Below are 56,482 nucleotides of genomic sequence, written 5' to 3' on the forward strand. Positions count from 1 at the left end.
GAGGAGGGAGGGCACGGGAGGAGTGTGTTGATTGGGACTGACATGAGCCTTAAGATCTGATGTGGCTTTCACACTTGGAAATATTCAGGACTCCATATGTTCCAAAAACCCCACTGAACAGTGCATATAACATTGCCTTTATCATTCTTTAATCTCAGTTTAATTGCTGTGGTCAAATTACCCCACACTTAATAACCCACAGCTTGGTATATTATTTAATATGGTTGACACATACTTTGTTTTAAATGTCAGTGCTGGTAAAGCCCTGGAGTTGGCAATGCTGTGCATGATAGATGGCAGAGGAGATGGATCATCTGTTCTTTGTCTGTGCTGTTGGTATGTTGGCTGCAACTTTTTCAACTGTGACACTAGACTCATGCCAAACCCAAAGCTACTGAATGGGTAATATTATCCCTTGTATCTGATGTTTTGTAGCTGATCATTCTCAATTTCTCTGGCTTTTTTTACAAGAATGTGTAATATTATATCACCCAAGTCAAAGTGGTGAACTAGTGTTGTTTCAAATGGGTTGATTTAATTATTTCAGCACCCAGTGGCACCTTTGTTATTAAAGGATTTTCACAAAGCAGTACATAGTCTAATTACAAATTTACACAAGAGACCGTAACAGCATCTGCTGGGTAAATAATATACATTTGTAAAATGCTCTAGCTACTAATTTACACAGCCGACCACTGAGACACTGAAAGGCTGTGGCATTCTGTCATGTCAGCTCTCAAACACTTCCAACATTCCTGCTTCTCCTTACAACTGTTAACAAAACACAGAAAATCAAGTAACTAAAGCTCTCTTCTAGAAAAAAAACAGGACTGTTTGGCGTTGGTGGATTTAGCTGCTGTTTCATTCAGAGTTTTTTTCCTTGTCCCCAGCTGGTAGCAGAGCATGGGAAGTACTAGCACAAATATTTTGGGGCCCACATCTCTATCAGCACAAGCATGCAGGTTCAGAAGGAGGTGTGCATTTTCATTCTGGATTGCTGGCTCTGCTCTCTTGATGCAAATATGTCCTCAAACCTCTGCAGATTAACATCTCCAGAGACTTTCTGCCTGCATGGGAGAGCCCAGGGTAGGAAATGCATGTCTCTGTAACTCCTGTGTCACATCCCTACGACAATGTTCAGACTTCAGCCAGGACATGCTTATCTGAAAAATCTTTGCCTGCAATCTTGGTTCCTTGCAGCTATAAAAGTTTGGTGCCAGTTGCAGCAAGTCAGGGGCTGCACTGACTTGTTCTGTGAAGACTGGTTGGTCTGAGATCTGCAGATGTAAATGCAGTTCACTCATTGAGAACACTTTGGTCTCTTTTTTTTTTTTTTTTTGGCACCTGGGTGTTGATACAGAGGCACAAATTACCCACTCCTGAGAGCAGCTCTGATGGATTCATGCAGCTCCTGGGTAACAGGACGATGACAGCTGGGGAGTAAACCGCTGCTGTAAGGTAAAATTTTTGCTGGATCAGTGAGACTGACATTCCTAGTCTGGAACCCATTAGTGATTAGTAAGAATGAGATTTAAGATTTCTCAAACCGTCAGCTAAATGCAGCCTTGCAAACTGGAAAGTAGAGCTTTAGCCATAGCTTAGTGCTAAGAAAAGAAGAGCTCAATGTTAGGAAATGCCTCAAGTATCTTAACTACCCGTGGATTTGCAGTTGTCTACCAAAAAACCCAAACCAAACTGAAAAAGTCTAAGGACAAAGAAATATAAAGTAGCATCCACTGTGGGATCCTATCTCTTCCTGTGTTTATGGAAGAAGAACATAGTGGTTTCATTGCCATCTGTGCAGTAGGATGCCCATCAACTTGAACTCTTATCTTCTGCAGTCAGAAAACTGGACAAGCTCTCCCATAGCAAATCCCTCTTTATTTCCTCACAGCTGTCTCACCTATGAAAGAGCTTTTTCCAGCAGAGCCTTTTCCAGCAACGCTGAGAAAAGATTTATGTCTGCAGTACAGGAGAAAGTCTCCTTCCCTGTTTAAGTCTGAATTCTACATCAGCAGGCTGCATCTGGGGAAGGGAATTCAGACTGGTTTTCCCAAGTGCTCTATTTTCCATTTAAACATCATGCTTAGGAAATGATCACAACAAAGCTTGTGTTTCACATGAAAAGCACATCCGTGCAGCACTGTTTATTCAGAAAAGAAAACCAGGATAGCTATTTTCCTTGATTCCTTGAGTATAGTATGAGACAAAGACGGGAGAAAAGAACGGGAAAAGGTAGAATTAGAGACTCAGCTTCCTTGAGAGGAGTGATAATTCTCATCAGTTGTGCCTCTTGCTCCTTCCTCTGTGGTGTAATAACTCTCAAAATTATAGGAGAGTGGTATTGGAGAAGAGAATTACTATTGCCCTAAAACAAAAAGACCCCTTTGAAATTACATATGAGACTGTCAAGCTGTTTGACCTAAATACCTGATTTGTTTGCACATAAGACCCTTTTAGCAGTTACATATTTTAAGCACTGGCTTGCATTGTTTTGTGAGTGAGCAGCAATCTGTAAAGGACCCAGTTTTCACATTGACCAGGCAGAAAATACCCTCTGATAAAGGAGAAATATTTGTTGATTATGCATATTGTCTCTTTTGCCTCACATTACCTTCATATCAAAGGCAACATGGCAGTTTGCTGAAAGAAAAGAAATATCATTTTGCTTTGTTACAGGCAGCAAAGGATCTTTACAAAGCTTTTGGCTCTTGTTCAAATGTATCACACCATTTGTGATGGCTTTATAAACTAAGCATGGTTTAAGACAGTCAAGGATGAGTCAGACTGAAAGAAAACATACAATTAATACGTTACTATAAACTTGGGATTAAGATTATCCGTGAAAATCAGAACTATGACAAGGCTGTGCATCATGAATGGTGTTTCAGGGAGTAAGTGGGAAGTTAAGAAAAACTGTGTTTAAGATGAAAGCTGCTTTCATTGAAGACAGGATCATAGCAAAAATGTAACAGGAGAAGTGAAATATAATTAGGAACGTGACATTAATACTGGATTTGCAGAATGTTGCCCAACAGGTGGGTGGAGTTTATTTGACTTTGTTTCAGCTGGAGTACAGAACCACGCAGATGCAGCCTTTAAAAATTAATCTAGACTGTGAGAAAAAGGGTAACAAGAATGTTCAAATACATGGGCTCACACCACCAGCATGTGTCCTTGCTCTTTATCTTCTAGCTGTAATAATCACTTCCCAAATAAGATGGTTCTTGCTCTTCCTCTGTCATTCCTTGTTTCTGCAGCTCTGCACTGGAAAGCAGAGGGGATATTGGGTTTCCTTTCATCACAGTGACAAGTCAGGGAAACATCTGTTTTAAACAAAATGTGCAAAAGGTTTGAAAAACAATTAAGGTGGGTTTTTTGGCACTTTTTGTTTATGCCTCTTAGGCACCGATTTTTATTAAAATAAAATTTATGAGTATAATATGAAGAGAAGTCATTTAAAAGATTGAATTTGGAGTATTCAGAGAGGAAATCTGTGAAAGACAAAATGTCCACCAGAATGGACAGCACAAGTCGCTTTCTGGAGTCCAGGATGGAAGCATCAATAGAGATTGAACATTTGTTTCAGTTTATGAACTTTTTTGCAATCCAGCTAAAAATATCAGCACCACCTGTGATACAAGAATCAGATTTATTATCAGCTTCTCAGGAATTGCAAAACAGCCTAACTCCACCCGACTGTTAATAAATCAGGTGCTGAAAGCACTTCAAATGAGAACTTTGCTGAAGAGACAAGTACTCACGAGGATCAAAGGCTCAAGTCAGTTAAACTGGCCATTTGCCCTTTTGGCATAATCAGAATGTATTTTCAAAAAAAGAAGGAAAGAGAAAAATAAATGACATGATGCTTTTATCAGAGGAAGACAAATATTAAAGTGGGCATGGGCATCTGTAAGTCAGTCACTCTAATTCTGCATTACTGAGTTTTCTAACAGTGCTGAATTAGTAAAGCTTATTGATTTGGTCCAAAGCCCACTGAAGTCAATGAAAAAAGAGTGTTTCTTGAGATTCCAGTGGTTTGGATCTGGCTGTTGGAAGCTCCCTGCTTTGGACAAAAAGAATCCACTCTCCCATGAAGCTGACTTGTCTTTTCACTGTATTCCCCTGACATCCCACACATGCAGAAAATCAACTGACATCCAGGCTTCCAATGAAAGAAATTGCCTGAAAAATACTGCAATATCCAGCTTCCTGGATTAATTAATAAAATTACTTGCTCTTCAACATAGATTACATGCTGAGCATTTAGCTGCTATGCTCTGGGAAAGGGGTGAAAAAAAGGTTCAGTGGAGATGTAGGGAAGTGAGAGGAGGACACAGGTGAAGAAATGCCATGAATATTGATTCATGATGTAGGAATATTTTTTTTAAACACTGCATAGCTCTGATTTGCATGAACAATTTTTTCCTAATTCAGAATCACAGAATATTCTGAGTTGGAAAGGACCCACAAGGATCATTAAATCCAGCTCTTGAATGAATGGCCCATACAGGCATCAAACCTGCAATTTTGGCATTATCAGTGCCCTGCTGTAACAACTAAGCTCATCTCAGGGTCTTAAACTGAAGCTGTCAGCAACACTGGCAGCTTTTCAGGATTCTTTTTGCCCTTGCACTGGATATTGACTATATGGATTGTATTTTTCAGTGTCAACCAGTCTCCACTTTTGTTTGAGTTTCCTCTTCCCTGAGTCCTCTTACTGATGGTCTGTTGAAGAAGACAGGTCTTTGTTATGAGCTGTGTGGTTTTCCTTTTTCTGGATAACCATTCAAGTCATAAAGAGAATTTTTGGATGATGGTGTTGCTGTGTAGCAGTCTGGAAGTGGTCAGGGAGGGGATGATCTTCATGGGTGCCTGCATTCATTGCAGATAATGGACTGACCTTGTGGGTAGCAGGAAGGAGCACAGGAGGAGCATAGGCAGGACCCAGGCACTTCTCCCACACTTGGTAGCAAAGCAAATGTGAGTCACACACAGCAGGATGGATGGAAATGCTGTTCTGCAAGAACTGAAAGCAGAAACCCATGCTTTCAGGCTCACAGCTGTAATGCTGAGGGATAAAGGTTTTCTTGGGTACCAAGGTGAATGCTGGTCTCAGCAGAGTTAGTCTGGTTATAGGTAGTGCAGGAGGGAAGCCAGTCCTGTTCCTGTAGCAGTGCTGTACAGCTGAAAGCAGTGCAGAAATGATGACTCACAGGTCAATCAGTGTGTGACGCTCTGGAGTTTACTGTTTGCACACGTGGTTGGTTCTGTGCAAGAAACTGAAGAGCAACCTGGTTTCTACTGGGTTGAGTGTGTGAGGAAATCTGTGGAGTGGCTGAGAACTGTGCATTTTCAACTGGGCAAACATCAGACAAGAAAAGAGCATGTTTGCTGTCCCTCTTTGCTTGGCTTTTGCAGGATGCCTGACGTTAGGAGAGCATGGTCATTCCCACAGTGACAGACCCATTCACACCCAGCACCGGGCTCTGACAAGAGCCATTTAAGCTTTGGAGTGATGCCTCCAAGCACAGCGGGGCTCCACCCTCACCTTTACTAAGAATGCACAGAAGTGCAGGTCCTGATGTTTGCTGAGCAAATCTTCACCAGCCAGGCTGTGGTGTGCAAAATGAGAGCTGCTGATGCAGCCCAAAGACTTGTTTTCAGAGAGCTCATTCGAATTCTACTTTATTACTGGCAATTGGAAGATTATTTTCAGTCCTATGCTTTAAAATGAGCCTTGAGCAACACACCTGTTTTGTTTAGGGCTTGCTTCTCTGTTCACTGGATTGGCAGCAGTGTTGATGCTGGCAGCAGAAAGGTCAATATTTCTGTCTTAGGTCTTCTTTGGAGTATTAAAGATACTTGAGTATAACAATTCTCAGTGTGGGATGCACTTCTTAATTAATTTTCAAGGTAGCATATTGCAGCTGGGGATGCCCTTCTGAAAGCCAGGAGAGCTTCCCACAAAGGGTGGGCTGTGCTGGCTCAGTGGGCACATCCTTCCCCCATGAAACAACACATACCCCCAGAGTGTAAGCTTCCAGCTCTGCAAAATGACAACCACCCCCTCAGCTTCCCCAAGATTAATCAATCAGTTGCTTTTTAAAATTATGGATGCCTATGGGATTATCTAGTGGATGCTTTTTGATCTGTGTAGATACCAGCAAATTTTAGATTTGTTCCACTGTGTGTATTAGGGCAAATTAAAAGCTGGAGTCAGGAAATTGCATTTCCTGTGGCTGAGACTGGGCTGCACTGCTCTTTTGATACAGAAATTTTAGGAACATTGATGTTTGAAGCAGACACATCTGCTGTTTGTAGTGATTCTGTCAACAGCCCTCATGGTATACAGCCAGCCTAATAATCACAAGTGCTTCTTTCTGTTTAAATCCCAGAAAAGGAACTGACATCTTTTATCAGAAAGACAGACAATCTGTATCCCGTGACAATTCCAGATTATGGATCCCAAGAGACTTTCCTTACATTCTTATTTTATCATGGAAATCACAGTTAGTGCTGTTTACTTCCTATACCTCCACACAGTTTTCAAGGTGTTGCCAGCAGGACCTGTGCTGATACTGACATGTGTTGTTGTCACATTGCAAGATCTGATAGAACACCCCTATATATATAAATATCAGTGTTTTCTTGGATCTTTCTTTGCTTTCAGTGGCTTTGGAAATCGTGGCACTAGTTAATTCACATCCTTTGTCTATTTTGTAGGCTTTTTTCCTACTTCTAAGGAAAGACTTGTTCCTAGTAGACTGGTTTGGAGTATGACTCTCTCTTGCTGCTATTTTTATGGTAGGGAGCTATGTATATGTCATTTTCTAGCTGTTACTACAGAGTAGGATAAGAATAAATGTCTGGGGGGGAAAGAGAAACACTGGTTATTTAGAAAAATAAGTGACTTATGCCTGATATTTTTTTCTTTGCAATATTCCTGTCATGCTGCTTTGAAGTTCACAGCCCAGACCCACATCTGAAGGGGGAGGGGGGGGAATGGACAGCAGAGCTGCTAAGGAAATGCAGGGCTCCTGCCACACAGCCACACTCCAAAAAGCTGTTCACTGTCCTCTGTTGTGATATAAAAGCTGAAATGCCACTCAAGCTCCTTCCCTCTGGACTTTCCTCACCCTGGGGATCAGTAGTACATGAGAATGACCCATCCCTGGTGTACTGCCATCCACAAACTCATGATTTGTCATGGTTGAAGCTCCTTGAAACTGAACTTTGGGTCTGTGAGAACAACAGGTTCTTCGTGCTGATCCCCTGTGATTTGATTTGCTTTGCCTGGCAGACTGTCAACCTTCTCTGAAGTTATAATCATCTGTTTGAGGCTTGGAGCACATTGTCACTAAAATATTTGCTCCTGAGCTTACCTACAACTTGTTCATTTTGTAAACAACAAACAAACAAACAAACATTAATATGTATTCATATCCTTTTTACCCACTACAAAAAGCCATCTTAACGACCAGTTCAATAGTCCAGCTGTCAGTGGGTCCTACAGCAGCCAAGTACACTGTATGGTTCATTTTTCTTACCAAAATAGAATTAGTTTTTTTGCCACTGCAGAAGACAAGGAATCTGGGCTTTTGTTCCTGAAGCCCAGACAGTGCCTTAGGTCAATCCTGCAGATGCATCTCAGGAAGGAGCTACATTTCTCTTACTTTTATTTGGACTTGAGATACCAAAAGATGCTAAAGCCTTGAGTTTTCATGTCATGACACCTCATTTAGTTTACTCCTACACAAAATGATATGTTATCTGACCCAAGGGCTTTGCATCATGTGTCCACAAAGCAGGGCAGGAATCAACACATAAATCCAAAGCTTATTTCACTTCTTTCTTTTCTCTACACCCTATATAAGGTGTCCAGCTGGTTTGTGGCAATGGAATAGTAATGACAGCAGGATGGTAATTTCATCTTGAGTTTTACAAGCAAGAGGAGGTGCCAAGAAGGAAACCAGGTATGAAGGTTGCCAAATATATCTTCCATTTATCATCCCAGCTAACAGCAGGTAAATTATTTCTGAGTGGCACTTTGAAAAGGGAGGGGAGAAGAGAAGCACACACTAATATGTGCTGCAGAGGTGTCTCTGAGGAGTGGCTGGTGTGGCAAGCTAAAGTATAGTCCTTCCTGCAGGAGGAGTACAGTGTGTTACTCATGCAGGAATTCTGGTCATGCTGCTGGAGCTGAAGTACCTGGACACATACCCAGATGGTCCAGTGATAATACAGAAAGATTGATCTTTTTTATAGGAGCTGGAAATGAAGAGAATATTTTTGTCCCAACAGAGTGCTCTCACTTGGGGCTCCAGCAATGTTTCAGTCCTGGACAGCATTTCCCATGCTATTTTTGCAAAGTAAAGAGATTTCTAGAAATGTAAGTTTTCATATCAGAAACCCTCAGAATTTAGCAAGAAGAAAGGGGATATTCCTCTTTTGCTTTGCCATTTTCACCTAGTTTCGAAGAGGGGAAACTCTTGCTTTAGACTGTGATAAGGAATGGGGCTGTGCTGATATAACCAGTTCAGGATGTGTCTCATTGTATGCACCCTGTGAAGGTGTCACAGTGCTGTTCTGAAAAGAGTTACAAGCAGACAAAGCATCCGGTGAATGGAAAACAACCTGCTTGAGTAATTTCTACTTGACTGTTATATAATATGATATTTCTCAGGTGTAGACTCACATTTACTTGTCTAACCATTGCTATTATTATTATTATATAGTAATTATAATTTACTTGTACAAATTAGAGGAAGGATTAAATGACATATAAAAAGCATACTGACCGGAACTAAATAGAAAATTCCAAGGAGGAGTCCTTAAAATAAAGCAATTGTATAATACTTAATTGTATAATATAAACTGTAATTTCCCAAAAGACATCATATTAATCTTACAGTGGTTAGCTATTCCATTTGGTCCATTTATAATCACTTTGAGCTACTTAAATACAAATTTTAAAAAGGATCAAACTTGTTTCCCACTAATATGCCTAGTGCTTTCCCCATAGCTTATTCATCTTCAAAGCTCTTCACCAACATTAGCTAATTATATTTTTTTTCTAATTAGTAGAAATTGACTATGGTCAAAAGGGCCATTCAGCAAATTAGCGTGTCTCTACCTTCAAATCTCAGAGCTTCTGACCCAGGGCTTTCAAATGGCTGATGAAGATATCATGCAGTGGTTATGCTGAGCCTGTATTCAAGGCAGCCAACTGGAGAAAAAGAAAGAAAGATAGAAATTAAAAAAAAAAATTACACCTCAGGGAAGTGTATCAAATCTCCTCATTCACAGCTTTCCCTGGAGGCAGCAGCATGGAGAATGCAGGGCTGGACCCAGCCTCCTCCTGCTCTGAGCACAGCTGCCTCAGACAGGGGCCAGGGGGTACCTTGCCCTTATTCTGAAGACTTAAAGGCATGTGGGGTTTGTGGTGGCCACCTGCTCAGAGGCCACTTCTGCTCTTGCATAGGTCACTTGGTGTCACTTGGGTGGTGTCCCTGTCCGTGGAAAAGCAATCTGAAGCTCTGCCCAAGTGTCAGCTTTGCTCTGGGTGTGTGTTCTATCCATTTTGAACTGTAAGATGGCAACACAACAAGAGGTGCTTAAGAAGTGGTTTGGAGTTTTTTCAGCCCTGTTTGTATTAAAATTGTCCTTTCAAAAGAGTATTTCTTCTGAGTCCTATGTATAGTCATGCCACTTGCCAAGAGCTGCATTTCTCACTTTATAGGAGTTCATACGCATCTGTGACTTGATAGCTGTTACCCAAAGGTACCAGAAAAGTCTCTGGAAATATGAACAAGTTCACCCTCCCTTTGTATTCTGAATTTCTTTACTTGTTCTTCAAAAAGGAAGCAAAGTGACAAATCCTCACTGAGCAGCAGCTCTGTTTGGCTCTTGGAGAACAGCTGTGAGTGTGAGACTTGTTTATGTTTCAGAAACTGTGAATGTTTTAACCCTGAACAACAGTGTGTGCTCCAGGAGATTAATATCTGCATTACATGGACTTGCTGAGAATAAATTAACTCTTGATGACACGATTACTGTCTTAGCAGTGTTCACCGCATACAATTGCATGGTGTCAAAGATATTAATGTGTTTTTGTGAAGAATTTAGGAAACAATTTATTTATATGACTGTGCTTCATTCCATATCACACCAGGACATCAATTAGCTACCATCGTCTGTAAAAGAAATGTAAATCATGTGTCTCATTGGTTATGAGGATAATAGTGGGCCAATAATTCACAAAGAATAATTCATTCTATGAATTGTGCCTCATTCTGTGCTCATGAATTGTTCAGAAACAGATACAACTTTTTCAAGTTTTCATTTTTCAAATTATTCTAATGGATTCTTCTTGGTTACAGTTCACTCAAGCAGGTTTTGAATATTAAGGATTTGAAGTCTGGGCTGATTTTGTTTGGTCACAATGTACAATATGTTTATTTTCTGACTGAATCAGTACAATTTTTGGAATCAGGTGATGTTGTGAAGATTTGTGAGACAATGCAAACAAACTTCAAAAATTTTTGTAAAATAGGGTGCCGGGAAAAAAATTTCTTTCGACACTGGTCAGAAATACATAAAAATGTGAACCTTCAGAATGGTGAAAAGAGGAGAGAGCTTTAAAAAGGATTTATGTTGAGACTTGAAGGAAAACATACTCCAGGAAATAATATGTAAAAATAAAATCTCTCTCCCCCCAGTGCAGTTTCTAAAATTAGGGAGTAAAAATGATTGCCTTAGGAAGACAATTAACTCTTTCTTTAGAAACAAAATTAATGTAAGGAAAAAAAAAAGAAACAAAAAAGAACAAAACCCCCAAATCCCAAACCTCAAGAAGAGGGTGGATTTCAGTTCCTATTTATTTCTACATAATCTTTGGCTTTAATAGAAGAAAAAGTTTCGAAAATTTTAGCATTTGCATTATTAGAAGGAGTTGTGTTTGTATTGGCAGCATGAGAACAAGGAGGAAAAGGTAAATTTTCTCTGCATGCAATCAAAATAGAAAATATGATAAAAAATTAGGCATTATTTAAATTTTCAATATACAACCTAAAATAATGTTCCTGAGTCAAAGTTATCTTTTTTTCCTGTAGGTGCTGGCATAAACTAGGGACGATTTCACCCATGGCAATTTTTCCTCAGTACAGCACATGTGTTGGAAGTGAGGTAGCTGGTTTTCCATGATACTTTATGCATGTTGAATATTGCATGGAAGGGTTCAACCTTGTTTTCCTCCCTTTTAGTGAAATTAGATAAGATGGAAAATTTACAAATGTTTCTTTTCTTTTTTTTTTTTTTTTTTTTTTTTTTTTTTTTTTTTTTTTTTGGTGCTTGATTCACACAGATACCCAAAGACTTTTTTCTCTGAACAGCCTACCGAGAATTTGAAATCCATCCTCTCCCCTCATATTGCCAGGCATGCCTTTCCCATGCTAATACGTTAAGTAACTTTTATTGCACTGAAGAGCATATAAAGTTCACTGCTTTGCCGTGACCTTTTCTCCTTTAAATTGTTTCATCATTGTGACCAATAATGGACCAAAGAGAAGACGTAAAAATGTTAGGGACGTTTATTTCTAAGGAGGTTAAGCAACTTTTGCTATGCCCTTTTTACATTCTTCCAGACCTTCTAAAAAGGGACCGTAACCTGACAGCGATGCCCCCCTTAATTACATTTTGTTGTCAGAGGAAGCATGCTTTAAAAGAACAGTAACCCAACACTCCTAGAGCTGAGGATTTCAATAATCTCAACCAGGTTCACAACATTTGGAAAACCCCAAACCTTCTGTCAACCGACTGAAGCAAATTTTACGCATGCAAGAAATAAAGTCATCTGGCACAAGGTTCTGTGTAATGGGGTTTGGGCAAAGGGATCTTGTTTCACTTTGCCAGATTTTCCTGAGCAGTTGGACAGATTTCATGATGGCAATGGCTTATCAAAAATCCAAAACCTAAAGAACGATGTACTCCTGCTGTGCTTGTTTTCAGTAATGTTCATCTCCATCAGGTACTGAATATTGCCAGTCTAGTACTGAAATATTAATAACAGCTGAAGATTCAAAAAAAGGGAGATACCAGTGGAATTCAGCAGGGTTCACCCTTGATCTCTTCTTCCTGGCCATTTTTTGGCTGGCCACTAAACCTGGTTGTATTGTTTTTGTCACAACTGCTGGTAGCTTTTTTCGTAGCAAAGAAGAAAATTGCTCCTGGGTGAATCCATTTTATATTTTTGTAAGTTCTGTCATGATTTTAGAAGAGATTGTCAAGGAAAAGAAATCAGTTTTTCAGTGGACTGCTACAATGATACAGGATATATAGAATTAAAACCCAACAAGGCAAAGGATAATGCATTGAATTTATCAGGAGAATACAATGGGTAGGAAATGCCAATGAGAGGCACAAGCATTTACCCAAAATAGAAAACGTTGCTGTCTGAACATATTCTAGAGTTCCTGCAGCACACCTATTAGTTAGGTCGGTGAACCTGCTGGCTTTTCCTTGCAGGATGAATTTCCTTCACTCAGGACTGTCTGGGGAGCAGTGGAGCTGTTGTGGCATTCCCAAAAAAAAAAGAAAAAAGAAGGGGTTGTATCTGTCTGCCTCCCTCTGGGAGGAGGACACAGCCTGTGTGTCCTGGCTTCTGTACCTGTAGAACAAACACAAATACAGTCTGTACCAAAAGTAAGGTCCTTGGAGCAAAGCTCCTAGGCTCCTACTCAAGGCTTAAGAACAACCAAAAATTATATTGGACCCAGAGCAGTTTTCGTAGGTTGCATTGGACTGAACTCTTTGAATTTTGGGAGGGGCTTGCAGAGCCTGTACAAATATTTATGTAATTCAGATCAACCTTGCTCACATTTTAGGCATCTACCATCAACTTTCATTGGCATGGTTCTGGACAATCCCTGTTGCCTAAAGCAGAATTGTCTGTTGGCCTGATGTGAGTGTTGAATCTTCGGGATCTGGAAAGTGCCTTTCAAATGAAGCAGAGTGGATGCAATGTCCTGAGTGGCTCTTCCCATGGCCTTCAGGTACTGCTAAGGAGCACAATGTATGGATTTGTAATGACTCCTGAAACAGCCACTCACAAGAAGTATACTGAGAATGCCCATATCTGAGGGCATTTATCCAAAAGGAAGGATGACAATCCTTTTTGGAGGGATTTATGCAGTAAAAACACTGGGAACATCGGTGCATTTGGCCATAGTACTATGCTGGGCAAAGTTGCTAAGTAGGGGGGCCTGTAATAATTGTTCCCCATGACTCTCCTTTGCTGGCCATGGAAAGAAAATAGAGAAGAAAGGAGAGGCTGCTAGTACTGTCCTCTGATAAGCTGATAGCTGTCTTCATAAAGACAAAATCAGTTAAAAAAAAAAAGGTAAAAAGATGAAGGAAAAAACATAGGGCTATTGAGAAAAAAGGTGATTTTGCTCTGTGCCTGGGAGGGAAAGAGGGGGCCCTTGTGGCACAGTGATATGTGGGCTCTGCTGGGAGGAGGATGGCCCAGAGCAGTGTGTGGGGCTGTGCCCCATGGAGCACACTCCTGATGGGGCTCTGTCTCATGGAGCACACTCCCGGTGGGGCTGTGCCCCATGGAGCACATTCCTGATGGGGCTCTGTCTCATGGAGCACACTCCCGGTGGGGCTGTGCCCCATGGAACACACTCCCGGTGGGGCCGTGCCCATGGAACACACTCCCGGTGGGGCTGTGCCCCATGGAACACACTCCCGGTGGGGCTGTGCCCCATGGAACACACTCCTGGTGGGGCCGTGCCCCATGGAGCACATTCCTGATGGGGCTGTGCCCCGTGGAACACATTCCCAGTGGGGCCGTGCCCCGTGGAGCACATTCCTGATGGGGCTGTGCCCCATGGAACACACTCCCGGTGGGGCTGTGCCCATGGAACACACTCCCGGTGGGGCTGTGCCCCATGGAACACACTCCCGGTGGGGCTGTGCCCCAGGGAACACATTCCCGGTGGGGCCGTGCCCCATGGAACACGCTCCAGGTGGGGCCGTGCCCCATGGAGCACACTCCCGGTGGGGCTGTGCCCCGTGGTACACATTCCTGAGGAGCCGGGCCCAGGAGCGCCTTGGGGCCCAGTGAGGGGCTGTCCTGGGGAGCCCTGCTCAGCAGGAGGCTGTCAGGGCAGCTTTGCCACTGGGAGCCAAACCATTTCAGCTGCCTTCAAGGGACCACAGATTGTTGCTGCACCACAGCAAGGGAGGCTTCAGACAGGTTTGTTTTTCCTTTGTGAGATGTGGGCCCTAGATAGACACCAAAGCATTTCCTCACTGCAGGCTCTTTGCAGCCATTTCCAGCTGAGCATTTCCATCTGAGGCTCTTTGTTTGGGATCTGTAGTCCTGGGGCTCCTTCAGTAAATCTGGGCTAAGAGAAAGAGCTCTGACTCCCTGCTTTAGTCAGGGTTACTCAGGTTGAGAATCTGGCCTTGCCCACCACTTCAACATTCTGTTTCTTCAGCATGTGCCTCTTACTATTCTTTTCTCCACATTCCTGCCAAGGGAATTTGTTTTTATCACGTGATCCAAGTGCAATGTTTTACTAGATAACACAGAGGAAGGTGTCCCTTTTACAGCTGTGGAATTCTTCTATCCTGAGGTATCTAAGATTCTCCTCAGAGGATTCAGATCCTGTGCACCTCACAAGCATGATTTTTGCACTTGAAAAAATTATTGTATCTCTGACTATATTTTACACTTGAAAATTTTGTTTAGAAGGGATTTTATTAGTGACTACGAAACATTTCTATAATCTTGGATTTGCAAATGCTCAGACTTTAGCAGCGTGGAAAAGTGTTTGGGAGGAATATTTTATTGTAAATCTCTTTGCCACAATGTCTCATTTTCATCTCTTCTGTATTAGGTACTGTAGGGAACAGAAGCTAAAATGGACAAGTAAGTAAAATTTTGAGGTCTGACTGGTTGGGTGAGACAGTCACATTCTTGGAGCAATAAATAGCTCCTTCCTGATCATGATGTGCTAGCACTATTGAGGAAGCAATAACATGGGACTGGCCCAAGTTAATGATATATATTAAAGGAGATTATGCAGATATCAAGGACATGTTTAGTAAAGCATCTGTTGTCTGCATCTATCACCACAACATTCTGGCAAGTGTTGGGAAACATGGAAAGTGTGAAGTAGGAGGAGAAAAACGCAATCTGCATTTGTTGACTGCTTGTTGACAGCAACTAAGACATTTGCTGAATGCTTTAAAATTTTTGTAATTAATTGTGGGGATTGTTTATGCACCACCTATAAAACCCATTCTAATCCAGTTTCTGGCTGCCACAGTGGGGAAGGATTTCAGAGGGAAAGGATGTGAATCTTCAAGTGAGTGTGCATATGAAGGTGCTTAGCACTAAAGCCTAGTCCTGAAATAATTTAGGCTGCAGAATGATCTTCATAAAGGAAGCAGAGATTGACTTTTGGTGGTGGCAGAGTAAAGCAGCTGTCTTGGAATGAGGAGCTGTGTTACCATGAGCTAGGCTGGAGATCTCTGTCCCAATGGACACATGTCACCCACTGTGAGTGGGTACCCACAGCTCAGCTGGGTACCTGACAAAGGCCAAAGTGCTGTGGCAGATGGGGTGTCTTCAGTTCTGTCTGATTCAAACTTTGCTAAAGTTTGTGGAATGAAGCCAATCAGCCATGGATAAAGGGCTTTAATGACTATTTATTTTTCTAACATTTATATTGTAATTAAGCTGCCATTTCTCAAATACAAAATCTCCTCCCATCCCCCAAATTGCCATCAATCCTTCCAACAGGAGCATGCTGCAGTTTTATGTAAATTGGGACAAGGAGTGGGTGTGGAGCCATGCCAACACAAATGATCATTTTTATAAGCATAGTCCTGAATGGGGGATGGAGCAGTTTTGTAAGTTCTGTGTTCTCTGTTGCTGATGTGTTAAGTTTTGTGCAGTTTTAGTTGTCCTGTCACTTTGTCTCTTTCTTGTAAATCAAACGGACTGTTTTGCTGTTGGTGTGTTGAGTACTAGAACAAGCACAAACAAGAGCTCCTCTACTGCTTTGCAAACTGCATTTCAGTGCTGAAAAGGTGGCAGTTGTATCATGATTTACAGCTCCTATTTGGTGTTTTTAATTGGGAATTTACACGACAATTTGTGGCTACATGATTATGTTAAGATTATCTTATAAAAGATCTAGGACAGTTGTTTGTGAAACCCTGGGGGCACATACCAACCTCCTTAGTTATCTAACCAACTGTTGTGCTCCTTGGTTAAAAGAGTGGGGCCTTAAGAAGTGGTTTGATCTTCCTCTGAGAGGTTAAAGGTCGAATGACTCATAAATGAAGAAAGAGTGATTTAATCGAAGGAACCTGTGCTGTTATTGTAAAACAATATTCACCAGTGATGGTACACTGCTGTATAAATGACAAACTGCACAGCGATGGAACTTGTTATTACATCATTGGAAACTTCACCTGCACTACATTTATGGCTCCATAAACATAGGTTTATTTAACAGCTGTGGGAACACCTATGGCCACTTTGTGTTAAAGGTCAGGAGTCCTAAATTTCAGTTTGCGTGTTAGTGTTCATGGGTGAGGTTCATAACATATGATGACTAGCAGTGAGTGATCAGAATATAACCAAAAAGTAATGTTGAGACAAACGTGCTAACACAACCATTTATGCTATTCTGTGTTCCCTTGAAGTGCTTGGGAGGATTGTTTGTTTGCTTAGTGTTGCTCTGAAAACAGATCTATATCACTTGGTCACAACTCTGTCTTCCTCTCAATGGGAGCCGTAATTGTACCTGCCACCAAAGTTAGACTCCAACAGAGTCTAACTTTCTCAACAGAGTCAAAGAAATATCCTTCTAGGATATTTTTGAACGAGGGGCAGTCAAGTCCAGCCTATTTCAGGATATGAATTGAAGGCAGTCATAAATACAGCAGCTGCTCCTCAGTTCCTTTGCCAAACTAGATGATTAAAAATATTAATATTTATTCTTGAAGTTGCCATGTTAAACACTGGGGCAACTGGCTGACTGAGCTGCGAGCTATGTATTGCCAAGTGCACCAAATAACGAAAAATGAAAGGGAAAATAATGTGTACTAATGTAAATACTTTTCACATGAGAGTGTGGTTTTACGCAGGTGGTGTCTCGTTGCAGTAGGTCCTTCATGGGAGCACATGGCCACTCTGTAAAGGATAAAAAAAATAACTGCTGAGTGAATAATTCTTTTTTGTACTCTTGAAGCATTTGAAAAGTTAAACTGGTCTCTATTTGGAGATTAAATTGCATACATGCTGTGGGAGAACAGGAATCTCTCTCTGGTTTATGCAACATTGTTCTTTCTCAGCTCTTTTCCCGTGGCCTTGTCTAACTCATGCCACACATGAATATCAGAGTGCTGCTTTACATTCCCCACCCATGTTATTGCTTCAGGTGTTGTACGGTTGCTCAGTGAATGGTAGCAGATTTTTAACAAATTTGCAACAGCAATCTGGACTACTGAAAGGATTATGACTAAACCAATAAATTATTATTGTCTGCTTTCATCACACAACAGATTCCCATAACCCAGTGCAGTGTAGCTGAAGATTTCATGCTGATAAAGTTTACTGGGTTTACTCACATTTCAGAAATACTATTGTTCCAATAGATTCACAAATAATTGTTAGTCAAAGATCAGAGATAATTACTGGTTTTTTGCACTTTTGGAACACAGATGAGATGATTAGAAAAATCCAAAAAGATATGAAGCAACAGTGAAGCTTCTCTTAAGCAATGTCAAACATATCTTTCTTGTTCAACAGCATTTTGTATCTCCATCAATAATCTCGCCAATGGTCATATAATTAACTATGCTAATAATGCTTCTTTTAGTCTTTTTATTACTATTATTGCTGTGAACCTACTTAGGAGCAATCCACTGTTATTAGTAATTAATCTGATGGTTGTGTTGCCCTATGCAAACGTGAGATGGAGCATGTTGATTTAACCACAGCAGCCTCAGTCTCTGCTGTACATGTTGCTTCTGCTCTGTGCCCAAGCTCAGCCTGCAGCTCCTGCTGCCCCTGCACTGCCTGGGGGTGAGGGCTGCAGGTTCCCAGCTGCCATCCTGGGGACAGGGACTGGGGACAGAGCTGCCCCTGTGTCATCTCATCAATCTTGCTTGGCTGCCGTCAGCCTCTGTGCCTTGAGAGCTCTTCCCGGTGCCACGCCAGAGTAAAGAGGGAAGTGCAAGACTGGCTGGCTTGGGCAGCAAGCACTCCTGTGAAATACCTTGTTGAGTGTTTAATATGGAAGTGTTTCCACTCAGGTTTGGTGTTTCACATGGAAGCCATTTCTTTCTCACTTTCTAAACATTGCATTTGATTCTTTTTTCTTTAAATCTCCCAATTATCCTCATCTAGTCACTCTTGTTTGCTCTGGCAATCTTTTAATGCTAGCATTTGCCAACATCCCACTCTTTTTTTCTTAAGTTTAGAATAGGAAACAAGTGTGATAATATTTGTGGGCAAGTAGTGACGTTCTTGTGGCAATTGTGCTGAACACTAACAGCAAGGGAGAGGTGAAGAGAATTCCCACTTGAATTTTTTCCTTTTTTTAATTGTTGCTCATGGCCCTTCAGTATTAGAATTGCCACCATGACTTTTTTTGTAGGGAGTACATGATAATGAAAATGAAAAATATCTTTTAAAGAGATCTTGCAAGACATGGCTTAAGCACCTGAACCTTGGAAATCCAGTCTTGCCTTTGCTTCATCTCCTTATTGTCATTCCCTGTTGCAAAAATGCAGCAGTAAGTACTGATCTCTCCTTCTCAGTGCACATTGTAATTACCTTCCCTGTTTTATACCACAGCTGAAGGTTTCTGAAATTCACTACTAGAAAATGATGTGTTTGTGTGTCCCTATCATAGCCCTCATCCTTCTCTAAACAAGAGTTAGACCAGAGCATTCAGCAAGCAGACACGGATGCTGCCAAGAGCCTGCTGGACTGTGAGGTGGCTCTAAGCCACTCTAAGGAAGGAAAGTGATATTAAGCCAGTGAGTGGAAAAATTAATTTTAAATGTTTTGTAATCACATATAAGTGTAAAAGCTGAATGCACAAATCATGTTTAGGCTAGATAGTGCTATTCAGCGCTAAAATTCATAGAAAAAGCCAAAAATATATTTTTCAATCCAGTACTTGCAACAGGAAGCCTAAACCTGCCTAATCCTGGCTCCACATAATCACTAAAATACCTGTCAAAAGTCTATCTATCCAGAGGTATTTGACACTTTGTAAGTGTCCCTGAATTATCTGTCTTAGCAACGTACACCTCTGCTGAGCTGTGCAAATACAGCAAAAGGTAGGGTTCTGGTGAAACCAGTATTTACACACTATCTCAGTGTTGGAAGTAATTAATCTTCAACTGTATGAGGCTCTTTGTGATGTAAAGCAAGTGCTGACACTTTTGTGTAAACATGAAGATTAGCATATTTACAAACTGGTAGATGTTACTTTGATCAGTGGCTGCTTGCACTGGGAAGGCATGCTGGCATGTGGGTTTGCTCTTCATGTGACAAAGACGTCTAATCCTTTTACACTATTCTCAGATCCATATTTAGAATTCTGACTTGTGTTTTCTCTATCCACTTGAGCTCACTGTTTGGTTTGTTTAGCAGTGTTCATCCACTCTTTATACTCACCAGTGACTCATTCCAGTTTGTTTTCTTTGCAAAGCAAGCAGTAAAATTCCAAAGTAGTAAATGACCTGGGTGAAAAAAACCCGTAAACTCCTTTCAATTTAATTACTAAAGCAAATTGGAAACACTTGCAGTCAGGCTTTTTGATGGCCTGTATAAAGATCTTCACTGTTTTCTTTTTGGCTTTTAAGTAAGTTAGTGTGAAAATTAGTCAACCAAGCTCCAGCCTACTTCTAATGCTGTTATATCAAGACATTTGTTTCTGTGTGCATTTAAACTCATCTGGAAGGCTTTGAAAGAGGCATCCTAAACGCTTGTTTTTGTTCATTGTAATTTAATGGTAAACTGTAAACAATACATAATTCATTTTAGTGCAAATTATAGCTTTACATACTCTAAACTGGTTAGTGACAGGACATCTTGTGGTAACAAGATAATGACCTGAGCGGGTTAGAACAGGCTGGGTCTTATCTTTTAAGAAGGATGAAATAATGTTATGACATTGTCAGCATATTGTCTAACATGCTGGGGTGCTAGCAGCTCATTACTTATGTGCAACTCATCTGTCTGAGTAAAGGATTGCAAGGCTGGCCCTCCTTGGTGTACCTGTGCTGGCAAGCCCGAGCACGCTGCAGAGCAGCAGGAGGTGTGTGGCTCAGGTGGGCCCACACACGCTTGCACAGGAAAGGTGAGACTGCAGCTGAGGGCTGGGTGGGGTTCTGCTGCTGTTCTCAGAACCACAGCCTTCCTTTGAACACTGAAGGCAAATTTGCTCAGCCTACCCACAGTCACTGGAGATGGTAGATAGATCTGCTTGGTCTTGGAAGGTTTCCTGCTTTCCTCTGGCAAACTGGAGCTTTGCCTCCATCCTCAGGCATACCTGTTAACCTGTCAAAGATGAGGAAACTCCTTCTCACCAATCCACTGTGTTCTAGAAGGTGTCACGTTAATCCTGATCCTTTAGCCATTTGACCTGGCTCCTATCCACACACTAAAACCTCAGAGCTGGTTTTAGGGCTTTGACTCAGTTTCCATTTGCCAACAGCTCCCAGTGATGAATGAACAACTCAGAGACACAGCTGGCACCCTGCTGCTTGCCCTTATGGCACAACTGGAAGCACTAATCCAGCAGTTTACCAGTGGTTTTAGCTAATATATTTGTTTGTAAAGTTGGGATACTGAGAGCGTCCCCTTCCACCCCACAGTACAGAGGTGCAACTGCTGTTGGAAGAGTGCAGCAGGCACCTGGTGGTGACAACAGCTTCAGAGAGATTGACTACAGCCCTCAGTGGCTGTTGTCCCCCTTGCCCAACTAGTGGGCTCTCCTTGCAAAATGAAAAGTACACAAAATCTCAGCCATCTATGTGTCTTTGAAATGGATCAGAGTGATATATAAAATCTCACATATTAATGGACCCCACCAGCTTTCCAGCCAAGCAGGATATCTATGCTCACAAGGTTGGCCTGAGTCCGCTGATGGGATGTTAGACTTTTTACATTGTTAAGAAAAAAACAGCTGTGAATAACACATAGGAAAGACATATAATGATGTCTTTTGTAGTACATTCATTTTTCCAGGGCCAGTGTCTCACATAGCATTTTCCCCTTGAAGTATTGTGGTCTGTAGGCTGCAGTCACACACATTTAGAGAAAGTTTAGTTGCATGGAGCTGTCCCATTTGTACCTAATGTATGAACAATAACAACAGGATCTGTGTTTTGATTGCTTGTTAAGCAAAGTAAGCAGGTGAAGTGCTCAGAAAGAAAACTGATATACTTTTCTCATGTTGCTTGCAGCGCATCACACGTATGTTAGATCTATTACTGATTAAAATTCTTGTTAAACTGAGGATCAAAAAGAAATCTTGACACCTCATTTAGCTATTTTCATGGCTGGATTAGCCTAAATAGAACAACTTGTCTATATGGGAACAGGAGAGACAATTTTAAAGATATATTCCCATCTAGGAAGAGAAACTGTGAGTGGAGTCTTTAAATCAGGAGGAAAATATTTTGTTGCAGTCATGAAAATTATTGGGTGAAATCTTGACCCCGCCAAAGTCAATAAAAGTTTTTCTGTGGTTTTCACTGAAGCCTAATGTATTTTCTATTGATATTTGAGGGCGGGGGGGGGGGGGGGAAGCAACAACTTTTGCAGGTTATATTATTGCTTATTTAAAATGGAATAGCTAGTTGCATATTTATGAACTAATCCTGTATTAACAGAAGATTTCTTAAATATATATTAATCTCTGTGGTTTACTAAAAGCTTTCAATATGTCGGGATCACGTTTAATTTAATAGATTAGAGGACAAGTAGTTAATGTGCTAAACAAAATGGAATTTTTTCTGTTTTCCTTTCAATGTCATAATTTGCTTCTTCATTTTTTCCCTCATTGCAAGTGTTCAGCACTTTTGCAACTCAAATGTACAAGCAGACAGGGAATAGTCTGCAGCTATACTGGAAAATAAGCCTGGATCTTTCAGGCTTTCAGTCTGAATACAGGTTTCTGAATACAGGCAGGGGAAGAGCCCCTCTCTGGGCTGCTGAGCCTGGGCTCTCTTGCAGACCCAAACAGATATTAACATGATGACAAGCAAGGTAGGCTTGGACCCTTGGGATTACAGCCTGACTAGGGGCTGCGAGTGTGGAGGAAATGTCTACAAAGGCTGCAGAAAGGGAATAGTCTCAATGAAGCTGGGAAGCTGCAAGAGTCCCAGATCATAGGATTTGGGTCTGGCAAGCTGATTATTCAACTCTGCAACACTCAGAGCCCAACCATGAACATCATATGAACTTTGATGTTTTTAATGTTGTCCATGGCTGGGCTGTAGTCAGCAGGACTGACCCTTTTATGCTCTCACAGGTCTTTTTTTTCTGACAGTTTTATGGGCATAAATAGATAAAAGTTTTCATCTTAGGAAAAGCATGTATTTAGGAATTTTAAGATACTAATTTCATGTTGCCCTTGAGCATTTTCTGCAAATGTTAGCATGCACATACTATTTCTGGTGATTAAAGCAGAGTATTTTGACTTTAAAGTGGCATCTTCTGAATAAATGTGTCTTCAAATGATTTATGCATGCCATTAGGATTTAGTGCTGGTAGTTGTCCTGGGAAGCCTGATCTGGTCTTTCAAGAGTTGTCTTAGTTTTATCAGTCCATTTACATGTGGTCATATTTCAACCTCCAGGAGCTTTAAAATGTTTAGTACACAGAACACAAATTTAAGCCTGTGTTTGTTTTTATTGGTGGAACCTCTTTCCTTTCTTCAACATTCTCAAATGTTCCCTGGTTTAAGTAGAGTTATCTAAGGTAATCCACTCTTGCCCTTACCAGGGATATTCCACTTTGTTCATAAGCACATAACATAACTCTAGTCCCCTGTGATTTCATTGTGAAATTAAAACCCAGACACTCATCCAGATGTCTTAGAAGATAAGGGCAGACCTAATCCGTGTGTCACAGAGGACTTGAGGAGCAGGAATTCACCTATACATCATCACGTTGTTATTAGCCTGGACCATGGCAAGCCCAACACAAACATTTTCCACAGGGCTTGCATTCAGGCTTGGCAGTGTTAAGAAAATACCCTCCAGCAATGTGTTATTTTAGGCTGAAACAAAAGTAGACATGAATGGCAAGAGGAACAGAGAAGTATTGTTTTTATTTTCAATGTGAACCCATAACTTGTGTTAAATGAAAATCTAACCAAGTAAGATGTAAATACCATCGTGTTCAAATGAGCTATCAAATATCAACACATTTATTTTGTGATGGAGCACTGATGCTTGTCTTAGGCACTGTGGGAAGGGCAATTTAGATAGTAGAAGCCAAAAGCTTTATCTGATTAAAACTGATATGATGATTGATTTTGACAGAGAGAAATCACTTCCATTGCAAAAAAAGGAGGCAACAAAAACATTTTGCATTTTTCATTAATATGAATGGTGGCACTGAAACTAGGGACAAAATGTGGGCTTCTGAAAGAGGCAAAACTTTGCCTCTGTCTTTTGCAGTTTTGCCAGAGAAGTCACCCCAAAAGCTTCCAGAATTATTTTATGAAATCCTAGGGTAAGAGTGAGAACCCACAGCAGGTGACCTACCCTGCACAGCTCCCATTTCTGTCTGTTCCTGCCCTCACTTGCTGTTTCTCCGTCTTGCCCTGGGAGCACTCCCAAAAGTGTGCAGAGGGATGCTACAGGATAGCAAGGAGCAGAGTTTGTGATCAAAGCATTAAACTGGGAATTAGCTGGTTTGGATTCAGCTCCTGCCTGTCCCACAGATGTTCTGGATAGCCAGCCATGGCGTGCTCTATTTTTGACAAAATTCATCCTGTGCCGAGGGCCAGCGAGAGGCTGGGATGGCATCTGATGCTGGGAGACAAACAGGGCTCGCCCACTGGCTGGACATTTTACAAGCATATTTAGAAAACTCCAATGGCATGTAAGCTTTGTGGTGTCCTTCAGCCCAGGGCTGGACCTCTTGTTTGCATCAGTGCCTCAGTGCTCCCTCCTGCCAAGCAGGAAAACTGCAAGGATTTTCACTTCAACACTTGTGCAACACTCCTGTGATGTAAGGGGCACTTCAGTGCATGTCTATTAGAAGGAGAGCCCGCAGCTTTGAAGCGAGTTGCCCAGAATTTGTGCACTAATTAAATAGTTGGAGTCTCACAAGTGTGAAAAAGTGTCCTGGAAAAATCTTCAAAAAACAAAAATCTGTAATAACGAATTCTGAGGGCTGTTGGGGGGTTTGTTTGTTTTAATACAAATATTAATGGTAAATTCATGCAAATGTACTAATGAAAATCAAGACTAGAAGAAAGGGCTTCAGGCAGGACAGACAAACACTTTCTAAAATGGAATGTGGCTTTGATTTTTTTTTGTTTTGGGAAGTGATCCAGGTTACCCTAACAGAAAGCAGAGACACTTTGTGGCTGGGGTTCCTTTGTGCACAATGCAATGGCAAGGCAGTTCAAGACCAGTTCATCTGTGTGAAAATATGACCATTATGAGTCTGGAGGTCAATGAAACCACTGTTGATCGGCTTAGGGCATGCTGGTCACTGCTTTAGGGTCATTTTGATTTATGTGCTTGGATTTTCCACTTCCAGAAGAATAAAATGTGGCTGTCTCTTAGTTAATGCTCATTTTTTGTTGGCAACATGCAATTTTTTCAGAAATATGCATTATATGAAATAATCTAACAAATTCAATGTATTTATAGAATGTTGCATTTTTATGAAAGATGAAAATATTCATAATTAGGAAAAAAAACCCTTAAAAGCATAGCTTTTGATTTCTTTTTTTTTTTTTTTTTTGTTTCTTTTAAGCAATATCCAAGCTTCCCTCTTCTCTGATATTTAAATGTTGTGGTTTAAGGGTTTAACAGTTTTTGTAGATTTACTTTAAAGATTCTCACGTGAAGGATGAAATTGATGATAACACCATTTAATGAATGGGATAGTTGAGACAGAGGCAGGGTCAGCTAAAGCAAACCAGAAAGTTAATAATTATTTACCTCCCTAACTCCTATCGAACTTCAAAAGTAAAATGAATGGAGACTTTAAATGTTCTTAGTACAAAAATGGCAACTGCTTCCCTGCTGAGATGTCTTGGAAGTGTTGCCACAGATGGCAACCACTCCAAGAATTTGATCTTTAGTACCTCTTGAGGGTCTAGTGGGGCCTTACAGGCTTTCATGAAGGCTCTGGGCACCAGTGCTGGAATGTCCTCCTGTGCATTTCACTGGCAGAAACTGGTACCAAAACCTCCCACTGTACAGCTTGGCACTGCAAGGGAAGTGGGGATGCAGGAGGCATCAGGGGACACTGCACACCCTGCCTCTGGCACGAGGGACATGGGGCAAAATATCGCCTCAGCTGACACCAACATTTTTTACCTTGATCACTTTGCATTATTAATTTCAGTGTGATTAACACAGGGGGCATCTGAGTCAATTTATCTGGATTTCTTTTTCTGGTTTTCTATCGGATATTTAATAGCTCTGGCTTCAGTGTCACTTGTTCCTCTGCTGTGTAAACAGTCTTCCCCTTACTAGTTGCCATCCTAAGTACTTCTATCAACCGCTGTTCTAATACTTCTTCTATCAAACTCCTTAATTTGTCCTATAAGACCCTCTAATCCCTTGAAACTGTTTTACAAAAACCTGTTAAGGTCTCTGCCACCTGCTTTGCATGTGACTGCTGAGCTTTTTAGTAACAAAATTTGAACATGAGTAAACAAAGAAGACATTAATGACTGTGCTGTAACCTCACCATTGTGTTTCTTGTCCCATTTGTTAGGGAGTTTTACATAACCCAGAGCACTGGCTTTGGTTCCGTCTATGAACAAAACATGGGGCTGGAGAATAATGAAATGTTCAACGTGCTGCTCACTGCTTGTTCCTTGGAGTAACTGCTTCACAAGCCTTCTCCTTCAAGGCATCCTAAAGGCTGTTTAACACTCTCTTAGTTGTCATTTCTGTCAGCACTCAGCACTGTGAAGAGTTGCTGAACTAAACCATATTAGCGGGTCTTTACAATTATTTGTAAATGTTGGGATACTCAGAAGATTATTGCACTGGTACATTGCCTTTGGTGCCTGAGGGGAGCACAAATTATATCTTATCTGCAGGAATAGCACTGAGGAGCTGTCTTATGAGATGTTGTGGTACTCAACCCACTTCCAATCCCATCACTGGGATTGTCAGGGTACAATTTATATCAGTGAGCAGGACGGACACAGCCTCTAACATTAGAGTTTCACATGAATCTAATGCATGGGAAATGGATTTTTTTTCTCAAATGGATAAAAATATCTTCTCATCTGAAACCTTAAAATGATGACATTTCAGAATTCCATTTGGAGAGATGGGAAAGCAGATGATCTGTGGTTTTTAAAACTCATAGCTGGTGCTTCTTGTCTATAAAGTTTGTTGAAGTACTACTGAGACAAAGCTCTTCAAACTTTTGCCTGTGTATCTGACTCCACAAAGGTTTGTCTATAATTGTCTATATTTCAGGAAAACTACTATTTTCTGAAGCACAGGAGTTCAGGATTGTCAGAACTGGTACCTGGAAGTTATGCTCCTAAAATTGAAAGAAATGGTCCAGTTTTCAAAAGCACTGAGCAACCTCTGAGTGCCGTGGAAATTGTCCAGGATTTAAAGCTCTGGGAAAAGGTCAGGCTGGTTGTTTTGTAACCTAAATTTAAGCTCCTATGTACTAAAAATGCCAAGGAAGAAATATCCCCTATCATAAGCCAGTTCTTTAAAAAGAGACATGCTTTTAACAACTGCTTAATTGAAAGCAAAACTTATTTCAGTACGATAGGAACATATTTATAGTTGTGTTTGTGCCATCTTGTAATTTGCAACTTGAAAGGAAGTCAATTGTTGCATAACTCTACAGGCCAGTGGGCCATTTCCCTTGGCTCCTAAAGAAGAAATTTAGATATGTTTTATTCTTTATAGTTATATATATATGTTTATTTATTATCTGCTGCTGGGAGCTGCTGAGTGACCTGCTGGTGTGCCCTATGGATCTGGCTATGGGAAAGACTGACTTGTTAAACTCTCTTCCATACCAGGGCACTGAAATAGGAGGCTGTCAGGAGCTTCCATCTGACCATAACATGAGACACTCTGATACTGTGTGCGTTGCCCGTGGTGGTGGTTGGCAATTTAGGGCATCACCTCACCAAAGAGTCACTGATACAGGCTTCACTTGAGGCTGCAGCCCCTTCCTAATTCATTCTAAGGGGAGCATGAAGAGCTTCCATAATGGGAGTGAGATCCTGCCTTGCTTCTGCTCGGGCTTTTGCCATGGCATTGGGTGATGGCAGGTTTCATCACTGGATGGTGGATCCTGACATGGGCGTGAGAGAGTGTGATGGGGCACAGAAACCAGGAGCAGGACAGCAACCTGGAGGATACAGGGGTTGTAGAGAGAGAGGCACCTGGGTGGGAGTGAAGACAGGGACAATAATTTCCTCATGCAAATGCTGCCTAAAAAGCAGTCCCTTGAGTGGCAATAGGGTTCTAATATGTGAGCTCCAATTTTCTGTCTATATTAGCCTGTGCTTAGGTCTGTTTATTTGTACTTTGTCATGTGAAACATGGTAGAGAACGATGGCTTCTTCTCAGTCAGGGCAATGATTGTTACAGTGCAGAATCAGCGTGCAATTCACAATGGATGAGACCTTGCCAGAACTGCTTCTTTTGGAGCAGAAAGGGACATCAAACGAAGCTGTTCAGAGCTTGGTCCAGTGGGGCCATGCATGCCTCCTGAGGGACCCTGGCCCTGCCTGGATGGCCCTGGGAATAAGAAGCACGTCCTGACAGGGCATGCTGGCTGTGCTGGTCTCAGCCGCTGCTAATGCTCTCAGGTCTGTCTGCTTCTTCCTATCTGAGAGTGACCTCTGTTCCATTACTGTCACATAAAGCCAAGTACTGACTGCATGACCATCCTCTTCAGAAAGAATGTATGACTTCTGAGTTTCTCTTTTCCATTTACCCGGAAGAGATTTTCCCAAGTTTTTTGAACCAGAAGTAGATGGTCACCCCAAGGCCAGGACTGAAGAGGCCAGCCATCCAGTCACTGTGTGATTTGGCATGGCTGATCCCACTGGATCACTTTTTACCAGGTCCACAGGGTCTTTCCAGCCATGGTGGCATGGCTTGTGTGTCCTGTTTAATTTTTGTCTCTCAGAATTGTTAAGTCTGCCCATCCAAGCTTTCTGTGTTTAATGTTTTCTATAAACTCACCAGCTCCTAGAGTCATATGAGAAGCTTAGATATTAATAAATGTTTTCAGGCTTTGGAGGGGTAGAAAAATGCTTCTGAGCATGAATTTCAAATGTAAACTTCACAAACAAATACAATGAACTTTTACATTCATTGAGCTTTAGCATCTCCTGGTTTTCTAGGACATGATTTCTGACTTGTGACTCCTGGAGGTTGGCAGCACTGCTGCTGACTCTCTGTGCATTGAGGCTGCATTTATGTCACTTGGTTTGATACATTCCTGGGAGACTTATTTCTGCTCTCTGTGCATTTAGCTACAGCCTAGGCAAAGCAAGAGAATCTATTTTTTGTTTTATCATTCTTCTTTCCCCTTCTTTTAGCTTCAACCTTTCTACCTTTTAGGATTCTAATTTGGCTGTTATTCTGAAACATACATTCACTGTTGAGTATAATTATTGGTGTTAAGTTGTGTAAATCTCTCAATAAGTGTATACAAATTGACACTGGATGAACTGGATGGATATTCTGATAGTAGCATGTAAAGAATTACAAGGAAAATCAGAATAGGTAATATTTTTGAATCTGCATGCAGTTTGGGAATATTTGCACATATCCTTTTTTTTCTATTTTTTTTTCTGGTGTCACACATATATTGCCTCCTCTTGAAAGTAGAGGAGGGATTTAAAGCTTACCATGAATTTTAAAAATAAAGATGTTTTTTCTTCTATTGTGAAAGATCTTGGTTAGAGCTGTTATGGAAAGTAACAGGTGACCAAGGTTAATATCCAAAGTCAGTGATGTCAAAACGAAGGAGATGGTTGTCAGTTTTGTCAGAGGACACAATTTTACTGACTTCTACTTAAATTTTTCATTTCTGATTAATAGGAAGATATGTACTGATTTGTGGATCATGGCCAAAGACTCTGAAGTCTTGTAAATTCTATTCTACAGGTTTTCTATAAGAGAAAAGACAAAAAACTCTTTTCTCCAACCAGGTAAATGTGTGACTATAATACCGGTAAAAGGATCTTTGAAGTGTTTTTCTTCACATGCACAGAAATCACTTAAGTATAAGCCACTAAAGAGCCACACCTGGGAGATTTAAGGTGATTTTATTGTTTGTGATATGCTGGAATTTTTTTGTTTCAGGAGTGTTTGTCTTATAGCTCATGGTTGAAGTGACCCTCTTAAATCTACCATTAAAACTTGAAATGACACAGGCCTGAATCATGCAAGCAGAAGGGCATTACCTTGAATTTGTGTGCTTGAGTTTCTTGGCACAGGCAGAACACCCAGAAAATAGTTTCAGTCACTAGAAATGTTCACAAATATTACAAGTGTGTCATTGTAGACCACAGTCTGAACATGTCTTCTTTCCTACCCAACAGTAGACTCATATTGGAACAGGTCCAGTGCTTTAATGAATTACAAACCTGTAAAATATTTCTTTTCCTCTGCCTGTGGTAACTGCTCTTTAACCTGGCAGCAGGACTAGGTACAAACAAGTGCTTGAGGCTGACTTGTGGGCAGATAGGCTGTGTGCATGGAAAGAGGGGCTGTGACACAGAGCCAGTCACCATTCCGTGGCCACGTACCGAAACATGGTGCCAAAGGATGGGGAGCACCCTGTGGCTGTGCTCCCACCAAACATGTGTGGGAGCTTCTTGCCAGAGCAGGTGGGCAAGAATAGCTCAGCTGGGAGCAGGTGAGAGGGCTCAGGCAGGGAAAGGCATTCCTGGCTCTCCTGGCGTTCCTCCTGCACTGTGCAGGGAGAGCAGTGCCAAACAACACATGCGCTGTTGGCATCTCCAGTTACTTCTACTTCTGTAAATCAGGAATCATTCCTCTGAAGCCAATGGCACCTCATTAACATTAAACTGATGTGAATAAGAGGCAACTGGGACATATATGTTTCCATACCTTTATGCCGTTGGGTCTGATTCTACTTTTGTTCACACTGGTTTGATATTGATACAGCTCCTCTGGCTTTCATGACATGAATCTGTGTTTAACCTGGGTCAGCAAGATCTCAATCAGCTTCATTTACTTCAAAAAATATGTTCCCAGAGCTGTCGGGAAAGGATGGTCTGTAAGAGAATAGAAGATGGGAAGTAAAAATAGGAAAGGGATCAAGAAACAGCTCAAGGATGGAGATTCACAATTCTTGTGTTTGCCTACAGTGTGTTGCCTTTTTCAGTGAAAAATGGGAGAGATGAAAGAAGGGAATATTTCTGGAGTTAGAGGTTGTCTTCGGGCTGAGCAAAGCCCTGCGGTAAAAGCATGTTAGTCCTCCCTCCTTTTTCAGCTTGTTTCAGCTGTTCTTTGTGTTGGGAAAAAAAACCCCACTTCTTTGTTTTTTTCCAATACAAAATAGGAAAGGACTACAAGGAAACAGAGCAGATTATTTTTTCCAGTTTGCCTTAGGGTTTCCTGGAATTTTTGCTACTGTACATTTATTTAAAGTAACCCTATCTGTTTAAATACATGCTGATCTTTGGCTGCTCTGAGATCAGAATCAGCCCCGAAGAATGTCTTTTGCTCGCAGTCATTCTTGTATTGTCAGTCCTTCCTCAGCGCCCCTCCCCGGCACGCTGACCTCCAGGGTATCAGGTGACAGCAGGATAAACTGCAACACATGTGGGCCGGGCAGGCAGCGAGTTATGATCTCAACCAACACAGAAATTGGGGTCTCTTGTCAGTCTCCTCAAAGATGACAAAATAATCTGCTTCCAAATGAAGGTAGATGTAAGATAAATTCTGTGCCTGCTATTATGTTTTTTTGGCATTAGCCAAATGCTAAATGTGTTTTGTGGCTTTGTCACCACCAATTATGAACTAAAATAACATCAAGTGCTGCAGAGTGCCATGATCCAAAACTCCTCTGTCTCTTCGCAGTGACATTGTGAATAAATAAAATCAGCTCCAATGATTCATTAATTCATGTTTAATAAGGCTTTGCAAAGTTATGTCAGACACTTGGAAAGGATGTCTGGAACTAAAAGCTCAATCCCTCAGTGTCTAACCCAGACGAGCTGACTCCTTAATTTTGCTGAAACAATATGTGGAGCGAAGGGTTCGTTGGAGCTCTGGAAAGTTTTCTGTTGTGTGCACTATTTAAAAATTCTGTGCAATTGTCATCATTATCTTCCCAAAATGAAAACAAGTCTTTTATAGTGAAACTTAGGACATTATGCAATAAACTAAAATTTATTGTTTAATTCTCCAACCAAGATTTTACATAACAAATGGAATAAATTAAAATATTTTGTTGGCTGTCTCAATTTCACAATAATCATATTTTTATTTGAGCAATGTGTGTATATCCTGAAAATACTTCAAGAAAAAATAAATTATTCAAATGGAACAGCTTTGCTGTAAATTATACAGCATTTTTTTTTCCTTGAATGTAATTTCTATAAGATTTGTTTGTTAGAATTGGTAAGATGCTTAAAGCTTTTTAAAAAGGTAAAATAATTTCCTTTTTATTGTCTAGACTCTATATAAGTCATTGCTAATTAATACTGCCCTTTCTGGTGACTTTGCAGCAGGCAAAGCAGGCAAACTCAAACAAAGCAGTTATAAATGATTTTTCAATGTAAACTTTTAACAGGGTAGCCTAAGGGCTTGCTCAACATAAAAGTACAATTTAGAAAACATAAGTTTTAACTAAGGTCAGGATATATCAGGCCATGATGGATGTACATGTAAAAACATCTGACTGTGGAATGACAACATTTTCTTCAAGACTAAGCAAAGCGTTGGTGGCAGTGATAAGTAAAATGAAAAATAGCCTTGCATGAACTGACCAGAAGGTTTGAGTTTGGAATTTGGGTTGCTAGTTTGGGGTTTTTTCTCAAGTGTGTGTTGATTTCGGTTTCTTCAGAGTTTTGCAAATCTGACTTCCTGGGACGCTGCAAGCAGTACAGCCTGGGTTTTCGGCCTGTATTCTACAGCAGGGCCAAGAGAAAGTCAAGCTTTTAAACACCATCTGCTGCCTTGGGTCCCAGGTAGAAGTCACCCCATTCCCTCTGTCCCCAGCTGCTGGAGCAGAGCCCCTGTGCTGTGGGGGTGCCACACACCCTTCCACCTGATGCAGCTCTGGCTGCTGTCAGTGACACAGCTCATCTGGCTTTGTTCCTCCAGCTACCGAGTGGAAAATGTCATGGCCCTGTGATGCAAAGCACTGTGTCAGTATATTCCACCACCACAGCTTTAAGCTTGTTCACCACTTTGGAAGAAAAAATTTGGGGAGAAGATCCCAGTTTGAATAGGTGGTGGTTGACTGCTCCGCACTGTCTTTAAGGCTCTTCATCCTCATTGTCTGTCTTTCAGCAGCCTGAGTGAAGCTGGCACAGGCTCACATCATGTGCTGTATCTAATTTGGTAGAAGCAGTCACATGCCCGCAGTGTGATCTGTATCAGATTTGTACGGCTGAGTCATCTGGTATCAATTCTTGTGGAGCAAAGGCTCCATAGCTGCAGCCCTCACATGTTCCCGTGGCTCCTGCTCCTGTCTTGTAACTCATTTACAAGGAGCCCTGCTCCTCTGCCCATTTTCCAACTCACCCAACACCTCTTCCTTAGCTTGGGAATATCTTTTCCCAGACACACATATCACCTCGTCCTGGGCTCAGCAGCCCAGGAAGCCACACAGACTTCCTACGAATATCACACAGATATTTGTAAAAGATTTCTGAACCTCTGTCATTGCATCCCTCCTCCTTCAGGAAGATGGTTGCTTAACCTCCCTTCACACATGGTGTCTCCACAACCTCTTGAAAAGAGAACTGGGAACATTGTTTCTTATCAAGCAACTTCCTTCTCTTTTCTGCTGAAAACTTGTCCTGGTCATTAACACACCACCTTCCATGGGTGCTCCTGGCTCCTCCTCTCAGATTAACAAAAGACAGTCCAATGCATACCCATGGCTTCACAAAATGTGCATGGAAACCATCCACTGGAGCTGGGTCACCAGTTTTTCAGCCAGGCTCTGACTGCAGGTTTGTCATTTTGTTGAAGCAAAAACTGATTTTGTCAATGAAGTAAAGGCTCATTAATTTTATTTTTAACAAAAACACTGCCTCCTTCTATATTTTCTAGACTTGCAACCTTACTAAGTACATAGTGTATGTTCATAGCCATTGGCTAAACCCAATGGATGCTACTTGGAAAAACAAAAAATTACTGCTTAGTTGAATTAGAAACATTTATAACATCTGCAATCGTCCTTGTTTGTTCTCTCTTCTGGTGAGCGAAGTTGTTCCACTGGTGCGGTCTCCCCTCTCTCTTTCTTGTCATCTATAATTATGTAGAAGGGATTAATAATCATGCATTTTATCCAGCGTCTCTGCTTGATGACAGGGCATTGTTTAATGAGAGCAAAATCAGTGTCCTGGCTCTTTGGGAGAGCTAAGGCTGTGCTTGCAGTGGAAATCATTGAAAATAAACATGTGGAAGCCTAAGTGCTCTTTAATAACTCCTTCTGCTTGTTTGGTTAGCAATTTCAGTGATTCTGTCCGTTGTGCCTGGCCCTGCTGCTGCAGAGGCATGGTTATTTATGGTGCCAGAAGAGGTTATGATCTCCTTATATAAACTACAGCACAGAGGTAGAATATAGTCAGTTCTGAGTCATACTGAGTGTTTTAGTTCTGCAGCTCTAATGCAATTAGATTGAGAATTGGCCATTAGATTGTAACAGAATTTTTTAGGATACTGTTTAGGATACTGATGCACCAAACACCCGGAAAAGTTATGGATCTGTTGCATAGACAGGCTTTGTCCTGTCTGTAGCTTTTACTACTACTTAGCTATTTAGCTGATACTTGTAAATGGCAAGATGATGTTACAAAGTGGCACTGCCCGTGTGTTGGAAGCAATTACTGGATTATTTCCTTCTCAGAGGTGCCATGGGTTTAAGTGCAGAGTTTGGGACCATGTATTCTTGACCTGAAACAAAGGGTGTAAAAAGGTCTCTGCTGGGTAAGATGCAGCCTGCCGGCAGCATTGATGTCTTTGGGTGTTACAAGCCTGGGAACATGGACAGTTTCCACAGGAGCTCTGTGAATGTTTAGGCCTCATTGCAGCAGAGAGCACTTGCTCAAAACCCACTTTTCCTGTTCTGTCCCCGACAGGAATCTGGAGAAGCTTGGCTTTGCAGTGTGGGATGGCTGTGACATTTCCTGTGCCACAGCTCGGCTGGGTCAGGGCAGGGAGGGAGAGTGATAATCCCCAGTGAGCAGCACCTGGCTGGCAGCATCCAGTGCCCACTGGAGGATCAGCACAGGGGACAGAGGTTTCTCACCAGTGAAGTGAAATGTAACTAGAAATTAGCACAGAGCATGGAAGTGCCAGTTACATGTACTCAGACAAATCCTCAGAGACAGATCAGTGCTCAGGGTACTGATATGGGTGGGGTTCAAGGCTGTGGAGCACCAGAAGTTGCCACAGAATTAGTGCTTCAATGCCCAGAGCTTTGTCTCACAGCTGTGGCACAGTGATATGCTGCTCTCAAATTTCTGGGGAACTTGGACTCCGGTGGTAACTCAGGCAGTGAATACACCTGCTGCCAACCTTCCATTGGTTGGTATTCTCTCCTGTAAATGCATTGAGGAAGGACACTGCACAAGTGTTCCAGACCTTATTAATGAGGGAAGCTGTTTTCCTTCAGACCTTCCTCAGATTCTCATCACATCACCAGGCAGCCTGGAATGCATTCTGTCTTCTTGCTTTATATGAGTGATTCAGATTTTTGCATAATATATTTAATTTGTAACTTATGTATGTAGCAATTTGGGTGATGTTTGAGTGGGACATTTCCTTTTCTTGTTACTGCTAGTGCTTGAAATGATGAAAACTCATTCTTTCTCGAGGGAAATATGTGGGTAAGGGTAGCCAAGGGCTCAGACTGTGGGTGGTGGGATGGCAGGGGCCAGCAGTTAATTAAACAAAACCATATATTAATGTGGAACACAAGAGAGGGATTTCTTTCCTCTTCTGTATCCACTTTATTTTTCAATGACAGAAGCCATCTATGAAAGATAAGGGCTGGCTTAGGTTAGCTCCTCATTGTTACACACATATACACACATTTACACCCCGCAGAAGCACAATGGTACCTGAAGTCCAAAATGCCCAAAAACAACAGGAGGCTGGAGCCAAGACCCAACCTTCACCTACCCCAGTGCTGTCCCTGTTGTATGATGGGAGTTCATTGCATACTTACAGCCTGTCAATACCAGCCCACACGTCCTCAGGCCCTGCTATTCTGACAGCCTCTTGTCTTCCCTCTGCTTGGCCATCAGCACTGACCCAGTACCTTAACCCCACTTTTCTCCTGATCCCCATCAGCGGTACTTGCACAACATCTGCTCTGAGATGCCTCACAAGGAAATACCCTGCAAATCTCCATGTGGTTTGCAGAGTGAATTCCCTGATGACCCTCTCATTAATAGTTTTCCCTGCCAAATGCTGTTTGCTTTTACTTTCAGAACAGTCTGCATTAATGATTAGTTCCTCTACTTGGACATTATTTACATAAAGTATTGCTCTCATCTCACAGGCAGCAGCTCCACAATGACACTGGGCAAAGACCAGGATCAATGACCAGTGAAAGTAAATGCCAGACAACAGTTGTCTCTGCAGGATGCATTCGTGGAGAGCTGGGAATTTCCATACCCTCCTGGCTGCCCTGCCTGAGACGATAAGTGCTTGAATATTTCACAGCAAAAAAGTCCTGGGAAAAGCAGAACTATTTCTTGTGATAAAGGCTGGCTGCACATTTTGGGAAGATGAGCTTGTCAGGGATGTTGCTGCACTCAGGCTGAACCTGTGGGAAGTGTGCCTGTTCCTAATAAATGTTGTGTGTATTTATGTGGCAGTCATTGTGCTTTGCAAGGAGGGAGTCACAGAAATAATTAGTTAAGAGCGTGAGGTTTTTGGCACAGATTCTCTTTCTCAAGTAGCTGTGATGTTCATATATAAGAAAAATTGATTTGGCATCTAGACAGGATTTCAGCACGCTCATGGTTATGGAAATCAGCTATGGGCATGGAAGAAATCTGTATATTGATTCATAAACTGACTTGATGACTTGTTCATGTTTTAATGTTTTCATGGATTTTTACCCAAGATAAAATTGTCAGTAAGTACCACTTGACTGTGCTACAGCACCATCTAAAATGGTGGGAAGAATGCTGGGAATAAAAGGGATTTCCTATTAGGCAGAAAACTTTATTTTCTGTGCTAATTATTTTTTTCCTTAAAGATGAGCATTCTTTGTCATTGACCTTGCTATTGAGTTAGAGTATGCATGTAAATAACACCCAGTGAAAAATGGTTTCCTGTGATAGGCCCCCGGTTTCATGGACAATTTATTTTGCAAGAGCTCAGGAAAGCCAGTCCTCCTCCTGCTCACACCAGGCTGTGCCCATGCTGTTAGGGCTGCCACAGCTGTGTGTAGGTAATAGAATGAGAATCACTTCACTTTGGTATCCTGCAGTAGGACAAAAGCCAGTATGGCTTGCTGAGTCTGTTTTTCTCTCCCTGGCTGGTGAGGGGTGTGTTTAGTCAGCATCAGCACCAACCCAAGACTGCCTTGCAGAAAACACCTACTAAGAGACTGACTCCTCAGCAACATGTTTCTCTGCAGGTTTAAATCTTAATCCCTGAATTATACCTCTGCCTGCCTCGTGGTTTCCTTTGGAGACCTTCCAGCATTGACCAATCCTGACCCCATTTGGCTTAAGCTGTGTGGGCTCGAAATGGAGGCAGGATGGCTGCTGGCCATAATTGAGAGGAATGGAAAATGGAAACTGTGTCATGTGCAACATCATCCAAGATCCAACGTGATAACAATGTGTGACCAAATTCTGATCTCACTTGTAGCAGTGAGCTTCCATTCTGACTTCAGAAGGAATCAATGGGTGTAATGTAAGATGAGTCACAACACACACTGTGCCACAGCGAAGCAGAATTTTTCCAATAAATATTGTCTCTTTTGTCAAGACAGAAAAAACCCCTGGAGACCTATACTATATCAAACTGCAAAATTCAGGAGAGAGGCCCCATAGTAAGTACATTTTTGAAGGTGAAGGTTGTTCCTTGCAGACTAAATCTACCCTTACGACAGTTGGTTGCTCATTTTCAGAAAATTTCTGCAAGTTTTTCCATTATTAGTGTGTAGGATTAAAAGATCTCTGGGGCCTTGTTTGACACTATTGTGTTTGGACACCACCTTACAGACTAAAAGCACCCATGGGGAAATCAGGGAGTTGTCTCATGGTGTCTCAAGGTGGACTTGAAACAGAGATATTTTCATACCCTCAGGAAGAGAAAAAAGGCCATTTTATCATTTGGTAGTTGGCTTCTTGCTGATTATTAAACAGTCTGCCAAATCTGCGGTTAACGAGTGATTTAAATGTACTTTGAAGGCAGCTTTTGTTTCTTTCAGTTGCTATTCTAAGAAAGAGCCCTTAAAATTAATTGACTGACAAACTGTATAATTGATGCTGTCTATGTAGCCTGCTCTGGCCAAAACTGATGGGAGCCCTGGCATCTTGGTCAAGGCTGCTCTAAACCCTTCTGAGAACCTCTGCTTGCTCTCTCTTTATGCTCTTGGGTAGGAGAGGGCATGTTTAGTTTTCTGCTTACTCTATTCCCTTTTGTACTTGTTCATTTGCTAGGTGCATAAAGGAGAGGAGGTCATTTGTGCACATGGGATAAAGAGGTATTATGAATTCTAAAGTGTTTGCTTTATTGGGAAAAGCACAGTGAGCAGGAGAGCTCAGGAACCTAATGTGTGAATTTTTAATGAATGCTGTGCCATGTGTTTGTGCAGATTTTTTTTTTTTTTTCTACCTGTAGCAGCTTTATTCATTTGGGAGAGTACTGTGTACAAGATATTCTTTAGTAGTGTGCTGGCTGCTGTTTAGTTTTAATAAATTAAATCCTTTATATCAATGTAATATTCTTTAGACAAGCACTTCCAAGACAGATTAGAAATGAACTTAAGGGGATTAAAAGCTTCTCTTGCTAAAAACAATGTTTCAGATGGGAAATCCACTTATTTATGTCACTTTCAGTGGACTACATTTGGCTTTAATATGCTGCTACTGCTAAAGAAAGCAGTGTTTTGCCCGTGACTGCAGCCTTTCTGCTCTGCTTTACATACACAGCAATGTTTATTTTCTTCCATACAGTAAGTCACTTTGGGAAAGATTGATGGCTTCCCATAAAATTGTGAGAAACCATTTTCTTCTTATTTAGAGAAAACAAAAGATTTAATGAATCTGGCATTTTAAAATAGGAAATTATGGGAAGGGAAGGTATGAGCAGAGAGAAAAATCTGCTCTGATTTTCCCCTTGCTGCGTTAGAGCAGGCTGAAAACATGAATTGGAAGGTTGTCACTATCTGTGAAATCCTGGGCATTCTGGGAACAGCCTGGTTTAGCTGGTGTTAGCTCTGGTGTGTGCAGCATGCTGAGGGTGATGTACCAGATTGGAGGCTCTTTCCTCTAACTCATACCAGGTCATCTATTTTTATATCAAAACTTGTCCTAATACATGGTTCAGTGTTGTGCCAACCCCACTGGTGGGGTCTCTGGTACCAACCTGAAATGTCTTGATTTGAAATATTATAAAATATATAAGAATACAATATGTAACACATAATAATGTACAATATAATAACATATCTCTGTGTCTGTATATAAATCAGTATCTGCTGGGTTTGATGTACTACCACTCTGCAGGTGCTGCTGTACAAGGAGAGTGCCTGTCCATACCCCAATAATTGACTCCTGCTCCTGAAGACGTTCATCCAGCAGAAACTGAGTGCTTTGGTGAGCCCAGCAAAGCTGCAGCGGTGCCTCTCTCCAGAGCCTTGTCCTGCTGGGTATCTGGCCATGCTCAGATGGCTCTGAACATTAACAGGAAGCCCTGCAGTCCCAGGCTCTGGTAGGAGTTTGCAGTAATCACCAGCCAAGGCACACAGTACTGACCTGGAAAAGGTTGGCTGCTGCCCAATGCTCTCACACTGAAGTTTAAGCAGGCTGGGAACCATCTCTGTGGAATAAAAGAGGAGCCTCTCCTGCAGGATGAACCAGGACAAAATTGAATATTCTGAGTATTCGCACAATTTTAAGGCCATGTTTTGGCCCCATAAGAGACAATCCAGCACTCAAACTTTCCTACATCCATGTCTGGCAATCTGAACTGTCAGTTCTTCTCCCAGATTACAAAAAGGAAGTTTCTGGAATTTGCTCCTCACATCTGAATGCAATGGGGACAACGAAGGTATATTAGGACACAACTGATCTCCCAAAAGGGTGAAAGAAGAAAGAATTCCTCTTGAGCCTCCTCACAAAGCTGCCAGGAAGGGAAGGAGACTGGAGAGCCTTTGAGGACAGTCTGGTTTTGCCTTTCTTAAGTGAGTTAGAAGTCTTTGGTCTACAGTGAGGACAGAAGAAATGATCATAGGAAAATGAAAACTGGAGGAGGTATGTGAAATTAATGTTTTAATTGGAACAAGGCCTTTCAGTCAATTTATTGTTGCCATTTGCATATGAGACCATGAAACTACAGTGCTTAGTCTTACATGTCAGCTCCAAGAGCTCAGCTATGGTTTGTAGGTCTGTTATTATTCAATTGCAGTGCAGATAGCTTGGGCAGAGGGAGAGGTTCCACCCCACAGCACATAAAGTTTGTCTTGGTAACTGTGTCCCTGACACAGTGCTGGATTTTGTTATTTTAGGCACACCTCCCCCCCATCATTACTTTAAAAAGTTTCACAATTATTTCTATTCCATCATGTTTCATTACACAGTAAAGTATTATTTATTTAAATGGTTTTCAAAGTAACTTATTTCCTGGTACCTGGTTAAAACAAGATCATTTCCCTTAATGCTTTCAAGCCATTGAAACTCCAGGATCTGTGTCCATTTTGGTCACTCTTCAACTGCTCTTTCCACAGCCAGAAGCTGACATTCAGATTGAATTGTAGTACATCTGATCAAGCAAGGGATGTGTTTTGAAGGCAAAGCTCGAAGATTGAGTTGTGTGACTCCACTAGTATTGAAAAAGGGCCCTAAAGTGAGGCTGTGTATTTACCTTGTATTCTTGGGATTGAAGGAGAGTAGGCTGGTAAGCAGAAATTAAACAACCATCTTTATTTTTCATTATTTTTTTCTGCTTTGTTTTCTGAAGTTAGATTTCACTCCTTTCCCCCAAAACACATTTTTTGCTAGCCCTAGTATTTATCAGGTACCTAGATCCTTATATATCATACATGACAACAAATTCTGACTGAAATTTCACCACTAGTTTTAGAGTGGAGAGGGCAGAGGGATTTTCTGCACAATAATCATGGTTTCTTTAGTCACTGTAGCCACTATGTGCGCACTTGTCATAACACCTGAGGATAAAATTTATATACATTGTCACATGGTTTATCTGAAAAAAATATATATTGTTCCAGAAAAAAAGTATATAATGAGGATCAGGGATAGAATTTCACTGAGAAATGTGGTGTAAAAATGCTTCTCATTTTAAATTAAGCTTTCAATGGCAAGTGCTTGGCTTTCAGCAACTCCTCTGAAACCCTTTTAATTGAAGTTCCATGAAAATCTGGGGAGTTCAGCTCAAGTTCAGCTCCCAAACCCATCCTGATTTCATTAAAGATCTGATCTTTCTTTATTTGCCAATAAAATATATATGTAAACGTGTGGGAGTGTGTATAAATCAGTATCTGCTAGATAACTTTTGTTTTGTGTTGTTTTGGGTTTTTTTCTTCCCTAAAGGAACAGTTTTCCTTTTCTTTATGAAGAATGAACTCTGCTCTGTGCATGCAGTGGGAGTTGGAGCGAACGATCTGTGGGAGAGCCTTCCCACTCCCCCTGCCCCAGGATGGGATTTGGAGCACACAACACCCTTATTGCTTCCCTCTCCTGTTTGGTATTCTGCACTGGTTGTGCCAAGCTCACCCTCATCCCCCCGTGGCCTGGGTAAGGACAGGGGAAGCTCAGGATGGTTCCCTTGGTGCAATGGGAACACCATGGTCAGCAAAAACTGGGGATTGAACTTGCCCTGGTCAGGCCTAAGGTATTGCCATGCTATTTTCATCTCACTCTTTTCTGTCTTCTAAGGCCCAATAAAGGTCTTGATAATTCTTGCTCAGAGCTCATGTCTGGCAGGGATTTCACCTTTTTGAGTTTTTGGTTAGTTCTTTTTCCAGCTGCAGTGGGCAGATATGCCTGCAACAGCACCAAGGGGCTGAGGCTACGTGTACCATGGCGTATTATCTCTTTGCTAAACCAGTAAAACAGTGAGATGTCATTAAAAATTATATCCATGTATCAGAGGTTTTCAGCTTGGCTATAGGGTCCTTTCAAAGCTGTGAGGTTGGAGAGATTAATTTTGCCCCTTCTGGGCAGAAAACAGCATTCCCATTTCCTTCCATGTCAACTCTGTTATGTAGATTCCCTTGGGACTGAGAGGAAGGGACCTTGGGAATTGCTGGTGTTCCTGCTTTTATTTTGTGTGAGACTCCAGATGAAAATGTGTTGAAAACAGTGTAAATCCTGAGCTCCCCAAGGCAGAGAGTTGTGATATACTCAAGCCTTGTGTCAGTCCACTGTGTAGCAGCATGCCAGGCACTCTTCCATTAGATATCACTTGGGTACCCATTTCTCAGTTTCATCCCACTCCTGGAGAAATAACTGCTGTCAGGTTTCTTTTATTTTAATCAATTATTTTATTCTGTTACTATTGCAACTGCTACCTGTTCCACAAGGCTCCTCACAAGCTCTGCACGTTGCTGTCTGCAGTTTCAGTGAATCAGATCTCAGTGTTTCTGATCAGGGTCCAGCTGGAACTACACATCTTTTGTTCATGTATTTAATATACTCAAAATGCACTAAATGACAGTTTATAATATCATTATCAACAGTTAAAGACATTATAACTTCAAGAAATGAAAAGAAAGTGCAGCCATATGTGGAAATGCTTTATTTTGTGCACTTTTAACCCTCACAATAGTTCAGCTGCAAAAATGGGGATAGCAATGAGAAGCAGGGAGAAAATCGTATGTCTGCAAAATCATTTTTCAGCTTTCCGTCCACTGCTGTCATGAAAGAGCACTGAGCTATTTGGATGGTAAATAACAACCAAGAACTAATTTATTTTTCTTCATAAAATTATTTCTAGAATTGGATTCAAATGTGTTCCTTATTACACGGTTTGATAATTCAGTGATGCTTTCCCCCCATAACATACGAGCTGATTTAAACCTTCACTCCAAACAGCCTCGGGCTTATTAAGAACAGTGTGGACTGAGTATGGATTAGGTTTAAAAGTAATAAAAAAGTAGACCTGTTGGTTAGGTGAAAAATTCACTATCAGATTCCTGAGTGCAGCTTTCTTTTCATGTGCAAACTGCATTAAATGAGGCATTTAATTCAACAAATCCATAGTTCTGATCCACCAGAAATAGAGACTGGGTTAGTTCAATTTGTAACAAACGATCTCCATATGATCAAAGTCCTGAGAGCTGATTCCAACATACTGCTTAAATTAGTCTAACACCGAAGTGTTTGGCTCTGGGACAATATTTGGAATGTCTTACCAGAAGAAAAATTCCTCTGCACACATGGTTCCAATATCTGGGAATGCCAACCTTGCTTTTTAATGGGCTGACAGGGAGCCTCCGTGCTAACTTTCTGACTCCAAAAAGTTCTTGTGCTGTCACCCGCAAACCAGCTTGGATAATTTTTCCTTGGCTTCCTTATTAAAGCCTGAATGAAGGGATTGTGTGGCTTTCTTAATGTCACTTGGTCTGCTTGCCATAAATTCAAGCACTCATGATGAAAGCTCCACTTATATTTTGCTGGGAAATGGAATCAAGGAGAATGCACCCTCGTTCACAATAAATAACTGAAGTTGAGTTATTAAGTGTATTTCATATACCAGTGCCTTATTACATCAGCAGTTTAGATAATGGCTTCTAAAAAATACTCCTCTGCTGAAATGTATGACGAGTGAGTTGCACAGAGGATCCCAATGCATGGAACCAAACCAGCAGGCCAGAGCAATAACTTAGGACTGTATTAACAAATATCAAATATTTACATTTTTACATGCTGCTGTCTGTTTTGATTAAGCAACCATAGCAATAACAGCAGTCAGCAGCGAGGGCTGTATTTGCTTGGTTCCTGCCAGGGAATTCTCAGCTGGGATTGTTTGTTTGCGTTGTGCAGTGAAGACTCGAGCTGTTTACACTGTAGCTCCAGTTTTAGAGAGTGCTAATTATGCTCTGCTGCTGAACCCCTCTCCTTCTCAGAGTCTGCTCTTCTGCAAAAATACTTTACACTGGTCTCGAGGAAAGCAATCTGACTCACGGCAGGCAACAAAGGGTGCCCCAGTGCCTTGTAACTTTTTCTTTTAATGTGGTGAGCGTCGCTAAATGGGAGTTCATGCCTTTAACTCTGCTTGCTTTTCCTTTTCTTTATTTTTACAAAAAAATAAAATTAAATAATGGAAAACAGTTTCAAAGTCCTTGGCTGAATTTCCTCTCACAACTTTACTCCTTTTAATGGAACTTATTAATGTGAAATGGGAGGGTGTGTAGCATCTATCTCTCCACATACATGAAGTATGCATATCATTCTTTACTTTTTCCCCCTGTTATTATATGTGCAGTGGGATGTAACAAATTGACACTCACCCAGGAACAGGCAGAGCTGACAGTGAGTAAATGCCCTGATTAGCATAGCATTGTTATAACTTTTCAGTTTCTTCCTGATTAGCTAAAATATGTGTAGCATGGCTATGACACTATTTTTAAATCTGTGTTAAGCATTGCTTGATACTTTATGGGAGAAAGAGGCAGGATGAAGGATGAAAGGCTGGCACTCAGATATTTAGCAAAACCAACTCTGTTACCATGTTTTCATGGTAACTATACTGAACAGGTGGCTAAGTGAGCCAATTAAACAGACTTTAGAAACAAATTATGACAGTAATTCATTGTCTGGGATCATTGAAATGCACTGTGTGGAATCTGTTCCCCAGAGCAGCCTGAATAATGAAAATCTATTTTTGTATAATATTATTGTTTTCCTACCAACATGAAAAGGACCTCATCTTTTTTTTTTTTTTATAATCTTGGGGGTGGATGGAGAGGAAAGGATAGAGGACTTTCTCCAGAATTTTTTAAAAACAGGGTGCGATTCAATTAAGAACTCCATATTGTTAACATTTAAGAGCATATTTCAAAGAAAATAAGGGCTTGCTAATGAAATATTTGTATTGTTTTAGAAAAGATTTTTTTTTAATGACTTGAAAACCTTCAGTAGTTTTATAGACATGAATGAGCAAAAGCTCAAAGACCTTCCAACATAAATATTTTGATCAAAAAAGTGCCTGTCAAAGGCCAGTAAAGAAAGGGTGAAACATGAGAGGTACCAATTTTGAACCTTTTAGCTTCAGTGGAGTGCTCCAGAGATGTAGGGGCTTCCCTCTAGTTTTGGGGGGTGATTGTCCAACGATGTGGAGGACAGTGCTCCAAAACATCTGTGTGAGCTGATTCAGCCCTCTCAGCATCAGCTCTTTCCCCTCATTGGCAAAGCTTTAAAGTTAACACAGGCCCTGACAATGTTGGGGCTGTAAGTATTAGCCTCCAGTACTCCAGATCATCTTTTCTTCATGGTCTGGCTCAGCGGTACTCTGGCATTGATTAAAAAATGTGCCAAAGACTGACAACACTATATATATGTGTAGAGATATACACTATATATAATATATATATTCAAACTATATTATGTATATATGTATAAATATATAATAATTATATAAAGAGGAGGGCAATAGTAAATTTCTGCTTTTTTTTTTCTTTTGAGGTCTGAGGGTTCTCTGGAATGATCTCAAGCCATTGTATAGCAACAGCTCTGAGTGGCCACATAGGGCTGCATTTGAACCCCTGACCTAGGAACAAAATAAATTATGTGTAGACTGAGGTATGGATATGGTGAGTGGCAGAAGAATAGCACTCAAAATGGTGTTCAAGAGATTCTGTATTCATTTAAGTAGTGTAACTGTTTAGCCAATTTATTCATTTGACAAGTTCCTTTCTAACCATCCTAATTCACCATTTAGCCTAAGATGGCCTTCATTAGTTTATTAGATATTCATTGGAAGAGATTTTAGCATAAATACAGTTCCAGAGAGGATTACCACCCAGGGAATCTATTCTTTTAACCTACTTATTCGGCTATCAAGTATTTGTTGAAAAGGACTTGTATTTACTTAGGCTCTTAATGAAGTCTAGAAAAGCTTTTCTGCAAAGGGAATATTGTTTTGTCAAAATTAGCTTACTTAAATAGCTTTCAAAGCAGTCTGAGAACAAAGATTTCAAAGCCACAGCTCCAACCTAATATTTACTTTTTACACTGTACAGTAGTTTAGACTTGCCAGAAAAAGTGCACTTGTGCTTTTTTGTTTTGTTTTGTTTAAATTTCTCTGCTTCTAGTTGTGAGATATATATGTCATTTCTAGGGGTATGGAACTAATTGAGGAATATGTCCTGCCCTTGTTGAGGTGAACAGGGCAGATAAATAAAAACTCCATTGGACATAAATCTCCTCCACCAACATCAAAGAAACAGGATCCTGCTAAGTGTATTTGTATAATGCAGTAATTTATGCAAAAAGCAGCTTTTGTCAGCAATGCAACAAAGCAGCTTTGATAAATGTCCCCTAATTTATTGTCATGTATCTCAAATCAAAGTAAAACATTTACAGCCTGCATACTGAAGGAACCCAGGCCCAGGGTACTTAAAGGGTTTCTCTCCCTTTCCATCTCCCCCCCTTTAAAAAAAAAAAAGTACAAAAAGCCAAGTTGGGCAAAAGGTTAAAAAGGATTTGTTTTGAATGCTAAGTACTTTATACAAATTATGGGCAAAAAATAATAATGAATTTACTTAAAGAATGACAGAAAAGCCTGTACAAATTCAGAATTAAAAATCCTCTTAGCTTTTCTCTTATGGGTGGTGACTGACAAATCATAATGGGGATGCTGTAATTGTGTTTTACAGGGACAATTCCAGTTTCTCATGTTTCAAAGGAATAAAATGGTGCCTGTAGACAGTGGCTGCTCCTCTCTTCCCATCTCACCGATGGATTCTCCTGAGCAGCCATCTTTCAGGTGCATGGCACATTCTGGAAATCAGCTCAAGTGAAATTTTGGAGAGAACCTTTATTATTGACTTCAGACAGGAAAATCACCCCCTGGTAGAGGACAAGACCAACTGTGCTAGCAGGTCTGTTCCCACCAAAGGGCTGATGGTATTTGCATGGTTCAGAAACATTTTGAATTTTCTCTCTACTTCTTGAGAGAATTATTAGATTGGCTAGTTTGATAAATTCAGGCAGACTGCTTGATCTTTCAATGCACAAAAGTTGTACAAAGGATCATTTTTTATATATATATATATATATATATATATATTTTGAATGAATATGGCACTGGTACAGGCTGCCCATAGAAGCTGTGGCTGCCCCACCTTTGGAAGTGTTCAAGGTCAGGTTGGATGGGGCTTTGAGCAACCTGGAATAGTGGAAGGTGTTCATGGCAGGGGGTTTGGGACTAGATGATCTTTCAGGTCCCTTCCAAGCCAGGCCATTCAGTGATTGTGCTGCGGCCACAGCCAGCAGCTCAGCCTGTCACCCCCTGTGTGACTCCAGCCACAGGCTCTGCCTCCAGCTCAGCACTGAGGTCTACAGGGCCCTCTCTGAGGAGATGGGAAGAGAAAAATCAGTGTCAACATGTTCCTCATCCTGCAGAGCTGCTGCTGGGGCAGGGGCTGGACCAGGGAAGGGCTGAAATCAGCTGGCTGGAGGACACGATCCCTTGCCTGTCAATCAGGTGGTGAAGGAAAACTACATGGGCTTTTCACTCACCCACAATGTCTTTCAGTTAAAAAGAGCAAATGTGATATGACTCCTCCTCAAGTCCCTTTGATATTTAGGGAGAGATAAATTAAGTTTTGTTTCAGCTGAGATCTAGCACAGCTCCACATGTCAGTTTGCTTCAGAAGTAGGCAGAATTTTTGTGTTTTTGAGTTAGAAATCTCTGTTTATAATAAAACAAACATACAGCTCCAGGAGAATAATATCCTTTGAGTGGAGTGGTTTCAAAGAGTTTTACAACCCATCTGGAAGACTGACTCTAACTATTAGGCCTGTTCTTTGAGAAAATGCCTTATTCACACGGATAGTAGTATGATTCTGGCTTTGCAAGCCAGAGGAATGAAATTTGGAAAGCCAGGCCTGCTGCACCATAAAATAGAGGCATGGAGTTTACTAAGAAAGTGAAAAGGAACAGTTAAAACACCCCCAAGTTTAATTTTCTTTGTGTAAAAGTTCTGTCTGCTGGGAATGAGTCTGCCTCTCCCAGCACCGGCTTGCCTCTTGGAACAACATAAGTCATCTGTACTACAGAGCAATTAATTCTAATTTCTTATGCATGTGTCTCTTTGTTGCTGTTGCCATTAACACATATTAAGATTATAAGTTAAATATATAATGATTTAAAAATTAATATCCTAATTGCTACGTATATAATTAAAATTTTGTACAAGTATTTTGCAGGTACAGTCAATGAAATAAGAGCTTTTATGTCAAAAGTGTCAAAAAAGTAGCTTAGCAGAGTTGGCCATGTAAGTACACCATTTGAATGTTTAAAGCTCAAGGAGCTGTGTCCAGGAACAGGGTTTTAAAAAAAAGAACAACCTCTTCTCCCAAAACACACAATTGACCCCATGGAAGAATCTATCATCATCACAGGGTCAAACAGAATGTGGCACAAGGGTGCCAGCACCCACAGCCTGGGCAGAGCCACTTCAGATAATGTCAGTGCTTTGTATTGACTGGAGTTTGGGAAGAGATTTTATCCCAATACTTTCAAAGCAGAGACAGCTGTGAGTAGCTGCTAAATAGACACAAACTAGAGCTCAGTCCAAAATATGCATGTTCAACATGGTGCCTTAGATATAAGTTGTGCTACAAGACCACAAAAATGAAGAAACCAAAACATATTAATTATTTGAACTAGAAACACTCCCTTTTTAAGGCAGGCACCCTTTTTAGATGTCCTGAGTGTCACATTGATTTTTTAAATCTCTGAGGTTCCTTTATCTCAGTGAACTTATTTTATGAGAGTTACATTTTGACACATGGTTCTGGTTTATCATGTAATGCTTCAATAAGTAAATGCAAATTATTACTAATGATATTTTTAATTTGAAACATGACTTGGCCAAAATTAAACTTTTCAAGCAAATAAATTAAAAGAGGTGGGTTTTTTTGGTCTTGTTTCACAGATTAGTTTCAGTGTCTGCTGCACAAATTTCAAAGAAGTTCTCATTTAATGTGAGTAGGACAAACAAAAAAATCCAACAAAATCAACACCCCCATACACCCCCAATCTTGAATGTGTCATTCACATGGATTAAACCATGAATGGCACCGTGAATGACACATGGTTTAAAACCACATGGATTTTAAATTCTTCTTCTTCTTATACAGCAAATTGCATTAACAGATTTTGACCCCAAGACTAAACCAAGTTACTTGTGTTACAGGCCCAGCATCTCTGCTCTGATCCACGGGGCTGCTCCTGCATACTTAATAAATGCAGCCTACTGATGTAATAGCATCCTGCATATGTCTCATATTAAGGGTATTTTCCTAATAGTAATAGCATTATAAACCTGCCTGCTTTGCTATTGAGTTACCCTATTTAGGATAATTTGCACAGAAAGACTATGCCTGAGCATATGAACAAGCATATCATTTTATAACACTTAACATAAAACTTAACACTTATCAAAATCAAAGCAAGTCGCCAGTTTGATTCTAGAACCAGTATTTTTCCATTTAAAAAAAAAATCAGTTGTGTTCCTTGAATAATTTATTATCTATATTTTTGTTTTATTTTCCACATGGAATTGATGAAGAAAAAGTACTTTTTTTTCCTAAAGAAAGTTTGGAAGAGTGAAAATTCACACATGGAAAACAAATGAGCATCGGGAACCACTCTTCATAGCTAATGGCTACTTGGTATGTCGCCAGAATTCATATGGATCCTTAAAATCAAGTAAATTATGCCCGCAGTGATAGCTCCCTTTGCTGGAGTCCCACAACAACCACAAATGGTGGAACGAAGCTGAACTGCCAAGTTTCATTTTTCACCTCCCCATTCCTTTCAATTAAGTAGATTTGTTTGCTGCAGAAGGGCCTATGCATATTTTATGTGCCAGCCCCTCTCTCAGGTGCGCTTGCAGCCGCCGTGCCCGGCACGTGTGTCCTCACCCAGCCCCTCTCCCATCCCATCCCATCCCATCCCATCCCATCCCATCCCATCCCATCCCATCCCATCCCACTCCCACTCCCGGCCTTCCTGAGCTGGGCAGCAGCTCCTGGAGGCACAGCTGATCCCTGCTACGGTGCCAAGGCAAAATTCAGAAAGGAACAGCAGCAGCAAAAGCACTCAGACGTGTGCATCTTCTTTAAACAGCCCGCTAAAGGAAAGTGGAGAGAATGCCAGTTTTGTATAAAAAAGATGAGTTACTCTCCTGCTCTGTTCTTGTGATAAGAGATCACACACTTTAAATGCCTTATTGAACTCAAGGTTAAGGAACCTGCCACTCACCACACAACAGATTAAATAACTGGTGAATTATGTGCTAGAAAAATTAGGATGGATTACACAAATATCTGTTAAGGCTATGATAAATATTTATAAACAATCTTCCTTGCAGAACATGTCTCTGTCATTCATTTCACTGCAATGAAAAACCTCGAACAATGGAACTAATGACTACATTGTTCCAAAGTTAAGTAGTATATCTAATAAGGAAAATAATCAAATGAGCCAAATTCTTTATGAACACAACAGTGAAGCAATTAAAATAAATGTGATTTTCCAGATCAAAACTTCTGGCTGTTAATTGCTACATGGCACCTATCCTAGTCATATGAGTTTCCCTTGCAGCTGTTTTTATTTCATGATACATTTTGAAATCCCAGGAGCCTAGTCCTGGGATCTGCCATACAGACAGTTAGCCTGAAAACCAGGATGCTTATCAAGTGTTTATAATCTGGGTAGATGAACTCTCAAGACAGACCTCTGAGAACAAGCACTTTCTTGCCATTTGCATTTTGTTTGCAATGTGTTTCCAATGAAGATAATTTATTGATGCACACTTGTGGGGCTGCAGCACGTGGGTTCTCTGCCATTTGCAGGCGAGCAGAGGATGAGGCGTGAGCAGCAGGAGGTGTTCCTGCCTCCCCCGTGCTGGGGGCTGAGGCCACCACAGATAATGTGGTACAGGGGCTATGATGCACTAAATACAGACACAGCTCTCTGTATCTGATGGCAGAATTCTCTTGGGCTTTATTTTTTTGCAGTTTCTGCCATTAATGGGTGTTTGGGTTGAGGGGCAATGGGACAGGAGGGCTGCACCTCTGCAGGGGCACTCAGCCTATCTGACATACAGCACATGACCCCCTGAGCTGGAGTGCACGTGGAAACCTGGCAGAGTCCAGCCAGCTCATTCTAAGCTGTGTTTCAGTATCTGTGGGTTATTAATGAGATTAAAGAACTCGGTTACAGGCAATGACAAATGCAGTTTGTCCAACATTAAGCAGATATTGGCATCCTAAGGTGCAACTCGGGAGTCAACGAGCTCAGCTATTGAACAAGCTAAAGCCATGAGCAATATGATATTGATTAGACAACGGGTATTGCCTTTACCCACTCAGTTTTATTGGGTGAGGCTCCATGCAATGTGTTTTTATCTGGGAAACTTAAGGAAAATAATTAAAAATGTTGCAAGGAGAGCCTAGCAGCCTTTGTGCTTTTCTTTTTAAAGGTTACAGATGTCTTGTCTTTTGTCTTTAAAACTGCATATACTCCATCCCCACCTTCCAAAAGATCAAGGGTAATAATAATAACAATAATAATACACTATTCTGGAATTTTTCTACATGCCTCAAGAGAACTTTAATATTTTCCAGGAAGTGTTTTCTGACAACAGCCACCTCTTCTACTGTTCCTTTTACCCTGCTTGCATTGCCAGTGCTGCTGGGGCCAAGTTAAAATGGTGTCTTTAAATGTGAGGCCTTTGCTGTAGAAAACACTTTTGCTAACCAAAACCACGTAGCATTTAGCTATCCTTAACAGCCTGCAATTTCCCCTGCTCTGTGCAATTCCTGCTTTCCCCTTGCTGTTTCCAGGCAGTGCCAATGCCAGAATTTTGTTTTGCTTTGCAGGTAATAGGAATTGGTTAAAACTTGAGCTTTAGGTCAAATTAGTTTCACTTCAAACTGTGATGCTGGACAGTGTGTGTGGTGCCAGTGTGGGTCCAGCTGTTTCCTCGGTGGCTTTTGGGCCATGTCTCCCAGTCTGCCCAACCTGGCTGGGCAACACCCAGGGCTCTCCCACCTCTCAGGGATCTGCTTAGGTCAGGACCCCAGGCAGCCTCAAACCCCAACTAAAACACTTCTGTCGTGGAGGCCAATGAGATACTTCAGTTATTAATCTTTACATTCTTCTTACTTCTGGATCCTGACTTGATTAGCTCACCCACGACCCTCTAGGGGAAAGGAAGGCAGGGATATAGCAATAGCATCCCTGGAGAAAATGTCCTCTTATGCTCTTTTTCCCATCATTTGCTTACCCTTTCTCTGAGACCTTTTCTTTTTTTTTTTTTTTTTTTTTTTATCCCACAGCACTATCATGTTTTCTAGCTCCAACATCACGTTCTTCTCTTTCATCAGAAGACTGACTCATAGCATCTTTCAATTTGGACTCAGTTTTTTTTTTTTTTCCTGTGGGACTTTGGTCCAAATAACACGCAAAGCATCTGCCCAGACTTGACACGCAGTGAGGCATCGCCCAGCATGGGGGTGAGCCAAGACCCATATTTTCACCATCTTTTTGCCCCCAGGAATTTTTCTTTATTGGGACTATTGTACCTGAGTTTATGTGTGGCAGCTCAGCATTTCCCCTCCCTCCATGGGTGACAGCTGCTTTCTCACTCTCCAGGCTTCTGAGCATGGAACTGTTAATTCTTTTTCTCCAGCCTGATCCATGCCCAGTGCTCCAGCGCTGCTGCCAGCTCTGGTTCCAGTTTGTAAGCCTGCTTCTCACAGCTACTGCTGCTCCCTCTGCTCTTGAACCTGATGCTTTCCACCTCCAGGCTCTGCAAGGAGAGGCATGAGGCAGGATGTGTGGAGTGCCTGCAGGAGTGGGTGAATGGCTTCTGGACCCACATTCAGAGCAGCTTCTCCATCTGCACCACGTCCCGGGAATACAAAATGGCACCGAGTTTTACTTCTGCTCATTAGATGTGGGCAAACTTGGCTAGAGCACAAGTGCAAAAGCTCATCTTTCTTCAGCTGCTTGTAATTCATGCTTGAGCAAGAACATTATTTGGTGCTTAAGTCAGATTCCTCTAAGTAGGTCACAATTCTTCTTCTAGACACAAATTTCTGCCTCTGACTTCTCAGAAACACAGATTCTCAGTCTCTCCTGATTTGTGTAACACCTCAGGTGCCCTCTTATCATATTTATCAGCTCATCAAATGAATCCACAAAACAGTTACTAACTTGCTGCCTGATAGGGTTCAGACTTGGAAAAGTTCCTCTGCCTTGGTTGGCAGCCATTTCTCTGGCTCATTTGCATGGCTGATTTTTCCCATTTTAATGATGTTTTACTGTTAGTCCTGTAGCCAGGTAAAAGGATGTAACCTGCATCTCCTACGGTCAGTGCATCAATGAAAGGGCAAGAGGCTGCAGAGAGGGCCAGGAAGTTCCAGTCCATATGGGGCTTGCTCTCTGAAACAGATGCAATGCAGTCAATGCTATAAAAGAGAATTAATTTTAGTGGTATAGAGATTGATTTCCCCAAATCATGACAGCATGTGTTAGACATTAGTCTTATTCTTTTGTACAGCAATATGAGGGGCTTGGACACAGAGGGGCTTGCTACAAGGAAGGAGATAAAATAATGCAATGAGATATAGACTAGAGTAGAAGGCAGTACAGCACAACACAATATAACAAAATACAAGGGTGGCATATTGTGTACAAGGACTGACAGGGTATGGATTTAAGACATTTCTGCAGGAGAGTTCTGCAGAGAGCTTGTCCTGCTGTCCTGTTGATTTTCTTGTTTCAAGTTAAAAGAAAGATAGAGAGGAAGAGAGATGTTTTAGCAGAGAGGTTTTAGCCCCTTCAATAGAGGATAAATCTCACCTTTAAAAATAATAGTGGGAATTATGAACCATTCAAACACTTCAATGTCACACTAGAGAGACGTGGAGGTAGAGACAGAGGTAAATATGCTTTTTACCAAAGTTGTCTGGCCAGGGGAAACTGTCCATGGGGGTGGAGAGCTCTGATTAGAAGACATATGTTTGGACATTTATCTGCATCATGGTCCCAGATGTTTTTTGTTCTTCGATTGCCACCTTGGTGTGCAGTGGTAAAATGCTGGCGCTGGATCACAGACTTGTTTCTGTGGTCACCTTTGTATCACCAAAATGAGCTGGAGTGTCATTTTACAGTGAAATACAGAATGCCCTCTGGCTTTTATGTTTTATTTTTTTTGTTTCTGTGAAGTTAATTTTCACTTCCTCTTCTGAAAACAAACAAAATGTTAAATGTCTAGTTGAATAGGCTGGTGGAAAAGCCAAATGGGAAGATTGAGCACGTGAACTTCTGTGAAGCAAATGCCTTTGTTTCCAAACAGTCTATTGATAGAAAATATTTGACATTTTCCTTCCACAGGGGCGTTAACAATTATAATTTGCTAGTACGTACATCGTGAGTACTTTCAGATTTTGAACAGAACATCTGTTGGTCAAAGATGAAAAAAACCTTGAAAAAAATAATCTATTTTTCCAGGGTTATGAATCTAACAGCATCACAAATTATCTCTAGGAAAACATTTCAAAAGCCTGAACTTGCACTTATGGAAAAAGGAACACAGATAGAGGAAACAGATAAATATGCGTTGTGTTAGTAGGCTTTGTTTTCTGAAATGATCTATTGTTCCGGAGAAGCAGTTAACAAACAAATTACTGTCTGTGTCCAATCCAGCCAGATCTTTGGTTCCACTGAACAGATGTTGAGGTGAAGCAGATTAAAGCTTAATTCACAATAGGGCTGTACCACAGGAAAGGTGCCCTAAGTTTATCTATTGTTAAATAATATAATTTATCGTCTTAGAGGGCTGCAGAGCAATTTCTGTTCCTTTTCTACTTTTTGAACAAAGATTTATAACATAGATAATCCCCAATTTTAGATATTTGCTGCAGGTTATATTTGAAAGAATTTCCCAAAAGACTGATAACCCCTTTTTTCCCCTTAACCACAGTCGAACCAACGAACTAATATGATGCCCGCTTCAAATAAATGTATTTGCTGCCTCTGTGCATGATAAGTTTTCATTTAGTCTATGATCAGCTGACAGTATGCAAGTTTGCAGATACCAGTAATTGAATACAGATAACCTTGGTTGTTGACCTATGCAGAGCCATGACTGTCTAGTTTCCATTGTTTCTGTTTTTGCTAGTTGACACAAAACTGATGTGGGCTGAATTTATATATTAGCCCTCCATTATAGTGGGAATTGCTTATCGTTATGGATGGATATTGCAAGAAGTTTCTATTTATTTAACCTAATAAGAAGGCAAAAAAGGAATGTGATTGGGCCAACTCAGGAACAAATTTAACCCTTAGCAACCTGGCTAGTTTCTGCATAGATAGCAGGGCATGGAAAGGACATCTGTCTTGCTTCTATTTTTTTGCAAATTGATTTTCTTTTTGGTTGGAGGGATTATATTTTTTTTCTAGCAAACAATGCCATGAAATATTGAAAAACTGTTTGAAGCTGAGGGTTGCGAAGGAGCCAAGCAGTGCTGGATATCCAAATCCTCTTGGCTTCTGATAGCAGTAGACAGCTAATTCTCCTAGACTTTGTTGAGTGCCCAGTCTGAAAAGACTAAAAGGTAGAGTTTGCCAAGGGATGAAGAGAACAGTGGCACCCTGTGAGAGCTGCCTGCTAAACACAGCATGGTCTTCAAATCACACACCAGAAGCTGCTCCTCTGCAGGTTGCTGCTGTCTCCTCGTCGTGTAGATTGCAGCCAGGACAAGACTCCTTTAGTTGTTTGCAAGGATTGTGATGAGCTTGGTTTGCATTTCACCCTGGCTGTGATTAGTTGTGAGTGTTCCAGTTACCTATGAATTTATTTAGATCTAAAAGGAGAATCCAGGCTTGCAAATTCAGTGATTATTGTAACCTGCTGACTTGGAAGGTACATTGCAGCAGCCTGGGAATGACTGACCCACTAGCTGCAGGAGGGCAGCAACAAAAAAGGGAGGCATCTGTTTTTTTCTTCAACTATTAAAATGATGTTCAAACTCTGGCCATGCTGACATTGATGGCAAAATGTCAAGGCAACTAGTTGCCTGGTGTGGGTGGAATTGTGGACAGCTTTTTCCCCACCTGAGGGAGACAGAAGAAATCCTGCCTGAAGTGCCATTGGAGAGGCCACTGGACATTTCAGAAAAAGTGTTCATTAACTGTGGGCTCATGACCAGGTTATTGAGCCCCTGCAGAGGTTTTATGTACCAGCTATTCAGGCCTTGCTAATGTTATGCACCAGGACTCATATGAGGTTTGTTCAAGACCATGAATGCAAAATGGCCAGCTGGAATTCTGATCATTTTGTGGAATACAGTAAAGCACATGGAAATGTGATACTGCTGCTCATATTGAAATCTCTGCTTTTAGTCCTTTTCAGACCAGTGAGAGCTAGTAACATGAAGTTGCACGATGGCTGAATTCTGTTTTTGTTAAACTGAGGTGTCAATCAAGTTAGTTAAACTGAGACAGTTTTCCGAAATGACTTTCAACCCTCCTGTAAATGGTTTTCTTTGCAAATAGTTTTAAAATTCTAGGTAGCCAT

The 56,482-nt window shown here is 41.1% G+C and overlaps 1 long non-coding RNA gene across 1 annotated transcript; it reads left to right on the top strand.

Moving 5' to 3' along the window:
* Positions 1 to 7,883: 7,883 nt before the first annotated feature.
* LOC132332629 (uncharacterized) lies at positions 7,884 to 43,990 on the top strand. The gene is made up of 4 exons (XR_009487961.1): positions 7,884 to 7,976; positions 39,204 to 39,950; positions 40,424 to 40,593; positions 41,250 to 43,990. It is a non-coding gene; the product is annotated as an uncharacterized LOC132332629 (long non-coding RNA).
* The last annotated feature ends 12,492 nt before the right edge of the window (positions 43,991 to 56,482 follow it).

Source organism: Haemorhous mexicanus, chromosome 12 (genome assembly GCF_027477595.1).
Source record: "Haemorhous mexicanus isolate bHaeMex1 chromosome 12, bHaeMex1.pri, whole genome shotgun sequence".
Taxonomy (NCBI): Eukaryota; Metazoa; Chordata; class Aves; order Passeriformes; family Fringillidae; genus Haemorhous; species Haemorhous mexicanus.